A 68747-nucleotide genomic window follows, 5' to 3' on the forward strand; every position below is an offset into this window, starting at 1 on the left:
TGTGGTTTCCTTGATAGGGCATCTGCTAAGAAGTCTCCCCCCCCCCCCGGGAGATACTTAAGGGTAAAGTCAAACCATTTGAAATATTGAGCCCACCTGACTTGTTTTGGGGAGAGTTTCCTTGGGGTTTTTAGAGCTTCCAAATTTTTGTGATCAGTCCAGACTTCAAAAGGGATCGTACTTCCCTCTAAGAATGGTACATGTTTTGTATGCTTATTGTGTGAAGTTCCTATAATCTACGCATAATCTCATAGAGCCATCTTTTTTTTCTCTGAAAAGTACTGGGGCTGCGATTTTTGGGTGTGCTGGTTCAATGAACTCTCTTTTCAGGTTTTTGTCAAGCTCTTAATTCTGTCAGTTCTCTAAGAGGACATGCAATATATCCCAAAGAAAGCTTTGCCCCTGGCAGGATTTCGATTGTGCAGTCAGTAGCATGGGTGGATGGGTGGGAGTTTGTCAGAAGCCTTTTCCCTGAAAACCTCAGCTAGGTCTCTGTATTCCTTTGGTATATCCCCATTTGGCATTCCCCAACCGGGCATCGCTGCTTCGCGGTCAAGCCTCTGCTTCCGGTCTCCCTTTTTGTCGACAGCAAAAGTAACTGAAATCTGTTTTTATTCTTCTAGGAGGGGTTGGATACTAATTTTCTTCAAAAGAATGCAAATGAATGAATTTTTGCTAATGTAATTTAATTAAGGAATTTGCATTGAGCCATTGAATCATTGCTCATGTGAAAGGTTACCCCCTGGTGTCTGAGAAGGGTACTGAGATAAAGGTCTTTTGTACTTTAGTTCCAGGTTCCATATTAGATACAAAGCTTATTGCCGTTGTCGTCTATAAAGCATCTTTTTTTGAATCCTTTCCATGTTTCTATCTCCTGGAAAAGTCTGTCTCCTGGGCATAAGGTGGGCACCATCTGTCGGTGTCCATGGATGGTGTAGTTCGCCTGCAGCCTGGCACCTTTCACTGCACACTGAATGAAGTTGTTCTTCATCAGTTCCAGCTCATAGGAGTCTGGGAGAATCTTCATATAGTCCCCAATGAAACTAATACCGTATCCTTTGCTGTTATAGCCCCGGGTGTGAGCTCCTACCCAGTGCCAACCCCGGCCTTGGTAGAGGTAGCCATCATTGCCAAAAACAAAGCTGTGCACAAACAGAAGAAAAGTATCAAGAAAAGCAATGTAAACAGCTTGTGGAATTTTTCCAATTTCATAAAAAGAAATGCACTTTAAAAACACTTCTAGGAAAAATAAAAACCATGTAAAAATGTACAGCTTTGCTGAACGAGTAGAAAGATACTTTCAAAACCAAATGGATGTGGAAGTGAATATTATTTAAATAAGCCTTCCTAGAAATAAACAGTAATCTATATGATTTATACTAGCTGGATAACCGTGCTTCGCTACGAAACTATGTGACAGGGCTTGATAAATTGACACTTAAAGATTGAAAATTAATGAGTAGTTATGATTGGCCTCTCCTCTCCTCTCCTCTCCCCTTCTCTCTTTCAGGCTTGCCCCACAGAAGCTTCCTCTATCCTATCCCCTTCTCTCCCTCAGCCTTGCCCCACAAAAGCCTCCCATCCTATCCCCTTCTCTCCCTCAGCCTTGCCCCACAGAAGCCTCCCCATCCTATCCCCTGGTTGCTGCTGTGAAAGTAAAACTGAAACTCCTCTCCTCTATTTGTGTTTTGCATTTGGAACAGATTTCTTTTGAGGTATGCTGGGGGAGTAGAACTCCTTAGCATCAGAGGGCTGTTAATAATAATATAGAAAATACTAATGCTCTGATGATCATTTTGAAATATCCTTTCTTAGTGAGCACCTAGAAGTTAAGAGGAACATACGTGGCAAATTTCAAGTTTGTAGGCTTGCAGTTCTGGAGATTTTGTGATTAAGGCTTGAGTGGTATATGTATAGGATTGCTGCTTCAAACCAAACATTGATAGAGGAATGCAAGACAACATGCAGATGGATGATCTATGCTCATCTTTGATCTATTAAAGTTGTTCAAATGTAGAGCTTCCCAATGTAATTTGAACAGGGAAGAATTTTTTCCCTGGATTAATTGGAATTTTGCTCTTCACATTTTTACCCTACTGTAAATGCAGTAAGCAATTTTTAATAGTCTAAATATAAAATACATTTTACAATATGATTTGATAAAATGCTATTAAAATGTCCAGCTAGTTTGTTTATTGGAAATGCATATTGCATAAAGACACTCCTACCTGTAGCCAATATCATCCCAATCACGGTAATCTTGGTGGAATCGCTGCATACTTCGCATGTCAGCTGCACATGAGGAGAAGTTTCGGCATGGCTTAGAAGGGGTGCTGGTGTGGTGGATGTAGACAAAGCCCAAGGGTAGCTTAAGTTGAGTGGGGGTTCCTTTATAAGGACGAGCCCCCCATATGCACCGTGGGATTATGGCAGGACATTCTGTAGGAGAGTGGGGAGAAAAACATCAGAGCTGAAGGGCAAAAGAAGAAACATAGCAGCATACCAGAGAGCAGCTTTAGTGCCAGGATACCGCTGATAATGCAGTGCCTACTATCAAATCACCCAGTATTTGATAGCAAAGTGGTAGCAAGAATCCAGAGATGAGCAAGAAATTATAAATATTTATAAAATCAAATATGACAGACAGTATAGAGAGGAAGGCTTCCAACTACTATATGTGTAACAGTGTGAGAAGTTGTCCTTCCCAAATCATATTGAACCATAGACAGTACTTTTTCTCCCAGTACATAGTCAAACTATGGATATTGTTATCCCAACACCTGGCTTCTAAACTTGACAGCTTAAAGTGAAACCTGACAAATCCAGGGAAGTGAAGGTGACAGTGGCACCTGTTCCTTATAACTAAACAGTATACACAATATCAGGAGCAGGGGTAAAATGTACTTACTTTTCCTACCGGCTCGCTGATGTGCGTGTGCCATCATCTGCACATGCACAGATGATAAAAATGGACATGACAATGTTCCGGTTTGGGGGGCAGAGCCGCCCATCACCGGCGCTACCAGCTCTAAGAACCACCCGCTGCCAGCACTACTGGCTTCCGCGAGCCAGATAGAGCCAGCAGCATTTCACCCCTGATCAGGAGTAATGTGTTTCTCAATGCCATAAATGTGCATAGTAGGAGACATGCTTGCTCTCATGTCCTGCTTGAGAGTTCCCATTGGCATTCTACTTGCAATAGAATTAAGACATTCTTGAGCATCTTCTGTCAGTTAGCCAACGTCAACCTCCCCCCACTTGCCCCAAGTGAGTGTATAACCCTCAGTGAGACACAATATGCTAGACTGAGTTACTGTGTCAGGGAATAAATAGTAGGGCAGCAAAATATTGTGATGGGCCTAGAAAGAATATTGTGGCAGGTGGTGGCTGAAGGCCAGTATCTTTTCATTAGCTCCACAATGTCTGCATGGATGGTTCAAGAGCCTGAGAAGGGGTTTCATTTAACTAACAGTATCTGTTGACATTGCAGGAACTGTTCTTCACATGGCATGAGATGTTTGCTTAGAATGGACTGTAAGAAGAGGAGAGTATGTAAGTGTTGCAAAAAAATAAAATAAATGACCTCACTTGAACTAATTACCAGCAATGCAGTATCTCAAACATCAGCAATAAGTGAAATAATCCTATCAGGATGTCTATTTTTCTAACAAGTGACATACCTACATACATCGTCATGAACTCATCAACAGCTTGTTTTGCCAGAAATGTCAGTTCCTTGTCTGTGATTCCTTCAAAGAGGGAGCTGGTTTCATTCATCTTCCAGAGAAAGCGCAGAGCATTTTCTACCTGCTCCTGTAGCTTTTCTTTACTCAGCAGTGCTGCAAAAATTTTTCTGCGGAAGTTGCTCCGCATCTTTTCTTCCCCATCCAAGCCCTTAGAGCCATAATAGTCATTCAGCAGAACACTGATATTGGATGGTGGATCAACCTTCTCTATCAAGTAAGTGCCCAAAATAAAGCCATCCATTGCACCATTGATAACAGCATCAGGCATATATGAGGGAGGACCCATTAAGATAAAAGTACAGGGTTCAGAAATACTATCCCAACAGCCATTTGGTCCCAGGGCTACCTGGCTCTTCTTAGAGTAAAACAAGAGAAAAGTCATTCCAAGGTCTGCTGAAATTGTGCTGGTGAGGGGATCCAAAGAAAGCCATGATTCTTCTCCAGAACTGTTTGGAGGACCAGTGATCAAAGGTTTCTCAGGCAGAGTCAGCTCATTTTTCATTTTCAATCCAGCTGCTATTCCAGCAAGTAAAGGACTAATTGAAACTGTGGTTCCATCAGGAGTTAAGACTACCCCATGTTCCACTTGGGAGCCATCAAGCGTATGATTCACTAGATTTTTTAAGAATATTCTCTTTGCCTTACTCAGGTAAGGAAAGTCCAAGGTCCTGGAAGTCATTGGACCAAGAACAAACTGGCAAATTTTTCTATTACAAAACTCCAATTCCTGGTACAGCTCTGCCATAATTAGGTCTGGGGTTTCTTTCAAGTGGAATTCCACATCATTCAGAATTTCAATCACAGTGTCCATATGAAGTATCAAGTTACCTGAAAACAGTAGGATCACAGTTAGAGTAGCAAGCAGTGAGTGAGAAGGGGCAACTAAAGCATATGGGTTATGCACTCTTGGATAGAACATTCTGAATGAAATTGTACTTGCACAAATAGCTGGAATATCTGGCCAATAACACAGAGAGAAGCAAATTTTGAAATGGACCCAGGTGTTTTGTAATGACAAAATGAAGCTAAGGCTGATGATATGGTGGACTGTGGAATAGAAAGAAGTGAATTGTTCTCTTATGAAACAGCCATTTGTGTCTGCATGTGGATTACAACTAGAGGATTTCCTGACAAATTATTTCTCTAAAAGACAAAAATTAATGTCCAGGCAGCAACCAACTTTAATTTCCATCCCATCATACACTTTCATAAAATAAGAGAACATATTCTTGATAATGAACATTTCTGCCATTAACATTTCTCCACGCAGACTGGAATTTCTTTGTTGTACATTTTTTTGGTTAAATTTAACCAATAAATTGAACTTCACCTACTAAAACCCAAACATGTTAAATACACAAGAAACCCTAACCAAGGTTTTTTTTTGTGTGAAAGAAAATGTTTTTTTTAAAAAAAGAGTAGCGCATATTCTCAAATGACAAAATGATATTTTTACCCTAAACCTGCTTACATATTGGATGACTATTGCCAAATTATGCCACATTACTTTGCACAAAACCTCTGTGGTTCAACTGGTATTAAAGGGAAAAGAGAAAATCTCATTGAACTGAGCAGAATTTACTCTATATGCCTAATTATATCAGACAATGAATTATGCTTTTGGGGGTTCAATTATGGGTAAGACTTATTTGAACCATCAAATACTACAGTCATAGGAAATACAGTACATCTTAATTTTTTTAAAAGCAGTGTATTTCTGGATACTGATTGTGCTTTCAAAATATGCTTTAACCAGTAATATGATGTAAGTCTGTAGGAGTTAAGAAGTACAAGTCTATCATCCAAGGTTTATCTGCCTTACTGGTGAAAACTTACTGGATGACTTTGGGCCAGTCATATCCAACCTACCTTACAGGATTGTTGATACGAGCAATAAAATGAAAGGAGACACCTCCTCCCTCCATGTAAGACCTGTTTTGAACTCCTAGACAAAAGGTATATATAAAACGAATGGTAACAACACAGCCAGCCATATTTTAGCCTAGGATGTTCTGCAAATCCAGTCTGTGCAGTTTAGTTTATGATTGTCTTATGCAAACTCATCTAATGTATTACCTCAGTAAGCTATACAATAGTTCCTTTTTCCATGTAATAATGCTATCAGGATTGTTATTTCATTCAGCCACCTCAAATTAAATCAGTGGAAAGGGAGGAGCTGATTGCAAAACAGTAAATTTCCCAAATCACCCCTGTTCCATTGCACTTGCTCTTTGTCAGCATGCCCTACACTTCAGCATTAAGATAAGGCATGGATGGGATAGAAAGACTGACCTGAATCCAGAAGGCAAGGGGCAGCCTAGGCCATGCTTTCCCAACCCAGTGTTCTATCTGATTACAAACGTCTCTTCTCTAGCTAGCATATTGTTTTTTTAAGATATAAGATTCAGCATATCTTGCGGGGAAAAGCTGATCAATGGAAGAGCAGTGGGACCTTTCCAGGGTGAATTGCCGGGGTGACGGTTGATACCCCTAGACTTATTGTCATGGGGGATTTCAACCTACCATCCGCAGGTGAGGTGTCAGAGGTGGCTCGGGAGTTCATGGCTTCCATGGCGGCCATGGACCTGACCCAGTTAGTTCAAGGCCCCACTCACATGGGGGACACACTTCGTCTCTGGTCAGTGGTTGAATGATCTTGGTAGAGGGGACCTAGACATTAAACCCTTGTCATGGACAGATCATTCGCTCCTTCACTTGGACTTTCCAGCCGCTTCCCCCCGCTGCAGGGAGACGGAACCGACCAGATGGTTCTGTCCCAGGTGCTTGATGGACCCCAAAAGGTTCCTGATGGAGCTTGGGCTGTTTCCTGAGACCCTGGCACATGACTCGATCGAAGACTTGGTGGCTACCTGGGAGAGTGCGGCTGCAGGAGCTTTGGACCGCGTCGTGCCTTTGCGACCTCTGACCCAATGCCGATCTCAATTGGCTCCTTGGTTCTCCGAGGAGCTGAGAGAGATGAAGCATTGGAAAAGACACCTAGAGAGCATCTGGAGGACTAGTCAATCCGATTCTGACCAGACACTTATATCAAGGTCTTATATCAAGACCTACCTAGTGGCGATAAAAGCGGCAAAATCTAACCATTTTTCTGCTCTTATCGCATCTGCAGAGAACCGCCCAGCCGCTCTGTTTAGGGTGACCCACTCCCTTCTTCGGGAGGTGAGTGCGGGAAGATCCCTTGCAGGGTCGAGCTGAGGATTTTGTGCAATCCCTGCATGATAAAGTTGCTCGGATTCGGGAAGGCTTAGACTCTGACTGGATGAGTCCAGGGGAGGAGACGAGGGTAGGTCTTGAGAATATTATCTGGGAGGAGTTTGATCCTGTGGCTCCCGAGGATGTGGACAGGGTTCTGGGTAAGATTAGTGCCGCCACATGTTTATTGGACCTGTGTCCCTCCTGGTTGGTACTGGCCTCCTGGGTGGTTACACGAGGCTGGCTCCAGGGGATTATAAGTGCTTCTTTGAGTGAGGGTGCCTTTCCCGCTGCCTTGAAAGAGGCGGTGGTGAGGCCCCTCCTCAAGAAGCCTTCCCTAGACCCGGCTGAATTAGCTAACTACCATCCGGTCTCCAACCTTCGTTTTGTGGTGAAGGTTGTTGAGAGTGTGGTGGCACGACAGCTTCCCTGGCACCTGGATGAAGCTATCTATCTGGACCTGTACCAGTCGGGCTTCAGGCAGGGGTACAGCACAGAAACGGCATTGGTCGCATTGGTGGATGATCTCTGGAGGGCTCGGGACAGGGGTTGCTCCTCTGTCCTGGTCCTATTAGATCTCTCAGTGGCTTTTGATACCATCGACCATGGTATCATGCTGCAGCGGTTGAGGGGGTTAGGAAAAGGGGGCACCGTCCTGCGGTGGTTCTCCTCCTTCCTCTCTGACCGTTCGCAGTTTGTGTTGGCAGGGGGGCAGAGGTCGACCTCGAGGCGCCTTGCATGGAGAGTGCCGCAAGGGTCGGTTCTCTCGCCCCTTCTGTTCAACAATTATGTGAAGCCGCTGGGTGAGATCATCCATGGTTTTGGGGTAAGAGTCCATCAGTACGCTGATGACACTCAGCTGTACATCTCCACCCCAGACCACCCCAACGATGCCCTTGATGTGATTTCTCACTGCCTGGAAGCCGTGTGGGTCTGGATGGGGAGAAATAGGCTCAGACTCAACCCTTCCAAGACCGAGTGGCTGTGGCTTCCGGCGTCCCGATATAGTCAGCTGGTGCCATGGCTGACTATTGGGGCTGAATCTTTGCCCCCCACAGAGAGGGCTCACAATCTGGGTGTCCTCCTGGATGCACGGCTGTCTTTAGAAGAGCATATGATGGCCGTAGCCAGGGGGGCTTTTTATCAGGTTTGCCTGATTTGCCATTTCCAGCCCTTTCTGGACCAGGACGCCTTGCGCATGGTCACTCACACCCTTGTCACCTCCTGGCTGGACTACTGTAATGCTCTCTACATGGGGCTTCCCTTGAAGAGCACTCGGAGGCTCCAACTGGTCCAGAATGCGGCCGAGTGGGTGGTTATGGGCACAACCTGTTGTGCCCATGTGACACCCCTTCTGCGCGAGCTGCACTGGTTCCCAGTGGTCTTTCGGGTGCGATTCAAGGTGCTGGTTACCACCTTTAAAGCGCTCCATGGCATAGGACCCGGGTACCTTCGAGACCGACTGCTGCCACCAATAGCCTCCCATCGGCCAGTCCGCTCCCACAGAGAGGGTCTCCTCAAGGTGCCATCGGCCAAGTTATGTCGGCTGGCGACACCCAGGGGGAGGGCCTTCTCTGTGGGAGCCCCTGCCCTGTGGAATGAACTGCCCCCGGAAATGCGTAAGATCTCCGACCTCTGTGTATTTCGCTGTGCTCTCAAGACCCTGCTGTTCCGCCAGGCCGGGCTATCAATGTAATGGTTTTAAATTAGGTGTTTTAAATTTTGGGGGTTTTAAATTTGAGCCGAAACTATTTAATAATTTTAATTATTTTTAATTGATGTCTGTCTTTGTGCGTTTAATAGGCTGTGCACTGCCTTGAGTCTTCGGGAGAGGGTATAGAAGGTATAGAAATAAAATTATTATTATTATTATTATTATTATTATTATTATTATTATTATTATTATTATTATTATTATTTAGTGAGATTCACAGCCTTTGAGGCTGGTTAATAGCTCAGCAGCTCGAGTCCTAACCAAGGACCTAGGAACTGTTAAGGTATCGTCGGAGGATGTAAGCTGTTACGAGTAAGGTGGTTTTTTGTAGAGTCAAAATGTTCAAGTCCGGCAAATTTAGAATTTCTAAATAGCGGGGTAGCCCTTTGGGTATTGCTCCAAGGGCTCCAATTACAATCGGGATAACACACGATTTCTTTTTCCACAGTCGCTCAACTTCAATTTGCAAGTCCCGGTACTTTGTGATTTTTTCTTGCTGCTTATCTTCAATCCGTGCATCACCAGGTATTGCAATGTCAATGAACCATACTTTTTTCTTTTCAACTATTGTTATGTCAGGTATGTTGTGGACCAAGTGCCTGTCAGTCTGAATCCTAAAGTCCCACAAGATCTTGAGTTTCTCATTCTCTAAAACTTTCTCAACCTGATGTTCCCAGTGGTTTTTGCTGTACTCAAATCCAAACTTCTGGCACAATTTCCAGTGAATTATTATTAGTATTAGTATTAGTATTAGTATTAGTATTAGTATTAGTATTAGTATTAGTATTATTAATCAGACCATTGCCTCAAATGCTGCAGTCAAAATACTGTAGTATAACAGATAGAAAAATGATAAAGAAGAAAATGATACATTTTCATTTTCCTAATATGCATGTGGAACCATGGTTGGACTCATTTGCAGTCCCACCACCACTATCCCTAGCGCTTCTGTCCTTCTCCAGTCGTTTATTTATTTATTTTGTTTTTTATTACATTTATTTGCCACCCATCTCATCAGAGATGATTCTGGACAGCTTACAAACATTAAAACTAATAGTACACATTAAAATAATAAAAGAATAACATAATACTGTTAAAAAACAGGGAGGAGGGGGACACAAAGCACACAGGGAGAGGTGGAGTCTTTCCTAATCCAATCCAGAAGGGTTCCCCGGTTGGGGCTTCAGGCTAAATGGCAGAGCCAGGTTTTCAAGCCCTTACAGAACTTGCTTTTTACCCAAGCAGTTTGGTGAAAATACTGTATTATTAGATTAGGTTGCCTGCAAGAGAAAGTGATCTGCTAACTCAAATGTTACCTGCATGGGCTGTGCTGAGACAAAATTCCATCATTGGCACAAGTCCCAGCCATATCAGGAACATCCTGTTGGTGGTGTGAAGGATAACTTACGAAAATGCACCTGCAAGGCAAGGAAAAGGAAAATGAGGAAGGAAAAATAAATAAAAGGTAGTGGGTTGGGCCACACAAATAGCTCAAAGTCCAATCAGGAAGGCAGCCTGATCATTGGACTCTGTCCCACATTATTCTGGGAATCTGCTAAGAAAGCTGGTAGGCCGGGAATGTCCATTTCTTTGCTGGGACGGAAACTCCTGAGACTTTGTGAAATGGTGGTTTTCCCATTCAGAGTTTCTGCAGTCTGCCGAGTCTCTCTGGTTGAGTCAGGCTGCATTTTGGAAACAGGGAAACCAGCTCCTCCCTCCCCTGTTATGACAGGGGCACAACTTGTGCTGCTGCAATATAAACACAGACATCCAAGCAACTTCTTGAGTGCACATATGCATGCCCAGGGAGTTCATTCTTTGCTAAACTTTAATGCTGTCTACTAAACAATTTGCTCCTCTATTCAGATCTGTACTGAATGCAGCCTTGCTTCTCAAATTAAAGTGCCAGCTGGGACCAAAGGTGTCAGTTATCAGTTTAAACTAGTATAGCAGCTGTGTCCTTTCCTTTAAAATGTTGATTTTTCTTATATACACTTTGATTTTCAGATTAGTTTCCTGTAATACTTGGGTACAGGATTGTCGTTAATGAATTCCTTGTAGCTACAGATGGCCTACATCCACCTATTTTTGTGGTCAATTTTTCTCCAGTTATGGAACAACCCACCCCTTGCACTTTTTGATCCATATTGTCCCTTGAGATTATCAAAGGATTTATTGGGTGAATTTAATTTTGTTTTTGTTTTCTTTCAAGAATCAGAGGAACTATAATACAACATCACTGACATGTACTGCATTGGCCAAATGTGGACTAGATGAGCTTCAGAAATATCCCCATCTTTTTGTTAGAAATAGATGCTAACTGAAGCAACTACCCCTCCCCCATCCTTAGGTGTTAAACGCATGCACAAGATGGCAGCGCTAGCTGAGATCGCGGCGTGAGGATGGGCACTGACCTACCTTTTGGGACCCTCTGAGGGTCGCCCTGAAGACCTGGCGACCCGGGTCCAGTTGGGGGAACTTCCTCCCATTCCGGGGATGGCTTTCTGCTCCCTCTTGAACATCGTGGTGGGAGCAGAGAGCACAGTGTCGGCGAGGCTCGGAAGCCTCGGAACAGCTGAGAGGCGGCGGGGCGGCGTTTTTCCCCCCCAGCTGGAGCTCGCCGGGAGTGGGAGCGGTGGCGGTGGCATTGCGCTGGGGGCGCCTACCACATGGACATTGCCCCAGGCTCTGGCTTTGTTGAGGTGCTGTCAGGGCTGTTGGGGCTGCCAGTTCCCTGGAAAAATCTCAGGGACGCTGCCGGGATTTCAGTATGGCAGTGGGGGATGGCGACGAGGGCAGCAACCGCGAAGACTTCCGGCTGGCTCTTGGTGGGGAGAGAAGCGCCCTATGGCCTTGATGAGGGGCGCTAATGTGGCCGAGGACCATCTTTTCGAGCCAGGATAGACGAGGACTGGGTGTGTTATTGAGGGGGGGTCTCCGCTGGGGTGTTTTAGAGTGCCCTCGGGGACTGGGGGGGTTAAAGTGTAATCCCCCCCTCTTTCCATCTCTCCCCCCTTGGAACACGTCCTTCTCGGACTTGCGCCCTCTTTTGGCTTCTTTTGGCTTCACCTCGCTGACATAAATAGCTCGCTTATTCCATCTGAGCCCTTCCCCTACTTGTGTGGAGGACTAATATCATCTGAGCAGGAGCTGGTATATGACTCCATCCCACCAGCTGAGAGGATCAGCCAAGAGCCTAACCACTGTGAGAGGGTGACTTGGGCTCTGAGCCGCATGGGCTGAGCTGGGATGGCATTAGCTATTTTGCACTTTGCACTTTGTACCTGCTGGCAGGGGAATGACCATCGGACAAACCGCCGTGAGAGGGCAGATTGGGGATTTATATCCTGGGTGCTGCACTGTCTCTGTTGTACCATCATTCGGCACCTGCACTTTACACTTTGCTGGCAGCGGGACGGATCATCGAATCCGCCGTGAGAGGGCGGATTTTGGACCTATATTATGGGTGCCAAGTGCGCAAGTTGAACCATTACTTCCATCTCACCAGTAAAGGGGGCAGACCATCGAGCCAAGCCGCTGTGAGAGGGCGGTATGACTTATCCCTCCTCCCCCCTTGGACTGTGTCGACCTGGAGATGGACTTGGCCTCTGTTGTGAGAGAACAGTGGACTGGGTCTTGAATCCTTTTGTGGCTCCTGTCTTTTTATGTTCTCCCTTGGACTTTTCTATATGGACCCTTTAGGGGACGGTCACCCCATCCCTGCAGCAAGATGTACGCAGCAGCGGAGCTTCTTGGTCTGCGAGATTCCCCCCTCTCACAGGCTTGGCCCTCCACATTATCGTGGGCCTACCTCGATGACGGATTTTGGAATCCCGAGAGGTGGCATGCCGCAAAGAGGGGGCTGAGGGGTTTTTTAAAATTGTCTTTGTGTAAATTTTTAAGGGGTTTGGGGAGGGGGGTGGGGAGGGAGGCCAGTCCGGCTGTTAATTGGTGCCATAGGGGGTATGGACTCTGGGGGAAAGGGGACTGTTAGAATGACCTCTACTGAGGGCTTCTCCATCAATACGCTGAGTGGGAGGGGCAGGTATGGCGGGAGCAGGGGGCCATATCGTGTGGTGGGGGCATGCGCTCGCTATCTCCGAGCGATTGCGTGCCCTGGTCCCCTTAGCTCTTCCCGTTCCTCAGGCTGCTTAGAGTCTCAGGGCCCGAGTCTCCGGCTGATGTTGTGTAATGCCAGGTCCGTAGTAAATAAAGCCCCCCTCATTTGTGATCTTATTCAGGAGGGGGGAGCGGACCTGGCAGGTATTACGGAGACCTGGTTGGGCCATGAGGGGGGGGTTCCCCTCTTGGAGATGTGCCCATCAGGCTTCCGTGCATTTCATCAGCCGAGAGCTCAGGGCAGGGGCTGGGGGGTGTCGGTCATTATAAGAGAGGGTCTTGATCCGAGGGATACCACTGTGCCTCAGATAGCTGGATGTGAGTCCCTTTTCGTGAAGTGGGGTCGAGGGGTGCAGATGGGTCTGTTGATCACATACCTGGCTCCCTGCCACGTGGCGACGACCCTGCCCGAACTCCTCAATGTTATAGCTGAGGTGGCGGCTGATACCCCCAGACTTGTGGTCATGGGGGATTTCAACTTGCCATCCATTGGTGAAACTTCTGAGGTAGCTCGGGAGTTCATGGCTTCCATGACGGCCATGGACCTGACCCAAGTAATTCACGGCCCTACTCACATGGGGGGACACACTCTGGACTTAGTTTTTGTCTCTGGTCAGTGGTTGAGTGGCCTTGATATAGGGGATATAGATACTGAACCCTTGTCATGGTCTGACCACTCGCTCCTTCGACTTGACTTTCTGACCGCCGCACCCCGTCGCAGGGAGGCGGAGCCGACCAGGTGGTTCCGCCCCAGGCGCCTGATGGATCCTGATAGATTCCAGATGGAGCTTGGGCCATTTCCTGAAACTCTAGCTCACGACTTGGCTGATGACCTGGTGGCCGCCTGGGATAGTGCGGCTGCCGGGGCTTTGGACTGGGTCGTGCCTTTGCGGCCTCTGACCCAGCACCGAACTCACTTAGCTCCTTGGTTCTCCGAGGAGCTGAGAGAGATGAAGCGCCAGAAAAGACGCCTAGAGAGCGGTTGGAGGGCCAGCCGTTCCGAATCCGACTTGACACTGGTAAGGTCTCATATTAAGACCTATCTAGTGGCGATAAAAGTGGCGAAATCTAGCTATTTTGCCGCTCTTATCGCGACATCAGATAACTGCCCAGCCGCCCTGTTCAGGGTGACCCGCTCCCTTCTCCATCTGGGAGCGCGGGAGGACCCCTTGCAGGGCCGAGCTGAGGATTTTGTACAGTATCTGGATGATAAAATAACTCAGATTCGGGAAGACTTGGCTGCTGACTGGGTTAGTTCAGACGAGATGACTGAGGCAGGCCTTGAGAATGTTATCTGGGAGGAGTTCGATCCTGTGGCTCCCGAGGACGTGGACAGGATCTTGGGACAGCTGAATGCCACCACATGTTTATTGGACCCGTGTCCCTCCTGGTTGGTGCTGGCTTCCCGGGAGGTTACACGAGGCTGGCTCCAGGGAATTATCAACGCTTCTTTGAGTGAGGGTGTCCTGCCGGCCGCCTTGAAAGAGGCGGTGGTGAGGCCTCTCCTCAAGAAGCCATCCCTGGATCCGGCTGTTTTGGCTAACTATCGTCCAGTCTCCAACCTTCGCTTTATTGCAAAGGTTGTTGAGAGTGTGGTGGCGCGACAGCTTCCACAGTACCTGGATGAAGCTGTCTATTTGGATCCGCTCCAGTCCGGCTTCAGACCTGGGTACAGCACGGAAACGGCATTGGTCGCGTTGGTGGATGATCTCTGGAGGGCTCGGGATAGGGGTTATTCCTCTATCCTGGTCCTGTTAGACCTCTCAGCGGCTTTTGATACCATCGACCATGGTATCATGTTGCGCCGGCTGGAGGGATTGGGAGTGGGGGGCACCGTTTTGAGGTGGTTCTCCTCCTATCTCTCCGACCGGTTGCAATCCATGTTGACAGGGGGGCAGCGGTCGACCCCGAGGCGCCTTGTTTGTGGGGTGCCACAAGGGTCGGTCCTCTCGCCCCTTCTGTTCAACATTTATGTGAAGCCGCTGGGTGAGATCATCCGTGGTTTTGGGGTGGAGTTCCATCAGTACGCTGATGATACTCAGCTGTACATCTCCACCCCAGACCATCCCAACGATGCCTTGGAAGTGATGTTCCAGTGCCTGGAGGCCGTGAGGGTCTGGATGGGGAGAAACAGGCTTCGACTCAACCCTTCCAAGACCGAGTGGCTGTGGCTGCTGGCATCCCAGTATAGCCAGCTGACGCCATCGCTGGTTATTGGGGGCGAATCATTGGCCCCCACGGAAAGGGCCTGCAACTTGGGCATCCTCCTGGACGCACGGCTGTCTTTAGAAGGGCATATGACGGCCGTGGCCAGGGGGGCTTTTTATCAGGTTTGCCTGATACGCCAGTTGTGCCCCTTTCTGGATCGGGACTCCCTACGCACAGTCACTCAAGCACTCGTCACCTCTCGTCTGGACTATTGTAACGCTCTCTACATGGGGCTCCCCTTGGGGTATACCTGGAGGCTCCAACTGGTGCAGAATGTGGCCGCGCGGGGGATTATGGGAGCGACTGGGCGCTCCCATGTGACTCCTCTCTTGCGCGAGCTGCATTGGCTTCCGGTGGACTTCCGGGTGCGCTTCAAGGTGTTGGTGATCACCTTTAAAGCGCTCCATAGCTTAGGGCCAGGGTACTTACGGGACCGCCTTCTGCCACCAATAGCCTCCCACCGACCAGTTCGCTCCCACAGAGAGGGCCTCCTCAGGGTGCCGTCGGCTAGACAATGCCGGCTGGCGACCCCCAGGAGGAGAGCCTTCTCTGTGGTGGCACCTACCCTTTGGAACAATCTACCCCCAGAGATACGAGTGATCTCCGACCTCCGGACTTTTCGTCGGGCCCTAAAAACTCATCTCTTTCAGTTAGCCGGTCTCTCTTGATTTTATGATTGGTTTTAAATTTTGATATGGATTTTAAATTGATAAATTTTAAACTATGGGCCAAATTTAATTATTTTAAATCTATTTTTAATCGTACTTTATGTATAAATGTTTTTATTTTGGCTGTTCACCACCCTGAGTCCGAAAGGAGAAGGGCGGTATAGAAATTCGAATAATAAAATAAATAAATAAATAAAACAGAATAACAGAGTTTGAAGGGACTTCAAGCCCAGAGATCTTCTAGTCCAGTGATGGTTAACCTTTTTGGTGCTGAGTGCCCAAAGTGCATCCGTGCGCCAGTGGTGGGTTGATCTCGGTTCTATCTGGTTCTATAGGGAGGCTCTGCCCACCCGCCACAACGTCATCATGGGTGATCTGCGCATGTGCAGAAGCTTCTGCGCATGTGTAGAAATGCAAGCGAAACGAGCGTGCATGTGTGCTCCTGCTGTGAACCAGTAGTAAAGGTAAGTGGAACCCACCCCTGGTGCGCGTGTGCCCAAACCCCCAAAATGTAATGTGAGCGCCCCCGCACATGCACCCGTGTTCATGCGCACACGTCCCCTGCGCATGCGCCCCATCCCCCTGTGCTCTGTTTTGGCTTCCATGTTGGTGCAGGAGGCTTTCCAGGCCCAAAATGGGGCACAGGGGGGCCTCCCATGCCTCCCCCACGCCCCCTCATGCTCCATTTTAGGTTCCAGGTTGGTGCGGGCAGCAGAAATGGAGTAGAAAGGTAGGGCGCGCTGGGGAGAACCTGTGGAGATCAGGGAAGCCCCCCCCCACACGCATTCATGGCAGAGACCCGAGGACCAGCTGGCTGGTGGGAAGTGTGCACACATGCGCGGTGAAGCTGGGCTGGAGTGATGGCTGGCGTGCTCGCAGAGAGGGTTCTGCGTGCCACCTGTGGCACGCATGCCATATGTTTACCATCATGGTTCTAGCCTAACCCCCTGTCAGGCAGGAGACCCTATACCAGTGTTGGTGAGCCTTTTCAGCACCAAGTTCCAAAATGGGACTGCATGTGTGTGCGTGCATGCCGCAAACTGGAAGAGCAGCCGCCCAGTGCACATGTGTACACACACATGCACACCTGAAGACTAGCTGGCCAGTGCATATGCGCTCCCTGGAAACCGGAAGATCATCTTCCCAGTGCGTGCATGCACACCAGGCAGCTGCTCTTCCGGTTTCCGGTGTTCCCCCATGCACAAAGACCAGCTGGCCAGAGCACATGTGCACACTGGAAACCAGAAGAGCAGCCAGCCGGTGGGTATGCACGCACCAGAAAGATGATCTTCTGGTTTTTGGTGCACGCATGCACTAGCCAACTGGTCTTCCAGTTTCTGGCACAGATGCAAGCACAAAGACCAGCTGGCTAGTGCATGTGCACGCACCGTAAAATGGAAGATCCTGTTCCTGGCACGCACATTCGCACCAGGCGGCTGCTCTTCTTGTTTACAGTGCTCACACACAAGTGAAGACCAGCTGGCCGGCACGCCGGAACCTGGAAAAGCAACGGGCCCGGAGAGATGGCTCTGTGTGCCACTTCCAGCATGCATGCCATATGTTCGCCATCATGGCCCTATACCTGTGATGGCGAACCTTTGGCATGTGTGCCACAGGTGGCACGCAGAGCCATTTCTGCGGGCACGCGAGCTGTCATCCTAGGTCAGCTCCACCGTGCATGCGTGCGTGCCTCCTGCCAGCCAGCTGATTTTCGGGTCTCTGCCACACATGGGGGAGATGCGCGCGCATGGCCATTCCGCCCCACTGCTCCCAGGAGTCTCCATGCAGCCGTTTTGGATGCCAGGTAAGTACAGGGCTCGCTCGGAGGCTGTGGGACGGCGAAAAACGGGTCTACTAGAAGTCTGTAAACAGGCCATTTCCGGCCTCCGGAGGGCCTCCAGAGGACTGGGAGAGGCCTTTTTCACCCTCCTGGAGACTCCAGTAATGTAATGAAGCGGGCTCTGATAGATGACCACTGGATAACTTTCTATTCACTCTATTCTAAAAAGCAATGCATCCGGTTGGAAAAAGTACAAACTCAGCCAAAATCCTTTTGGTTCCTCTAGGAGGCCTCTAAGTTGTCAGAAGAAAGGAACATTCTAATGATATACAGCTTAAAGGTTGGTTAGGTCAAGGGGATCCACATGAGTTAAAAGTTGTCCATCGTCAAAAGATGATTTGAATCTATGCTTCAGTAATCTACAAAAAGAATTATAACTGTTTGCAAAGAAACTTTGTAATTAGGAAATGTCAATTAAAAATGATAAATGTATATGACCATATGAATTGCTGAGTTAACAGAATCCTTTGTCTAGAAGGGTATAAAACCATTGTACCTAATTTCTGTCTTTGTTCAACGCTTCATGTACAGAGCCTTGAACCTATTGCGCAATATATAAAATCTGTCTCTGATTAATCTAAAAGTTGTGTTTGTCTTATTAAATCCACAACACCAGGAAAGCCTCCAGAGCCTGGGGAGGGTGAAAAACGGGCCTACTGGAAATCCAGAAATGGGCCGTTTCTGGCCTCCGGAGGCTTTAGGGAGCCCTGCTAGGCCCAAAAACAGGGCGTGGGGAGGTAGGGGAGTGTGTGCAGGAGGTAGGGGAGTGCAGGGAGGTTGCACGCATCTGCACAGGGGGGTGGGGCAACACGGAGGAGTTGCACACGCATGCACGGGGGGCAGGACGTTTGTGGGGGGCATTGCATTATGGGTGTGGGCACACACGTGCGTGCTATCACGCATGCACGTGCGCTTTTGGCACCCGAGGAAAAAAAGGTTAGCCATCACTGTCCTATACTATTCCAGACTAGTAGATGTCCAATCTCTTCTTAAAAACCTCCATTCATGGAGCATCCACAACTTCTGAAGGCAAGCTGTTCCACTGATTGCTCTCACTGATTGGAAATTTCTCCTTAGTTCTAGATTGGATCTCTCCTTGATTAGTTACCATCCGTAACTTATTTTTTGTCCTGCCCTCAGCTACTTTGGAGAATAGGTCCATACCTTCTTCTCTTTGACGCCTTCTCATATTCTAAAACTGATATCATATCATCCCTAATCTTAGACACACCCAATTCCTGTAACTGTTTATCATATGTTTTAACCACCAGTCCACTAATCATCTTTATTGCTCTTCTCTGCACTCTAGAGTCTTAACATCTTTTTTTGTATCATGGTGGTCAAAACTGGATGCAGTATTCCAAATGTGGTTTTACCACATTTGTTGCACCACTAGCAACACCTAGTGTTCTTATTCATTCTGATGTAAAAGAATTAGATTTTCCTGGGGCCCTCCACAATTTCAAGGTGCTCCCGAATGCTTTCCCCTGTGTCAAAGCAGAATCATGGAAGGAGATGGATTCTTTCTTCCCTTCCTCCTGAAGGACTTAAAGAAATTCAAGAAATGACCAGAACAGATATCCCTAAATAGGACTGTTACCATGTCACTGAGTAAAGTGAAGTAGGACTGTTGTAGTGTCAACTGATTAAAGTGAAATGTAAATAGCTTTCTACTTTCTAAACTTTAAGATAATAGAATAGAACATTCTGTAATAATGGAGGGTCATTTTGTTGATTGCACCCTGATTGCTGGGCTTCACACAAGTAAATCATACTAGGTTTTCTGAATATTAAATAGAACTCATAAAGCTCTTTGATTGAATTGGGCAACCAAATGATTACTGTGAAGTGCAAATGAGTTTTGTGTGGCAACTTCTTGCTTTTTGTTTGCAAAAGTTCACATAGGCTAAAACTCAGTGCCTGTAATAAGAATTTTATGACTCAAATACAGTCATATTTAATCATATAACAATAAATACCTGGAACTGATATTAGTTATATATGACAAGTCTAATTGATTGCAATGGACTTATTCTATACTGAGACTGAATCCATGCAAATATAATTCAAATTATTTTGAAACTGATAGTGTAATATATCCAGAAAGCAATTCTTTTGCCCATGTTGACCAATGAATGATAAAGCACCAAAGTCTAGTTTTAAGGTGAATCCACCTAGTCTTTTAATTCCAATGGGCAGGTGCAATTCATATCTGGAACTAGTAGACTGGTAGACTGCACTTCCCTACTTCCATTTTAATGCCAAACAGTACTTGCTCATTAAATTTACACTATATCCAGTTTTTCTTTATACCTGAATGTCTCCTAGCAAAATAAATGAAGCATAATTAACTAAAATTACCATAACATATAGTTATATATAGAGAGAGCCATGGTGACACAGTGGTTAGAATGCAGTACTGCAAGCTACTCCTGCTGACTGCCAGCAGTTTGAATCTCACTGGCTCTGCTGACTCTGTAAACTGCTTAGAGAGGGCTGTAAAGCACCTCAAAGTGCTATTGCTATATATGTCTGTCCAAATGACCCTTGGAAAAATGGAGCTATCATTGGCAATAACAATTAAGCAAGCAGCTATGTACAACATCTGTGCTTCAACAGCAGAATATTTGTTATTAGGAACAGCCAATCAGAGCTCTGAGTTACTTCTCTGTAACTCAGAAGTATCTAACTTCCTAGTGCTGGGAATTCAGGGACCTATAATATGATCCAATAAGATATTCCAAGATAAGGGAATGCTAGTCTACAGAGTAAATCCCACAAGTGATTTAAAAAAGTTCTATTTCCAGATCACAAATTTCTGAGTAGCGGAACTAGCAGTATCTGACACAATGCTCTCCACTTTTTTCCTGTTCATTTCTAAGGAGGTTTTAAGAAGAGACAGGACAATCATTTGTCTGAAATGGTATAGGGTCCCTTGCTTGAGGAGGGGGTTGGACTAGAACAGCGATGGCTAACCTTTTTTCCATTGCATGCCAGGAACAGAGGGAGGGGCACACACATGTCCCCACACCCATAATTCTATGCGCCCTGCCCCCATGCATGCCCGCACGCCCCCCCCGCTCCCCCTGCTCCTGGCATGTGATGGCACTGTAGGCCCGTTTTCTGCTCTCCCCAGCCTCCAGAGCCTTTCTAGGAGTCTGGGGAGGGCAAAAATGTCATGCGCGCTGGAGCTGAGCTCTCGTGCCCACCGATATGACTATGCGTGCCACAGATTCACCATCACGGGACTAGAAGATCTCCAAGGTCCCTTCCAACTCTGTCACTCTGTATTTTGTAATTCTGTTCCTAAAGATGGGGTTTGATTAAGGTGACCAGACGTCCCGCTTTTGGCGGGACAGTCCCGATTTTTAGCAATTTGTCCCACGTCCCGCGGCGTTTTAAAAAAGTCCTGATTTTTCATTCTGCCTCCTGAGTCCCAGCTGCCTCCTGAGTCCCAGCTGATGGCTAGAGGAAAAAAAACTGTTTAAACTCTTGCCGCGGGGCTTCAAAGGGCCGACCTACAGCTGATCAGTGTTAAAAGAAAACAAATGAGTAGACCCATGCCTGCAAAAATAGAAAAAACAGCCCCTTACAGCTTCCGCATAGGTTAATTGGCTGCAAAGAGTTCCCGGAGCAGATTTTTTTCCCCCTAGCTATGCTGAAAAAGCGAAAGTGAAAGTAAAGCTGCAATGTGACAAAATGAGGCAGAGAGAGATTTCTTTTTCTTTTTCCTCACCAAAAAAGGTAGGTGCAAAACTGCAAACAATGGGAAATTTAGGGCAAAAGAGGAGAGTTCAAGATTTTAAAACACAAAAGAAAAAAAGCTCTATTTAACTAGGAAATTGTAATAATTGAGATACTATTAATAATTGTATATTGTGTTGAAAGTAGAAATGGTTAAATTGTGGTTGGAGGAATATATGGGGGAAATTATTTGGTTTATTATTATTGGTAAGTATAATTAATTGATTTGTAAGAAATTGGATTGCATGGAAATAATTGGAATATTCATGTTCATATTGATTAATGTACAAAAAAGATAGTTATATAACTAATTGATTTATATTAAAATGTTGAATTTGTATTAAACAACTGTATTACATAATTACATAATTAACCAATGTGAGGATGGATATAAAAATAGATGACAATGGGAAGGGGTATAAAATAGAATAGAAGGGAAAAATTGAATTTGATTAAGATTAGAGAAGAGAATGAAGGGTAATATTGTTTTTTTAAAAAAAATAGATGAGGAATAAATATGGCAAAAAGGAAATATAGAAATTGTAAATTTAATTGAAATGACTAAACACTGTTTAAATTTGTGAACCAGCCAAATATTCTGTTCAAAGGAAATACATTGTATGTTTGTATGTGTGTTTCTAATTATTGCTATTTATTCATATTTGTTCTCTTTTATTCTTTAAAGTTTAACAATTCATTCTTTATCTTAATATCTTTATATTTGTTTGGGGTTGGCTTTCTTCCCTTTCATCTTTTTTATTGTACAGCAATCTTTCTCCTCAAACCTACCACCTCTCTTTTCTTTCCTTCTTACTTTCTCTTCCCCCCACCCTCTTCTTCTCCTCCCTATTTCCTCTTCCTTTCTCCTTCTCCTCTTCTCTTCCTCCCTCTCTTACCGTCACTCCTACTCTAATTTCCCTTCCCTTCCTTCATCCCTCTCTATTACTGTATCCTTTTATGCATATGGACTACTCAGAGGGCTGAAAAAGTTATTTTTAACTGGTCCTCACACTTTTGACCAGTCCTCGAACTTACGACTGTCCTCACATTTTACATTTTTGCCCTATCTTGTCATCATGGTGAAGAGAAGCAGTTGTGAAATGAGTGACATGGTTGTTAAGAATGCTGCCCGGGCATAAATGTGAGGATAGTCATAAGTGTGAGGACCAATCAAAAGTGCGAGGACCTGTCAGAAATGACTTTTTTCAGCCCTCTGGGTAGTCCTTTTGTGCATATGGACTACTCAGAGGGCTGAAAAAGTTATTTTTGACTGGTCCTCGCACTTTTGACCAGTCCTCAAACTTACGACTGTCCTCACATTTTACATTTTTTGCCCTATCTTATCACCATGGTGAAGAGAAGCAGTTGTGAAATGAGTGACATGGTTAAGAATGCTGCACAGGCATAAATGTGAGGATGGTCATAAGTGTGAGGACCAGTCAAAAGTGCGAGGACCTGGGGACTTCCTGCCTGGCTCCGCAGCTTTGAAGACGCTCTTTTTTGAGCGCCCGTTCTCTGGTTCCGTAAAAGCCCCAGAACAGCCGAAAAACTGCTGTCTGGAGGCTTGGAACCCTCTCCCCGGGCAAAGGGGAGAGAAAAGAGTCGACAGGCGGGGGTAGAGCCCCCCCAAGTGCGCTAGGAGAAATCCTGGGGCGCAAAGGGTGTGGGCTCCCTATTGAAGCCTGTCAAGCCACTCCGGACCAGAAACGACTCCGCTGAAGCGGAGCTAGAAGCTGCGACCAGAATCTGCAGAAAATCAACAGGGGGGATTTTTAACATCTTTACTTCAATCGCAGATGGAGCAAATCAGGAGAAAACAAAAGGAAATTTGCAAGTAACACTTTAACTCCGCTTTAATATGCAGAAAATGGCGCCTGAGGGCGGGAGGAAGAAACTACCAGGGGAAGTGCTCGTTAAAGCTTGTTAACACTTTACAGCTACTGGATTACGCCCTAAGAGAAAGAGAAAGTTTTAAATGGAAGCGGCCAGGAAAAGAATTTGGTATCGAGGAAAAGAATTTGGTTCTGATTTTAACTAAAACCTGGTCTTTATACTGTGTGGAAAAAAGTTGAATTGTTGTCCTGATAGCTGGATAAATACAAAGTAGCTGAAATATGGCTGACAACGGGGCTGGTGAATCAGCAAATTCCCAAGCTGTGACTGTCCAGGCTTTTCAAGAACTTTTAGACTTTTTTACCTCAGCCCTGCTGAATACAATCGAAAGGGCTTTTTCAAAAAATAGCTTGGGAAATTATAAGCAGGAAATTATTCAGAAGAATTTGCTTTTGGAAGATCAGGAAATGGACAGGATTAAGAGATTGGCTGGTGCAGCTGAAACAAAGGTTTTGGTGGACGTTTCCATTCCAATGATAGAAAAGCAACAAATGGTTTCTTTATTGCAAGCTGACAATCTTTATGGCAACAAATTTTAGCTATATGGACAAAGAAATGGATTGAATGATTATACAAACCAGAAGAGACGAGATGAGGTTAGAAAATCTGACTTCAAGAAGAGAGCGAGTATTTCAGAAACATCAACCTCAAATCACTATTTTAAAAGTTTCCAAAATAAAACTGGGGGGATTGTTGAAAGAATTTATAAAAAAAAGGCTTGGAAAAAATACAAAAAGAAGTGAAGAACAGAAGATTAAGAAAGATATTCTCCTGTGGACTTTGAAATTGGCAATGGGCAAATATGTGTTTTAATGGTATTAAAAGATTTTTAAAATGTTTAACATAAGGTTATATTATTCTACAAGATATATGAGATAAATTGTATAAGCTTTTAGGATGTCTAACCCTTTGAAGCGAAGAGGATTAATGTTAAACTCAGAATTTTATTGTAAACTGATAATTAGTTTTGGATAGTTAAGGGTTGTTCTTTTAAAAAGTTAGAGGTATTAAGACAGTTAACTGAAAAATTGAAAGATACCTTCCTATAGATTCTGAAATTTATATTTGGTAAATAAGTGTTTTAAAGGTATTAAGAGATTTTTAAAATGCTTAACATTAGACTATATTATTTTAAAAGATATATGAGATAAAATGTGCAAGATTTTAAGATGAAATTTTTTTTTCTGGTATAGAAATGGAATTTATTCATGATTTTTATTGTTTGTAAGACTGCTAAAGTATCGGATTATGCATTAAGAAAAAGGTTTTTTTTCTTTTTTTTTCTATATAAGTAGGAAGAATGAATTTAATTTAATTGGTATTGAGAATTTATAAAAGGGAGGTTGTTGAATTGGAGCAAAGGGAGTTAAAGAACATGTGGGAGCTTTGAACTTTACAATTTGTTAGTTTATTTTAGCATATGTTTGTTAGATGCTATACCCTGTTTTTGCTTTGGGAAGTCAGGGGTGGGGTGGGGAGGGGAGGGGGGATAAGGGAGGGTGGGAAGTGATGAATAGAGAAATGTTTTAGCATAAGAAAGTGTATTCTAGGATATAGGAGTTGCTCAGATACTAAAGGAGGAAAATATTTCACAGCAAAGAAGTTAGAAAGGAGAGAGGAGGAGGGGGTAGGAAGAGGAGAGGGAGGGAGAGGAATGGAAGAAAGGAGAGGAGGAAGGGAAGGGAAGGGGACAGGAGTAGGAGTGAAGGCAAGAAGGGGGAAAAGAAGAGAGAAGTGGGGGAAAGGGAAAGGAAGTAGGATGAGGTGGGAGAAGAGGTAGGAGGGAAGAGGAGGGAGGGACGGGAAAGAAAGGAGGAGGAGAAGAAGGTTTGTTGTGGAATGAGGGAAGAAGGAGAAGAGCAACTCCGAATATAATTAAAATGTTTTATTTTAATGCTTTCTTTAAGGGAAACATATATATGGAGGATTTCTTATGTATAAGAAAATGTATAATTTATGTGGGGAAGGGGAAGGGTGGGGGGGAGAAAATTGTATTTCTTATAAAACTTTTTAATAATAATAAAAAAAGTGCGAGGACCTGTCAGAAATGACTTTTTTCAGCCCTCTGAGTAGTCCCTATACACATAGCCATGGCCACCCGGTCACATGACCAGCTAGCCACGCCCACCAGTCACATGACCTCCAAGCCACGCCCACAAAATAAGCCACGCCCACAATGGTGTCCTTCTTTACCAATGTTAAAATCTGGTCACCTTAGGTTTGATGCAATCAATACCAAAGGTATTGTTTAATATACACATGTCCAAAACGTGGCCAGAGGCTGCATGTGTCCCCACAAGGTTGTCAACTTTTAACATTATTATGTGCATTTACAGATAATTCTTGACTTATGACCACAATTGAGACTAAAGCAATACAGTTGTTAAGTGAGTTTTGCCCCATTTTATGATCTATCTTTCCACATTTGTTAAGTGAATCACTGCAGCTATTAAATTAGTAACACTGTTTTTAAGTGAATCTGGCTTCCCCATTTACTTTCCTTGTCAGAAGGTTACAAAAGTGATTACATGACCTCAGGACACTGTAATCATCATAAATATGAGCCAGTTGCCAAGCGTCTGAATTTTGATCATGTGATCATGTAGTGATCAACTGCAACAGTTGTAAGTGTGAAAAATGGTCATGGGTTGCTTTTTTCAGTGCTACTGTAATTTTGAATGGTCACTTAATGAATGTTTGTAATTGAGGACTACCTGTGCATATTTTAATTATATTATACATTTAATGTATAGCTCAAGACAATTCACCCAATGCAGACAAGACAAGCCAAAAATTTTAATGCATAAATACCAAATAGATTAGAAATTAGTTTGAAGATTTTTTTTTGTCTAAATGTCCATCCCAATTTTAGATTTTCCATTTTATTTTAAACATTCAATCCTATTTTTTGCAACATCTGGAAACAGTTCTGGGGAAATTGAAAGCTTGCAAATCCTTTGGGGACAGTGTGGTTGACTGAGGTCACCCAGAGATTGGGACACAAATAAAGTATCATTTATACAGAGAGGACACCTACCCACAAACTCTTTTCCATCAAAGCCTTACCCAGGAGAGATGTGAAGCAGTGACTGCTTTAAAAAGGCTTCCATGAGCTAAGCCACTAAAGAAAATGCAAGCTGATACACAATTTAACCCAGATGAAAACACATTTTGTAAAAATTTGTCTGACTTATTCTTAGATGGCAGAGGAGTTGCATGCCTCCTAAAAATTCGAGAAATTTTTTTTATTCTTTCCAGTCCTATGAAATGTTAGCAAAACATAGATAAAAGAACTCAGAACTCCATTTATTTGTCCAACTGGCCTGCAGCAAGTAACTCCACGAAAACCGGGAAAAGGAGACTAAATTTGTTGGGAGGGGGAGGAAGTTGGCAGAAAAAAACTGTGTTTGCTGTAGAGAAACAAATCCAGAAAAAAAAATCCTTCAATACATCTCTATGGGACAGGCCGCTCAGCAGCTGCTTGCAATATTACTGTCTCTTCCATTCTAACCCCCCTCTTCCTTCCCAGTCATGTGACCCAGAGCAAAGTTTTTATTTAGGGGTCAGAAAGAGTTCCAGGAACTACATGCTTTCCCTGCCTTGTTGGTACAGCTTCATTACTAGAGGAAGGAATGATCTCGCAGGCTCAGAAAGCCCTGTATCGCCTTAGTCCATATGTCTGCATAACACAGATAGTCCTTGACTTATGACTGATTCCTTAGTGACCCTTCAAAATTCTGACCAACCTGAGAAAGGGACTTATGATCCAGACCAAGAGTTCTGACCATCACCCTCCCTCAGCAGTCATGTGACCACGCTTTGGACAGCCACATTTATGACTGTTTGCCTTCAAGTGACCTCAAGGTCACTTGACTGGATTTTACAAGTTTTGTCAAAAATCAGCAGTTATTTCTAGTTTTCAGCAAAACTGCATCCATAAGAAAACCATTGGTTTGCTTAATGACCATTGGGTTTGTTTTACAAACTACATTTGCCTAACGACTGCCCTAAAACCATCATAAAATTGGGTCAATCACATGACCAACCCATTTTACTACCATTATGATTTGAGACTATAATAGGCAGGTTTCATTATGGTTGTAACTCAAGGATTACCTGTAAGCAACAGAGAAAAGCTGCATAAGATATCATTATGTTACATCCTGCATTGGATATCAAGTAGTGTTCCCACAGTCTCAGTTAAATGTGGCAAAGATATAGAATCAGAAACACAAAGATTAGAAATTCTTTGGGACTGTAATGAAAGACTTAGATTGAGAACAGCAATCTGGTGGTTAGCGCTCTTTCTGGATGCCCACCCCAGATGTTCCTATAGAAAAATGAGCACTCACCTTCCTTCTGAAAGCAGCGGATTCACTGGTGTTTGCTTGGGCTTCCACAGATCTTATATAATCCCCTGAATTACACAAGCAACTTCCCCCTTTTCAGTACAGATGCTGTACCTGTTGTTTCTGCACTCTCGCCAGGCTGGTTGGCTCAGTATCAATCAACAGGAGCCGCCCAGAGGAACTCAGCCCTGCTCTCTGACTTGGTTGACCTTTGAAGGGAGATTCCTTGAGTGCTCAACACAGGGATCTGGCACAGTTCTGCTAGGAGTCACAATGAGGGCACCAGGAACAGCTATGCAGGAACTTGCTGGCCCATCTGGAATTGAGATGGGTGTGTCAGGCCTATAGAGTGCAGTGGAGGCTTGGTTTGCTAGACTCCCCCAAAGCCACATTTGAAATCAGAATAGAGAAGGGTTCTTTTTGATGCTGTGTTTGATGCTAAAAAGTACCCCATCCACTCCAATATTTTAATGCAGGTCAAGACATTACCTGCCTTCCTTCTTCACTAGCTCATAAATATTTCTGTGTTTTGTGAGGAACATCTTTCTTTTTCTCCTGATTCCTTGTTCCTGAAACCCAACTAAGTCACAAACTTTATTTTCAATGTTGGTTAAAGGCAGTAGGAATTTCCCCAGCATAAAGCAAGGTTTTACTAACAGATGGTCCAGTGACTGTTAATTTAAGGAAGTTAAACATTATCTGGACCATGGATGCCTTTGCTGGACAACTGAACTTTTAAAAGTACAATTCCAGCTGTAGCATCTCCCCACCTGGCCTCCAAAATCTCCAATTCTTATGCAGAAGGGTTTCCCCCCCCATCCCTACATCAGTCTTCCAGTGTAAATAGAGCAGCAAAATCAAGTGGCAGTGATGACAATTGATAGGTGGGTGGAGACTGTCAGAAGTGGAGTTAAAGAGTCTTTGGAAATGAATTAAATGGAAGGAATTGATGTGAGGGACTTTCAGCCTTTGCTAAATTAAGTTTATTAAAGATTAATTATCTGTTCTGCACTAAGGCTTGAGAAGAACTGCTGTTTGCCAAATGAAAATTAGATTACAAGGTTCATTTTAGGCTCCTAGAGACAGAATCTGGGTGTAGGACTTTCAGCTTCCTTGTCAATTTTAGCAGGGCACAGCTAACCAAAAAGGTTCCTTCAGAAGCAAACAACTGGTTGAAGGCCCTGAGTATAGGACCTTTGCAATCATAATCAAGGACCATGCTGCTGATGCTGCTGCTGATGGTGGTGGTGGTGGTGGTAGTGGTGGTGGTGATACTCTGAGTTCCAGGAAACTAATGACATCCCCAGAAGAAGCACTTCTTCTCCCCCATCTCTTTCCTGAGTAAAGGATCAGCACCACTCCTTTCCTGCTTACTATCTGAACTGATATATAATATGCCCACATACAGTATAGTAATTTAAAACTAGTATATATGTTCTAATGGCAATTTTGCACATGTAAGTACACTTACTGACTGAAACCACAAACTGATAATTATATTTAAATCAGTACTCACAGACTCAATAAGGACAAACATAACATGTATTCAATATTATTTGAATATCAGGTATTAATATCTGCCATGAAATAGGGAAAAGTGGAAACCAGAGATTTTAAAGTACACTAATCAAGTGAAAACAAAGGTTACTCTCCAAATCTACTAGATATAACTTTCTCAGTTATTTTTTGAAATAATTTTGAATAAGAGCTATACTGGCGCAGTGGTTAGAATCAGTGGTGAAATCCAAATCTTTTTACTACCAGTTCTGTGGGCGTGGCTTGGTGGGCGTGGTATGGCTTGGTGGGCGTGGCTTGGTGGGCGTGACAGGGGAAGGATACTGCAAAATCCTCATTCCCACCCCACTTTTGGGGGAAGGATATTGCAAAATCTCCATTCCCACCCTGCCAGCCAGAGGTGGTATTTGCCAGTTCTCCGAACTACTCAAAATTTCTGCTACTGGTTCTCCAGAACTTGTCAGAACCTGCTAGATTTCACCCCTGGTTAGAATGCAGTTTTGTAGGCTACCTTACTGCTCACTCCGGGAGTTAAATTCTGAGTTGCTCAAGGTTGACTCAGCTTTCCATCCTTCCGGGGTCAGTAAAATGAGGACCCAAATTGTTGGGGGCAATATACTGACACTATAAACTGATTAGAGAGGGCTGTAAAGCACTGTGAAGCACTATATAAGTCTATTTGCTATTATTGTATGTATTGCAGGGGTGAAATCCAGCAGGTTCTGACAGGTTCTGGAAAACCGGTAGCGGAAATTTTGAGTAGTTTGGGGAACCGGCAAATATGACCTCTGGCTGGCCCCAGAGTGGGGAGGGAATGGAGATTTTGCAGTATCCTTCCCCTGCCATGCCCACCAAGCCATGCCCACCAAGCCACACCATGCCCACCAAGCCACACCCACAGAACTGGTGGTAAAAAAATTTGGATTTCACCACTGATGTTTTTATTTATTGAACAACAACTTATATTTGAGAGACATGGCACCTATAGACTCCTCTATCCCCTTCCAACAGAGTCAAAATCTGCCCTTTGCAGCTTTTGACCCCTCCCCTGCTGACAACTAGGATTCCATGCAGTTTTCTGGCCAATATTAGGAAGGAATATTGCCACCACTACCTCCTGGTATGATCTTTCAGCTTCTCCACTGAGCCCATCACCCAAGAATTCCCTAGTGTCTCCAGTCCCAATATGATTTTACCTGATGCTGCATAGTTTGCAAACCCAGACAAATGCTGCCATCTGCTGCCTCAATACATAAATAACAACATAGGAGAACAGAAAAGTGCATGATACTCTGTTTCTACTGGCATTTAAACAAGAACCATAGAATTAGAGGCTAGAAGAAACCTCAGAGATCTTCCATCTAGTGCAATCCCCTGTCCAAGACAGGAATCCTTATATTAAGGCATAATCAGATCTTGTCAATAGTAATGTCACCCGTTGTTTCTGTGATTTTATATTTATTTCATTCCCAATCAATGAATGAGACCAGCTTGCATTTTCCATAGCTCTACTGGTATAAAATAGTATTTTCTCTTTTATTTTGATATTGTCCCAAGGTCTATAAAATCTGTTACCCCACTATTTGACTTGGGAAAAAAGCATTTGTGTGGGAGGGTAATGTTGTATTTTTGTACAAAATTTGTTATATCTGTCACTCTTCTTCTTTTTTGCTGTCCTTTCAAAAAATTATACCCTTTTCATGTTTAACAACTGCAATGTTCCTTGAATTGGAAGAAAAATGATTGCAAAACCACCACATGGTGAGAGAGAGGTGGGGAGGGAGGGACTCTCGCTTGGATGGGAGGTTGGACTAGATGACCTACAAGGTCTTTTCCTATTTAATCTGTTACTGCTCATTTAGATAAAGTTTCACGGTTCCGAGATGGAGACATTGCAACTAGGTCTCTGCGCACTGTTTTGGAGTTGCCAGAAGCAAGGAGGGTGAAGAGGGTTGCATGGGGTGCACTGCTGGGTGTCGGGTGCTGGGTGTTGTGACGGACTTGCAGAGGGGCCCTGGAAGAGCGAAGCAGCAGCGGCCGGAAAGTCTAGTTTGATAGAAAAGGTACCCTGTGTCCAAGACCTCATGGGTGAGGAGTCAACTCAGGACGTACAAGCAGAAAGACTGATCAACAGGTTCCATATGGAAAATCCCCTTAAGGCCAGGGAGGGAAACCTCGGGAACCAGGCCTGACCGCATATACACTAATCTGTTTTTGGTTGCTCCGTTCTCTCATGCAGGGATGCCCACATTACACTGACTCCAGATATTGTCAGACACACAAAATTTGATTTGGGTTTGCCAACATAAGTTGGGACATAATATGACCACAACATCTTATGATGACAATTCCCATTGTGAGTCATTAAGCAATTACCCACCTCAATTCTGGGCTTGGTCCCTTCCATCCCTGAACCTCAGTGACACACTCCAACCCACTCCAACTGCCTATTTATCCATCTATGTCTTTTGGATGCCCTGCAACCTGCCTTGTGGGGTGGCAAGCAGCCCCAGAATCTGAGGCTGCTAGCTACACCTGGGGATGATGCAGTCGTCCCAACCAAACCTGAACTCTGAGACCCCTGCTGCCCTGTGCTCCACTGCTCCAGTTCACCTTCACCATTTTCTTGCTCTTGCTGCTAATAAGGCATGTTTGGCTGGGCTAAGCTAGGCTAGGCAGGGCCTTGGCTGTGGGGTGGGGGTGGGGTAGGATAGGGTGGGAATTTGAAAGAGTCCCTGAGTGGCAACACACCAAAATGCCTCTTGGCACACATTGCCCAGGAACTGCTTTTGGCTTTCCCCCCCTCCAAATACTTTATTCTCCTCTGGCTAGGCATGCCTTGATCAGCATTCGGAGGAAGGAAACAGCAAAGATGACTTGAGGCAGTGGAGCTCATGGCAAAAGGGGTCTCAAAGTGCAGGGTGGCAAGGGCAACTGTGGCTGGGACTGGGCTGAACTAGTGTGGCTTCCCAGAGCATGGCAAGCCAATCCACAGCTACACAGTTCTGTGGCTGCTTGCTGCCCCACAAGGTAGGATGCAGGCAGTGGTGGGTTCCAAATTTTTTTACTACTGGTTCTGTGGGTGTGGCTTGTTTGGTGGGCGTGGCTTGGTGGCCACGTGACTGTGTGGTGTGGCTTGGTGGTCATGTGACTGGGTGGGTGTAGCTGGGTGATCATGTGACTTGGTGGGCGTGGCCAACTTGACGTCACTCATGTCAAAGATTATGGTTAGCGTGCCTGGCCTCTCCTTACCTCAAAGGCCTCAACGAGATACAATTTCCCTGTCTATTTATTTACTACTACTGAACATCCAAAATATACTATTTAATCCTATGTACATATGTCATGATAAATGCCTAACTATTACTTCTCCCTGACCACCCGGTCCTTCAAGGGTTAACTAACCACATATCCCATAATCCCTGTAACCACTCCTTACCTCTTGACCCCTCCTCCTGGGTACAAAAGGGCCAACCACATGTTCCACTGTTGATTCCAGATGTATACCTGAAAGAGAAAGGTACAAGGTCAGTGACCTCCAGTACCAACAGACCAACAATAAAACTACTGAAAAGAATTGGGCTATGTCTTTGAGTTATTGGGCTAGATCCAGTTTCTAACAACATATGCCATATGTGTACATACATATTACATAGTATAGAGTGTGTATAGGCACACAAAAATATACATTATTTACTATATATACTGTATGTGTATGTGCACACATCTCTTCTAAAACTATACACATTCAATCTCACTTATTACATTTGGAAAAACACACCCAGAGTCCACTTTCTGCCACACATTTAATTATAACTTCTGTACATTTAGAACATTATACACGCCTTCAGATTTACTTCCCTAGCCTGCACATGACTGTTAGAGCCAGGAGAGATCATGGATTGAGTAAAATGTGGTGAAACTCACTTAACAACGCTCTTGCTTAGCAACCAAAATTTTGGACTCAATTCTGGTCATAAGTCAAGGACTATCTCTGCCTTCCTCTGCATGGCAGCCTTCTCCTAGTAAACTCCTTCTCCTTTCTGGCAATTTTCCTCTGTTAGAGGCACCAAAATAATCCAGGCGATGTAAGGTTTCCTGCTGGAGCAGGAAGTTGGACTAGATAGCCTCTAAGATCCCTTCCAGCCCTAGATTGCTGTCCTGTTTCAAAGCGTCTTCTGAAGCCACATCTAGTGCCAGGGTTTATTTATTTATTTATTTATTGGTTCGATTTATATGCCGCCCTTTTCCGGAGACTCAGGGCAGTTTACAATGCGTTAAGCAATAGCCTTCATAGTTTTGTAAATACCTGCTTAGTAGGGCTTTCGCCCCCACCCCCCAAGCGGGGTTCTTTTTTATACAAAGTCAGCTTATTGCTCCCACAAACCGGGTCCTCATTTTACCTACCTCGAAAGGATGGAAGGCTGAGTCAACCTTGAGCCTGGTGAGATTTGAACTTGCAGTAATTGGAGGCAGCTGCACTACCAAGGCTCAGGGTTTGTGGTCCTTCCTTCCCCTTCTTTCTTTCTTTCTTTCTTTCTTTCTTTCTTTCTTTCTTACTTACTTCCTTCCTTCTTTCCTTTCTCTTTCTCCCTTCCTTCCTCTTCCTTCTTTCTTTCTCTCTTTCTTGTCTCTCCCTTCCTCTTTCTTTTTTCTTTCTTTCTTTTTCTTTGTCTCTTTTTCTTTCTTTCTTTCTTTCTTTTTTTGCCCTCTCCCTTCCTTTCCTTCTTTCTCTCCTTCTCTTTCTTTCTTTTTCTCTTTCTTTCTTGTCTCTCCCTTCCTTCCTTCCTTCCTTCCTTTCTCTTTCTTTCTTTTTTTCTTTGTCTCTTTGCCTTCATTCATTCTTCCTCTCTCCCTTCCTCTTTCCTTCTTTCTCTTTCTTTCTTTGTCGCTTTCTTTTTCTTTCTTGTCTCTCCCTTCCTCTTACTTTTTTTTCTCTTTCTCTCATTTTCTTTTTTTTTCTCTTTCTCTCATTTTCTTTGTGTTTTTTTCCTGTCTCTTTCTTTCTCTCTCTCCCTCTCTCCTTCAAAGTCTAGGAAAACAAGACTGGGAGGACCAAGAGAAAGCACGTGGCGATGGTGGCGGCAGCAACAGCAGCAGCCAGCAGCACCCAAAACAGGAGCTTCAGGCTGTGGCAGGTGGGGGTGGGGGCTGAAACGGGAGCTTCAAGCGGCAGCAGCGGGGCATCCCGGACCACCCAGGAAGTTTCCCTGCATGGCTTTTGCCACGGCAGGCATCGGCGGTGGCTGTGGGGCATCCCAGAACGCCCGGGAAGTTTTCCTGTGTTGCTTTTCCTGCGGCAGGCAGCGGCGGGCCGTCCGGGAACGTCCAGGAAGTTTTCCTGTGCTGCTTTTGCCACAGCAGGCAGCGGCAGTGGTGGCAGCGGGGCATCCCAGAACGCCCGGGAAGTTTTCCTGCGTGGCTTTTCCAGTGTCTGCCTCCCTTCACATGCGCTGCACATGTGTAGCAGCACTGGGAAATCTGCTTGCTCTCCTGCAAAACTCACACTGTCGCCACCCCTTTCAGCCCCAGCGCAACAGCTCCATCTCCGAAGGGCCACCCACCTACCTACTGCCTAGGCTGGGCCAGGCCGGGCTGAAAGCAGCACGTCTCCCATCACGGGCTGCATGTGTGACCCGACCTCGGAAGGCAAAGGCGTGGGAAGGCCACTTGGAAGGCAGGCAAGCATGCCAGGCCACAGGGAAGGGAGGGGAGCTGCCCTGACATACTTGCCTGCCTTCCATGTGCCCTTCCCCGCAGTCCAGTGGCCAGGCCCACTTGCCTGCCTTCCTCCCCCACCACCGCTTCTTTGTTCGGCTGCTTACCTTCCGCTGCGCCTGGCCCGGAGTTGGGAAGGCAAGCTAATCGGAGTTTTCGGTGGCCCCCAGCCAGCCGCCGCTGCTGGAAAGTGGCTGGGAAAGAAGCCTCTGAAAAGGCTTCTTTGCCAGCCTCTTTCTCTGAAGGCAAGCTGCTGCCATCGCCACCATGTTCTTCACATATGCACACATCCCATTTGACTTGCAAGGCAATGGGATGCGCATGAGTGAAGAACATGGCGGCAGCGAACATGGCAGCCGGGGTGAGGAAGTGGTGACCAGGCGACCGGTTTGGGGGCGTGGCCAGCCAGCCATTGCTACCGGTTCTCCAAGCAACTAAAAAATTTTACTACCGGTTCTCCTAAACTGGTGCAAACCGGTAGCAACCCACTACTGGATGCAGGGTTGCCAAAAAGCAGAGATGGGGGTGAGATAGGTGTGTGTATGTGGGGGAGTGATTTTGCAATGATAAGTGCAGACTGGCTGCCAAACATCTGAATTTTGATCATGTGACAGTACTGCAAAGGCCATAACTTCAATCATGGGTTATGTCCAAGTTTTTTTCAGCACCATCATAACTTTGAACAGTTGCTGAAGGAATGGTGGTAAGTCAAAGACTACCTTTAATTGCACAACCATGGTAGGGTCTGCATCCCTCCTTTCTGAAGTGTTTCTACCTTGATGTCTCCCCTGATGCTTCTTTATTTCACATTATTTTAACTTCACATGTACCAAAATGGGTTCTGGGAAAATGGGATCTGGGAAGAGAGTAGGAAAACCAGCCCAGAGGATCCCTGGCTAAAACCTGAAATCAAGCCTACTTTATTCCTGGTCCAGTGACCCAACTGGAAATTTCCTGACTGACATCAAAGCCAAAACTGATTCAGTTTATTTATAATTACTGGCACACTTACAAATCAGGTTAATCACGTTTGATAATGAGGCAGAATAGGCACAACAGCAGAGACAGAATAGGGATTAGCAAGGGGACAATAATGTCCGTGGCCCATTGTTTGAGGCTGATTCAATGTTGAGTGGGAGTATTTTAATTCAGCAAGGTTATATGAATCATCTCTCCAAGATTTCAGGAAAAGTCTTTTTTCCAAGGTTCCAAAAGTTGTTCAGAGATCTGTTCTGCCACTGAATGTGTGGATATATTTACATTACAGTTATTCATTAATCTTCCTTTGAGATTTCTGCAGACTGCTTCCTTCTCATGTTTACTCATGAGACTGCCTTTGAGATTCACCTTTAATCATATTGGTATAAAGTACAGTAATGTTTTTCCTCTTATTTCAACATAGGATACTCTACTTTGAGTTGGGGGACAGTCCAGCTTTTTCAAACTTGGCTCCACTCCCCCACCCCACCCACTTATCTGCCAGTCTCTTAGTTGGCTCAGAAAGTTGTTATGGTATTTGGGAAGTGGCTTATTCCAGGGGTGAAATGCTCCCGGTTCGGACTGGATCGCCCGATCCGGTAACGATGGCGGCGGGTGGTTCGGAGAACCAGTAGCAAAAATCCCTGCCCCCTCCCACCATGCCCAGCTGAGCCGCACGATCATCATGGCTGTGGCTCCCAGCATCCCGATATAGTCAGTTGATTCCATCACTGACTATTGGGGGCGAGTCTTTGGCCCCCACAGAAAGGGCTCGTAATCTGGGAGTCCTCCTGGATATGCAGTTGTCCTTGGAGGAACATCTGACGGCTGTAACCAGGGGGACCTTTTATCAGGTTCACCTGATTCGCCAGTTGCGGCCCTTTCTTGATCGGGATTCCCTGTGCACAGTCACTCACGCCCTCATCACTTCTCGCCTTGACTACTGCAACGCTCTCTACATGGGGCTCCCCTTGAAGGGCACCCGGAGGCTCCAGCTGGTCCAGAACGCAGCAGCGCGGGTAGTGACGGGAGCAGCATGGCGCTCCCATGTAACACCGCTCCTGTGCGAGCTGCACTGGCTCCCGGTGGTCTTCCGGGTGCGCTTCAAGGTGTTGGTTATCACCTTTAAAGCGCTCCATGGCATAGGGCCTAGCTATCTTCGAGACCGCTTGCTGCTATCGACAACCTCCCATCGACCCGTGCGCTCCCAAATCCAAACAATGTAGGCTGGTGACCCTCAGGGGGAGAGCCTTCTCTGTGGGGGCACCTACCCTCTGGAATCAGTTGCCCCCAGAGATAAGGAGAATCCAAGACCTCAGTGCCTTCCGCCGTGCCCTTAAAACCCACTTTTTCCAGCAAGTCGGGCTGGCTTAAGAAGAAATTTTAAAAATTTTTAAATGTTTTAATTGGTGTGTGATTTTTAAATTTTTGGGCCAAATTTATATATATTTTAATTGTTCTTAATATTTGTAGTTCATGTTCTTAATTCTGGCTGTGCACCGCCCTGAGTCCTTAGGGAGAAGGGCGGTATATAAATTGGAAAATAAATAAATAAATAAATAAATAAATAAATAAATAAATAAATCAAAGCATTTTTTCTACAACCTCTTCCGATGAAAAAATGCTTTTAAAAGTAAAAAAAAAAAGCCTCTGATGATTCCGCTGCTCAACTGGGATCATCAGAGGCTTTTCAAAGCATTTTTTTCTGCAACCTCTTGGCGGAAGAGGTGGTTAAAAAAATGCTTTGAAAAGTCTCTGGCAACTCCCAGCTGAGTTGCCTGATCAGCAGAGAAGTATTTTTTAAAATGCCTCTCTGACGATCCCAGCTGAGTTCCTGATCGGCAGAGAAGCTTTTCAAAGCATTAGAAAAAATGCTTTGAAAAGTCTCTGGCAACTCCCAGCTGAGTTGCCTGATCAGCAGAGAAGTATTTTTTAAAATGCCTCTCTGACGATCCCAGCTGAGTTGCCTGATCAGCAGAGAAGTATTTTTTAAAATGCCTCTCTGACGATCCCAGTTGAGTTCCTGATCGGCAGAGAAGCTTTTCAAAGCATTAGAAAAAATGAAAAAATGAAAAGTTAAAAAAAAAAAAAGTTGGCCACGCCCACCCAGTCACATTACTCCCCCCCAACCAAGCCACGCCCACAGAACCGGTAATAACAGATTTTACATTTTACCCCTGGCTTATTCCCATACTAATCAGCTATTGTTTGGGCTCCTTTTGAAGAAAGTGTAATGCTGTTCCAGAAGAAACATGGGGTTAAGCACTATTCATCTTCTTCTGAACATATGTTTAATGTTTGGATGACTTTTATGTAGAATGATCTTGTAAAAAGCACTAGTGTAAAATCAGGGGTGTTGTAAGGAATGATTCATATGTCAAAATTCATCATTTCCACCACCTCTAACTAAATGAATAAATTCCATTTCTATACCCTCGAACATCATTCTTTTTGAACATTACTCCCTAGTGAAATTCTGAGTTTAACATTAATCCTCTTTTCTTCAAAAAGAAGAAAAAAGAAAAGAAAAATTTTCCATCTTAAAATCTTACACATTTTATCTCATATATCTTTTAAAATAATATAGTCTTATGTTAAACATTTTAAAAATCTCTTAATACCTTTGAAATACTTATTTACCAAATATAAATTTCAAAATCTACAGGAGGATGTCTTTCAAATTTTCAATTAACCGTCTTAATACCTCTAACTTTTTAGAGAGCAGCCCTTTACTATCCAAAACTAATTATCATTTTGCAATAAAATTCTGAATTTAACATTAGTCCTCTTCGCTTCAAAGGGTTAGGCATCTTAAAAGCTTATACAATTTATCTCATATATCTTTTAAAATAATATAACCTTATGTTACACATTTTAAAAATCTCTTAATATCATTAAAACACATGTTTGCCCGATGCCAATTTCAAAATCCACAGAAAGATATCTTTCTTAATCTTCTGTTCTTCTCTTCTTTCTATATTTTTTCCAATCCTTTTTTTTTTAATAAATTCTTTCAACAGTCCCCCCAATTTTATTTTTGAAACTTTTAAAATGGTGATTTGAGGTTGATGTTTCTGAAATACTCGCTCTCTTCTTGAGGTCGCGTTTTCTAACTTGAAATCCCCATTTCGTCTCTTCTTGCTTGTATAATCATTCAGTTCATTTCTTTGTCCATATAGCCAAAATTTGTTGCCATAAAGATTGTCAGCTTGCAATAAAGAAACTATTTGTTGCTTTTCTGTCATTTGAATGGAAACGCCCACCAAAACCTTTATTTCAACTCTGCCAGCCTGTCTCTTAATCCTGTCCATCTCTTGATCTTCCGAAAACAAATTCCTCTGAATAATTTCCTGCTGTCCCTCTAACAACTGCTTATATTTTCCCAAGCTGTTTTTTTAAAAAAGCCCTTTCAATTGTATCCAACAGGGCAGAAGTAAAAGAGTCTAGAAGTTCTTGAAAAGCCTGGACAGTCACGGCTTGGGAATTTGCTGATTCACCAGCCCTGTTGTCAGCCATATTTCAGCCACTTTGTATTTATTTATTTATTTATTTATTTATTTATTTATTTATTTATTTTTCATATTTGTATACCGCCCTACTCCCGAAGGACTCAGGGTGGTGAACAGCCATAATAAATACAAATACATATAGAAGTTAAAAACTATTAAGAAACAGATTAAGTAATTTAGGCTTAAAGATTAAAAACATCCAAATTTATCTAAAGAGGTTTAAAACCCAAATTAAAAGCCAGTTTACAAGCCAATTAAAAAGGGAGAGTTAGGCCAGACCAGCTTGTTGGAATAGAAATGTTTTCAGGGCACGGCGGAATATGCGTAAGTCTTGGATGTTTCGTAACTCCGGGGGAAGCCCGTTACAGATGGTAGGTGCCCCCACAGAAAAGGCTCTCCCCCTGGGGGCCGTCAGTCGACATTGTTTGGCCGACGGCACCCTGAGGAGTCCCTCTCTATGGGAGCGAACTGGTCGGTGAGAGGCTATTGGTGGCAGGAGGCGGTCTCGTAAGTACCCTGGTCCTGAGCCATGGAGCGCTCTAAAGATAGTAACCAAAACCTTGAAGCGCACCCGGAAGACCACTGGGAGCCAGTGCAGCTCGCGCAGGAGGGGGGTTACATGAGAGCGCCACATTGCTCCCATTACCACCCGCGCGGCCGCATTCTGGACCAGTTGGAGCCTTTGGGTGCTTCTCAAGGGGAGCCCCATGTAGAGAGCATTACAATAATCCAGGCGTGAGGTGACAAGGGCGTGAGTGACCGTGCGTAACGAGTCCCGATCCAGAAAGGGATGCAACTGGCGAATCAGGTGAACCTGATAAAAAGTCCTCCTGGCTACGGCCGTCATATGCTCTTCAAAAGACAGCCGTGAGTCCAGGAGGATGCCCAAGTTGCGAACCCCATCTGTGGGGGCCAACGACTCGCCCCCAATAGTCAGAGATGGCGCCAACTGACTATATCGGGACAACGGAAACCACAGCCACTCGGTCTTGGATGGGTGGAGTCTGTGTTTGTTCCTCCCCATCCAGATCCGTACGGCCTCCAGGCACCGGGACATCACCTCGAGGGCATCATTGGGGTGGTCTGAGATGGAGATGTACAGCTGGGTGTCATCAGCGTACTGATGGTACTTCACCCCAAAACCACGGATGATCTCACCCAGCGGCTTCACATAAATGTTGAATAGAAGGGGCGAGAGGACCGATCCTTGTGGCACCCCACATATAAGGGGCCTCGGGGTCGACCTCTGTCCCCCTGTCAACACAGACTGCGACCGGTCAGAGAGAAAGGAGGAGAACCACTGTAGAACAGTGCCCCCCACCCCGAACCCTTCCAACCGGTGCAGCATGATATCATGATCGATGGTATTAAAAGCCGCTGAGAGGTCTAGTAGGACCAGGATAGAGGAGCAACCCCTGTCCCGAGCCCTCCAGAGATCATCAACCAATGCGACCAATGCTGTCTCTGTGCTGTACCCGGGCCTGAATCCCGACTGGAATGGATCTAGATAATTCGATTCATCCAGGTACTGAGGCAGTTGTCGTGCAACCACACTCTCAACAACCTTTGCAACAAAGTGAAGGTTGGAGACAGGACGATAATTTGCTAATACAGCTGGATCCAGGGAGGGCTTCTTGAGGAGGGGCCTCACCACCGCCTCTTTCAAGATGGTGGGAAAGACACCCTCACTCAAAATTCATCCAGCTATCAGGACAACAATTCAACTCTTTTCCACACAGTATAAAAACCAGATTTTAGTTAAAGTCAGTACCAAATTCTTTTCCTCAATACCAAATTCTTTCCCTGGCTGCTTCCACTTTAAAACTTTCTCTTAGGGTGTAATCCAGTAGCTGTATCACTGTTGCAAATGTTAACAAGCTTTAACAAGCACTTTCCCTGGTAGTTTCCTCCTCCCGCCCTCAGGCGCCATTTTCTGCATTTTAAAACGGAGTTAAAGTGTTACTTGCAAGTTTTCCTTTTTGTTTTCTCCTGATTTGCTCTGTCTGCGATCAAAGTAAAGATGTTAAAAGTCCCCCCGTTGATTTTCAGCAGATTTTGGTCGCAGCTTCTAGCTCCGCTTTGGCGGAGTCCCTGGTCCGGAGCAGCTTGACAGGGTTCAATAGGGAGCCCACACCCTTTGCGCCCCAGGATTTCTCCTAGCACACTTGGGGGGCTCTACCTCCGCCTGTCGACTCTTCTCTCTCCCCTTTGCCCGGGGAGAGGGTTCCAAGCCTCCAGACAGCTGTTTTTCGGCTGTTCTGGGGCTTTTATGGAACCGGGGAACGGGCGCTCGTAAAAGAGCATCTTCAAAGCTTGTGGAGCCAAGCGGAAGTCCCTAGTAGGGTGTTTCTGACTGCAAAGCCAATCCCATATTCCCTAGACTCGTTTGATGGTTTTCCCTGCCAGAAGAACGAGAAGTTTCTCTCCTTAACAGATCCTGAGTCTAACAGTCTTGTCTCTTGAAGGGCAATGATGTCCATCTGCAGTCTGCTTAACTCCATGTCAATGGCAGCTGTCTTACGTATGTCATCTATCTCTTGTAAATTGTCAGAAAGGCTGGGGGTCATTGTCCGAACATTCCAGGTGCCCAACTTTAGGGCTAAAGTTTTCTTCTGTTTGTTGCATGGTGCAAAGTTATCGATCCGCTTATCGGCTTTGACCCTAAACCCTACGCACCCTGTGAGGTTAACAGATGGTGGCGAAAATGGCCAACGCCTGCTGGAGTTTTGCTGCTAGTATGGTTTTTGTACTAGCAATACACACTTTAAAACAAAGCCTCAACACAGAGTCTCTTGGAGACATCCAAGATCAAAGCATTGGCACCAGCTCAACTTGATTCTTACCAGGCATTCCAACCTCCCCAATATTACAATCACATGCAGCTATCAGGGTGCTGATTGCGATACAGACCACTCCTTGGTGTGCAGTAGAATAAAACTGCAAACAAAGAGATTGCATCACTTGAAGAAGGAAGGAAGACCACGAATTGACATCAACAAGACTCGCAATCAGGGCAAAGTGGAGGAATTTGCACAAGCACTCAAGGAAACTCTCTCAGGCCCGGCTGAAGTAAATGGAGTAAATGATGGGAATGTTTCAAGAATGCTGTTTTAATACCACTTTGTCGGTATTTGGTAAGGTGATCAGAAAGACAGTAGATTGGTTTAAAGCCGATTCAGAAGAGTTGGCGCCAGCCATCGAGGAAAAAAGGAGAGCTCTAATTGTATATAAAGCCTGTTCCAGTGAGTGCAACCTACAGGTTCTGCAAGCTGCTCATAGCAAAGTCCAACAGACCATCAGGAGATGTGCTAATGATTATTGGCTGCAGCTTTGCTCTCGGATCCAGATAGCAGCTGACATAGGCAACATCAAGGGAATGTATGATGGCATCAGGCAGGCCTTAGGTCCAACACAGAAGAAATCTGCCCCTCTGAAATCTGCTACAGGTGAGGTTATCCAGGACCGAGCACAACAGATGGCATGCTGGGTGCAGCCCTACTCTGAGTTATATTCCAGAGAAAATGTGGTTAACTGAAGAAGCATTAAATAACATTGAGTGCCTGCCTGCCTTGGAGGAGCTTGACAGTGAATCAACTTTAGAAGAACTAAACGGGCTCAGGCTCAACCCATCCAAGACTGAGTGGCTGTGGTTTCCGACGTCCCGATATAGTCAGCTGGCGCCATCGCTGGCTATCAGGGGCGAATCATTGGCCCCCACGGAAAGGGCTCGTAACTTGGGCGTCCTCCTGGATTCACGGCTGTCTTTAGAAGAGCACTTGATGGCCGTGACCGGGAGGATTTTTCATCAGGTTCGCCTGATTCGCCAGTTGCGTCCCTTTCTAGATCGGGACTCGCTACGCACAGTTACTCATGCCCTCGTCACCTCTCGTCTGGACTATTGTAACACTCTCTACATGGGGCTCCCCTTGAGGTGCACTCGGAGGCTCCAACTGGCGCAGAGTGCAGCCGCGCGGGTGGTTATGGGAGCGGCGTGGAGCTCCCATGTAACACCTCTCCTGCGCGAGCTGCACTGGTTCCCGGTGGTCGTCCGGGTGCGCTTCAAGGTTCTGGTTACCACCTTTAAAGCGCTCCATGGCTTAGGACCTGGTTATTTACGGGACCGCCTACTACCATCAATAGCCTCCCACCGACCAGTACGCTCCCACAGAGAGGGGCTCCTCCAGGTGCTGTCGGCCAAACAATGTCGGCTGTTGGCCCCTAGGGGGAGAGCCTTCTCTGTGGGGGCACCGACGATCTGGAACGAGCTCCCCCCAGAGATACGGAGGATCCTGGATCTGCGCACCTTCCGCCGCGAGCTGAAGACTCTTTTATTTCATCAAGCTGGCCTCACCTAAATCTTCTCCCTTTAAGTGCAAATTTTAAATTTTAATGTGTTTTAAAATATGGGTATTTTAAATTATGGGTATTAATTCAGCCAAATTTATTTAATTCATTTTATTCGATTTTAAATTTTTATATGTATGTGTTTTATTTCGTGGCTGTTCACCGCCCTGAGTCCTTCGGGAGTAGGGCGGTATAGAAATTCAATAAAATAAATAAATAAAATAAATAAATGCGGCCCTGGACTCCCTTGTCTCTGGCAAGGCACCCGGAAAAGATAACGTTCCTGCCGAAGTTCTGAAGTGCTGCAAAGAGAACACCTCCACTGAACTGCATGAAATCTTCTGTCTTTGTTGGAGGGAAGCTGGAGAACCACAGGACATGAAGGATGCAAATATCGTCACACTGTACAAGAACAAAGGTGACAGGGGTGACTGTAACAACTACCATGGCATCTCTCTTCTTAGTGTTGTAGGGAAGCTACTTTCCCGTGTCATACTGAAGAGGCTCCAGGTGCTTGCAGAGAGAATCTATCCAGAATCATATTGTGGATTTTGAGGCAACAGGTCCACTAATGACATGGTATTTTCCCTTAGACAGTTGCAGGAGAAATGCAGGGAACAAAGACAGCCACTTTTTGTAGCCTTCATAGATCTTACAAAGGCTTTTGACTTGGTTAGCCTTTATAAAATTCTCCCCAACAATGGATGTCCACCTCAGCTCCTCAACATCATCAGGTCCTTTCATGAGGAAATGAAGGGCTCTGTAGTTTTTGATGGCTTAACATCAGATTCCTTTGATATTCAAAGTGGAGTGAAGCAGGGCTGTGTCCTCGCGCCAACTTTATTCAGGATCTTTTTTGCTGTCATGCTGAAACATGCTATTAGAACTGCAACAGAGGGTATTTACTTCTGGACCAGATCAGACGGAAAACTCTTTAATCTCTCTAGATTGAGAGCAAAGTCTAAAGTCCATCTGAAATGCTTACAAGATTTCCTCTTCACTGACGATGCTGCTGTAACTGCACACTCTGCTGAAGACCTTCAACAACTTATGGACAGTTTTAGCAAGGCCTGCCAAGACTTTGGACTAACAATCAGCCTGAAAAAAACACAAGTCCTGGGTCAGGACGTGGATTCACCTCCCTGTATTACAATCTCTGCACAAGAACTGGAGGTCATCCATGATTTTGTGTACCTCGGCTCAACTATCTCTGACACTCTCTCTTTAGATACTGAGCTGAATAAACGTATTGGTAAAGTGGCCACCACATTTTCCAGACTTACAAAGAGAGTATGGCTTAATAAGAAGCTGACGGAACATACAAAGATCCAGGTCTATAGAGCCTGCGTCCTGAGCACACTTTTGTACTGCAGTGAGTCTTGGGCCCTCTATGCACGGCAGGAGAGAAAGTTGAACACCTTTCATATGCACTGTCTCTGACGAATTCTTGGCATCACCTGGCAGGACAAAGTTCCAAATAGCGCAGTCTTGGAATGTGCTGGAATTTCTAGCATGTATACACTATTGAAACAGTGATGTCTATGCTGGCTTGGACATGTCATGAGAATGGCTGATGGTCGGATTCAGAAAGATCTCCTGTATGGAGAATTAGTGCAGGGAAAGCACCTCAGAGGGAGACCACAACTGCAATATAAGGATATCTGCAAGAGGGACCTAAAGGCCCTGGGAATGGACATTAACAATTGGGAAACCTTGACTTCCGATTGTTCAGCTTGGAGGCTAAAGATGCAGCATGGCCTTCTCCAATTCGAAGAGACACTTGTTCGGCAGGCTGAGGCAAAGAGGCAGTCCCAGAACCAGCAAAATCTGGGGGCTGGGCAGGGGACAGAATGTATCTGCCCTCAGTGTGGAAGGGATTGCCACTCTCAAATTGGCCTTTTTAGTCACACTAGATGCTGTTTTAGGATCTTTTTCCAGAGCATAATACCATAGTCTTTTGAGACTGAAGGATGCCAATGATGAGGTGGATGCCTCCTGTCAGATGATGAGATTTGACAGCGGGGAGAAAAAAACCTGGTGAATCCATTAAGTTTTCCTTTCTTGTATGGCATAAATTAGGTCAGCAAAAGAGGCCAACATCATGCCAGTGGGGCAACCGTTTTTACACTAGAGTCATTTTTTGTGTTCTCAAGGGCTAGTTCTCAAGAGGATAGTTGTTCTGGTACCATCTAGCCATAACACAGCAGGAGTTTATTACTTTAATAAATGTATATGTCCACCATCTCATACATATATTTTTGGCAAAGATCTGTAAAATCTCTTTATCTCAGAAATGGCCACCAACATGTTAATAAAACTAAAACACACAGTATTAATGCCTCCTCCTTCATTTTCTGGCATTATATCTCCATGACAATTAGTGGGAATAGTTGGAGACATGGTAGCAGGAGAGGTCCACCCCACAAGGGAGAAGGAGTAGGTGATTTGGGAGAAGAAGTCATTCCTCTGGAAGCAACTGGTTCTGCAGTATATTCACCAACTGACTTTCTATTCTCGTTTTATCTATATGCTAAATAAAATCTAAAACCTCTCTCTTTCTTAAAGATGGAATCCAAAAAATACATGCAAGATTCATTGTTTGTCTCTTTTTATGAGTTGTCTGGGGAACTGGGTATATTATTACAAATAGCTGAAAATTTCAATTTATATTTAATTTACTGCCAAGAATTTTACAAAACCAATCATTCCACTTCTTCACTGCCAGGTTAACAAATTAATATTGAATAATTTGGAGCCAGTCATTTTCTCTCACCATTCAACCTATCTCACAGAATTTTTATTGTGGAAAAAAAATTAGAGGGAATGTTTTTTTATATTGCTTTGAGCACAACAATCAGTTTTAAAGTGAAAAAAAATATTTTTTTATTGTTTCTCTTACTTTTGTTTTAATTAGTCTCTCTTACTTTTCAGAGCTACTTTTGCCATGAATGTTAAGATAGTTTAATGATTTTAATCCTCACTTGGTAAATAGAAGGTTGCTACTTTGAAATCAGACATGTTTTTAATTATTATTTTTCAAAGTTCCCATTGTATACATTGTTGGGGGGGGGGGTTATTGCCTCTGTGAAGTAGTTGGGATTAGCCGGTAACAAACTGAAATACACTAACAGGACCATTCAAGGAAGTGCAACGGAAGTGGAACAGAGAAATTGTGTCCAGAGGACACTTTGCTTATTGAGTGGGGGGTTAATGTTTTCTGTTTCAAACCTGTACAATTGATTTCCAATTGATTTCTGTTATGGTGATGGGGCAACTGGGCAGTAAAGATAAGCTTTATATATAAAGTTGTTTCTTTAAATTATCTGTGTTTATTATCTAGTTCTCTAGTAGTAAAGTTTAATAGCAAACTACTACAGCAGAATTAAACAGATTTAAAAGTCAGGAAATGTCAGCCAGTAACATTACTCAAATTCCATTAAACTCCAAGAGCAGCATTTTAAATAATCTATACAATCTATAACAAGCACTTGTAGGATCAGCAATCGTAGCACTTACTGCCCCTGTGCTTTTCTTATCTTTTTATTAGCAGAAAAGTAAGGGCATTTTCTTTTGTTTCACTGTCCTCGCTGTTATCTCCTCCTGTTTAGGAGAGGAAAGCCTGGCAGTGCCATGAATGAGACTCCTTACACAGTGGCAGTGGTATGGGATGCTGGAACATCAGAAACATTCTTAATAAAAACACGTTTACCATTTTGAGATAAAAGTCTGAAAGCCAAGGGAAATTATGCAAGTGAGCGTCTCATGTTATTTCTTTCATTAGTTCTTAAGAATGATGCCCATAGAGGGCATGTTGGCAAAGTGTCTTAAACAGTGATCCCTACAAATGTGTGACCTGCACGGGAGAAGAGCAGAATCAGCCAATCAAGATGTCAGTCAGAAGCTGGAGAGAAATAAGGGGACAAGATAAAAAAAATGTTAGAAAATGGAAGTTGGAAAGGGAGAGATAGAGGCTCTGGATAGAACAAGTCAGACAAGTTGTGCTGGTAGAATAGACTCCAATTAGATGTAGAACACAGAGAGCTATGATACAAGCACATTGCACAGCAGCTCCTAGTGAAAGATTCAAGGCTGCTTATCTCAGAGTTAGAGAGGACAAAGACTTCTATCAAATTTTGAAAAAAACCTGAATCAACAAACAAATTTTCTTTCAGTATCATATTTACCATAGATAAAGATGGAAGATGTACCTCCTTAACGACAGGGTGAAAGTCAAGCTGGTGTTTCCTCCAGAAACTGTGCAGTTAAAGTCTATTAGTTTCAGGGTTTCATACTCCTTTGTCCACCAGGGGTAGTGTACATATGAAGCAGTACAGGAGAGATCTGGAACTGAAAGCCTGACTGAAAAAAATACCTGGAACCAGATTTTTTTTTTTTTAAATTTGATTTATATGCCGCCCTTCTCTGAAGACTCAGGGCGGCTTACAATGTGCTCAGCAATAGCCTTCATCCTTTTGTATATTTATACAAAGTCAGCTTATTGCCCCCACAACTGGGTCCTCAATTTACCTACCTTAGAAAGGATGGAAGGCTGAGTCAACCTTGAGCCTTGGCGAGATTCGAACCCTGCAGTAATTGCAGGCAGCTGGTCTTAATAACCAGCTTAATAACAGGATGCCTTAAACCCCTGTACTACCAAGGCTCTAGATTCAAGCAAAACAGTGTTTACAGCATTTGATATGAGCTATTCAGAAACAGTACTGTTTTGGGAGCAAGTGAACAAGGAGAGATACTTGTGGAAGCTGAGAAAGGCCCTTAAATTCAGAGGTGGGCAGCTGCCAGTTTGCACCAGTTCAGGCAAACCGGTAGTTAAGATTCTTCGCAGATCAGTGAACCAGCAAATCCCACCACTGGCTGGCCCCGCCCCCGGTTATTTTTTGGCCTGTTTTCTGGGTCATTTTCCGGGCCGTTTTGGGATGTTTTGGGGCCAAAAACTGCTTGAAAAATGGCCTGAAAACAGCTCGAAAAGCAGCCTGAAAATGGCCTGAAAAATGGCCCAGAAAACAGCCCCCAAAAATGCCCAAAAAACAGGCCAAAAATGGGCGAGGTGGGGCCAACCAGTAGTGGGATTAGCCCCAACCAGCTGAATCCTACCTCTGCCTTTGAGGTTAGTGGCCAGGAGGTGGGGCTGGGTGTGATGAGTGACATCACCCACCCAGTCACATGACCAACCGCCATGCCTACCCAGTCAGAGAACCGATTGTTAAGTTATTCAAGTCCCACCACTGCTTAAATTGCATATGAAAATGACTTGGAATTTGTCAGGTGCAAGCAACCAGAACACCTCCAAGAATCAGACCAAGAAGTTGATTCACCAGTACACAAAAGTCTCGCCAGATTGTCTGCCTTCTCTTGGGAAACGTGTGATATACAGTAATCTATAGTGTTTGATCTTATACACTTCTCCCCCCCCCCAATCCCCGTGGAGTCCAAGGCAGAATATCTCTTAAATCTTAAGCGCGCGGAACCACTGCAAACCGGTAGTAAAGGTAAGTAGAACCCACTCCTGCTTACTAGTATACATGATGCTCATCCCAGTCGCATCTTGGATGAATAGGCAGGGCTCACTTAGCAAAGAGGAATGAATCTCTTGGTCAAATTGCTAATCCAGATTAAGGATTGAAAGAGTGGGCCTTTGCTGCTTTGGCTGGCTACTCATGATCATGACATTTGGGACTGATCTGGCATGACATATCTGGGATTTTTTTTTAAGCAGAAGAGAGATCCCTGGAAGATATGGGTTTGTAAGTCTCACATGAAGCACAGATATAGACAACTGACACTTCATCAGCCCTTGAGGCCAACCTGAGTAGTTCAGGTGAAGAAGGTAAAGTTAAACATACTAAGCCTTGTCCAGGAAAGAGAAAGGAGGAATTGCCAGCTGAAGGTGAATGTCAGAAAGCTCTGAGTGTCTTTCCCAGGAACTGGGTAGGCATATTCCTAGTATCTTCACTAAATATTACCATCAGATGGGAGCTAGGAAGTATGCCTTTTCTTCTTTTCCTTGCCCAATTCAGTTCTCAGCTATTGTTTCTCAAGACCCCAGCTCCATTTCAGGTGAACATGTATAAATTTTGTTTAAACTTTGAATCTAAACAATTTGAATTACTCTGGTGTTTTCGTTTTTTAGCGGAAACATTGAGGCATTTTTCATGTTTTCAGTTCTACGACTCTCTTCCTGGCCTGGTAGGGAGGCAGAAAGTGCAAGGAGTGAGTACCCATTAGATCACCTCAGACTCTCCAGATTCGATGAGGTAAATCCAGTGAAATGTTGCAGCCCTTTAAGGAGAGATTTCCAGCTGTTTGTATAAGGAAGAGTGTTAGAGTAATTCCTGGGAGCCAACAAATAATTAATGTCTGTAATAACCTCAATTACCAAATACTTTGGTGATGCAATATTACAAAATATTAGAATACAATATATTCTATTCTAAGTATATTCAATACATCAGAATGATTTTTCCCATTTTCCAACATTGTACCATCACCAAAAGTTTAAAATTATGCTATATGTATATTATTTTGATTGTGAGATTGAAATTGAAATAACTAATAAATGGAAAAAAAAGAAAGAAAGGGCATTATAAATACTGTAAACATTTTTCAAAGAGTTAAGTAGAGAACTTTATTTCAAAATATTGAATTATAATTTCTCTTTTATGATGCTTTATTCTACAGTAGTCTATAGACAGAATACTACTGATAGGTAGTGTGATGACCCGGGGCATGGCACAAAAGCAACACAGCCAGAGAACAGGTCTAAATCCCCTTTATTGCTCCAACTTTGCCCCCAAATGTCCCCATGTTTATTACAAGTCCTGGAGCAAAGTGCTCACACACACCTTCAACAGCCTCTCACTGTGAGTAGTCCAGTAAGCAAGGTTTGCAAAGCAGTAACCAGAGCCAGAAGTTCATCGAAGCAGGCAAACCAGGCAAGCCCCACAAGACAGAGCACAGTAATCTCCAGACATCGGCAAGTGCACACGAGGCTCCACAGATTCAATGCTTGTTCCTGACAAAAGCCCCTCCCACTGGCATCTCCTTACATCTCATCCCCAGGTGTGCCTTGTGAAGGGGTGGGTGGGGCCTCCTCCCTCATAGCCGGCTCAGTCTGCGTTGTTCTCGCATTTTCTATTCTCTTTGTGCGCTGGGATCAGGAGGGGGTGGTCCTTGCTCATTGCCTGAGCTCTGTCTCTCATGTTCAGTTTGCCCCTGTTCCTCCCTTTCTACAAGATGTTCTAATCTTGAAATGTCTTGGCCTGATTGGCTCCACCCTTCCCTGGTTTCCTCCAAAGCCAACAGAGCCACCCCCTTGATCTCTGTTGGCTCCTGTTCCAGCTCATCTTCCCCCGCAGATTCAGGCTCCGACGGGGGCATGACAGGTAGAAACTTGATTGAACCATATAACATCATCTAGATTTCTACATTCCAGTTTATAATTGTATGGAACAATTTATAATCTAATCACATTTGATTAATATCTGAGTAATGCAGGCTAGGTCAATACAACTGATTGGTATATGCAAATAATCCAGGATTCTTATCTGCAGGCCTCATAAAGACATTCTAAAGTTGGAAACAGAAGCATATAATGAAGAGTTCTCAGTAAAACCACCTTATTGTGTATTCCATTATTCAGAAACCCATAAGTAGGATGCTAGAATAACAAAAACTACCTTTCTTTTAAGATTGATTTCTGTTCTTAATGATAAATCAGCCAATCAATAAATCTTCAATAAAATATGTTGAGTAGCTACCAATAGCCTTAGCGGTCATAATAAACAAACTACTGTCATTAACCTGGCAGAGAAAAAACCTGCTCAAAACTTGCACTGTAATTTTATATTTTCTTAACCTTCTGTTATGTCCTTATAAGGACATCCGCCCAGATTGGCTGCAGCAATCGGGCGGGAGATTTGAATCCCTGTCAAGGGGCGGTGCGTCTGCCGGGAGCGAATATAAGGAGAGCTCCGGCAGCGCGCCAGCAGTCTTCTTTTACTTGATACATTGTAAATAAAGCTGTTACATGTATCGAGCTGGTCACGTCTTCTGTTCCTGCGCCTGATCTAACACTGGCGACGAAGGACTAGAGAAGAGAACCTGAGAAAGACTCAAGGCACGATCGCCCACCGAGCTGAAGTTACTACACCACAGCGACTTCCAGAATGGCTACCCCGCAAGCCCCGATGACCGCGCTGAACCCGTTCGACCCATCCCGGGAGAAGTGGAGGTCATACATGGTCCGATTCCGGCAATTCCTGCGAGGTAATGGCTACCAGAACCTCGACAATGAGAGGAAAAGAGCCCTCTTCCTGGCTCATTGCGGATCGGACGTCCTGGAGATGGCGAGTGACCTCGTGGCGCCCAGGGACATTGAAGAAATGTCCTGGAACGACCTGCAGGAAGTCCTACAGGAGCACTACGCACCTACAGGCACCCCCATCGCAAACAGGTTCACCTTCCAGCAAAGGAACCAGAGGGAAGGTGAATCCATCAAAGAATTCGTGGCAGCGCTTCGCCAAATCGCTGCCAACTGTGAATTTGATAACGTAGACAACGCTATCCGAGACCGCGTTGTGTTTGGGATGCGAGATGTGGGTCTGCAGAAAAAGTTCCTCAGCCGAAAGAGGATCCCGCTCAAGGACGTCCTCGATGAAGCAACAGCGGCTGAAACATCCGAGAAGGCAGCCGCCGCAATGGTGAAAGCCAGAGGGATCCATAAGATCCACAAGTCGGGCCTGACCTCATCAGACGAGGCAACCATGCAATCCGAGTCTGATGAGGAAATGGCCGTCCACAAGGTTTCCCGCCCCCCCAGGCGGGAAAACCCACAGCATGGCGACCGGGGAGAATGATGCGGCAGCTGCAGAGGCGACCACCCCAGGGCAACCTGCAGATGGAGGGACGCGACCTGCCATCGATGCCTGAAGAGGGGGCACATCGCCGAGGCCTGCAGAGCAACAGATCCAGCCCCGGAACCGCCCAGACCTCGTTTCCGCGAAAATCGCAAGGACAACCAGAGGACATCCAAACGGTCCTCGAACCAGTCCCGGCGCGGGGAGGAGGAATATCCCCGCAACAGAACGGTGCACCAGACCACCATCGCTCACACAAGCGACGAGGGAACCACCAAGTTCCACGTGACGCTGCTGGCAGAGGGGTCACCGTGCAAGATGGAGGTAGACTCCGGATCCGCCTACTCCATCATGGACTGGCAGCACCTACAGCAGCTGAAGCCCTCATACAAAAAGACCCAGCTGAAAACCCCGAAGGCAAGGCTTGTGGACTTCAATGGAAACCCCGTCGAAATCCTGGGCAGAGCCACCATCCACGTGAAGTACAACGACTTCAACGGAAAGCTGCCCATCACCATCGTGGAGCACAGCCGACCGAACCTGTTAGGTGTGGAGTGGTTTAAGCCGCTAGGACTTTCAATTCAGGGTATCCACGAGATCCACAGGGACGAACTCGACACCATCATCGAAGAGTTCAAGGAAGTCTTCGATGGTAAACTGGGGAAATTTGTGGGGAGGCCAATTTCTTTTAATCTGGACAAGGGAATCACCCCAATTAGGCTTAAGCCCCGCCGAGTTCCGTTTGCCCTGCGGCCTAAAGTAGATGAACAGCTGGATAAGCTGATCGCCCAGGGCGTCTTGGAACCGATCGATCATGCTTCATGGGAAACTCCCATTGTGACCCCACTGAAGCATGATGGGTCTGTGCGCATCTGCGCTGACTACCGTTGTACCATCAACAAGGCGTTGGCACAGAGCGCATACCCAGTCCCAGTGGTGCAACACCTGCTGCATTCCCTGGGATCTGGATCAATTTTCGCGAAACTGGACCTGGCCCAGGCTTACCAGCAACTGCCAGTGGATGAAAAAACGGCAGAGGCCCAAACAATTGTCACGCACAGGGGGGCATTCAAATGTAACCGCCTCCAATTTGGAGTCAGCGCTGCCCCCGGCATCTTCCAATCTATGATGGAACGCCTTCTCCAAGGCGTTCCAGGGGTGGTGCCTTACTTCGACGATGTGCTCATCTCCGGTGACTCAAGAGCTCAACTCCTTGAAAGGCTCAGGCTTGTCCTGCAGCGGTTCAAGGCCAAGGGCTTGAGGGTCAGGCGTGATAAGTGCATCATAGGAGTACAGGAAGTCGAGTTCCTGGGCTACCTCATTGATAGCACAGGCATCCACTCCACCAAATCAAAAGTGGAAGCAATCCATGAAGCTCCAAGCCCAAAAAACAAAACGGAGCTTCAGGCTTTCCTTGGGTTGCTCAACTTCTATGCCATTTTCTTAAAGCAGAAAGCCACAGTTGCTGAGCCGCTCCACCGCCTGCTGGGGAAATCGGCGTCCTGGAAGTGGGGCCAGGAAGAGGAAGCAGCGTTCCGAGCCATCAAGGGACTATTGACGTCCAAAAGCGTCCTCATCCAATACAGTGAGACGCTGCCCATCAAGCTGACCTGTGATGCGTCGCCATATGGGGTGGGGGCAGTCCTCAGCCACGAACTGCCCAACGGCACGGAAGCCCCCATCGCCTACTTCTCAAAGACCATGTCCGGCGCAGAACGGAACTACAGTCAGCTGGACAAAGAAGCCCTGGCCATCGTGGCTGGAGTGAAGCGCTTCCACGAATACCTCTACGGAAGACGCTTCACCATAGTCACCGACCACAAGCCACTCCTGGGATTCCTCGCAGGCGACCAACCCACCCCGACCTTCATGTCTCCACGGATGACGAGATGGGCCATCTTCCTAGCCGGCTACTCCTACCGGCTTGTGCACCAGCCAGGCACAGCCATAGGAAACGCCGACGCGCTCAGCAGATGCCCGTCGAAAAATCCAGTCGAAGACCCAGCCCCCACGCTCCACCTATTCCATATTGATGACGACGCCAGCTGTCCGGTGTCATCCGCAGATGTGGCCGTTCACACCCAAAAGGACCCCACACTCCGCCAAGTGAAGTCCTGGATCCTCAGAGGGTGGCCATCGGAGAAGACGGAGGAGAGGTTCAGCCCGTTCGCCAGGAAGCAGAAGGAGCTGTCCACCATAAAGGGCTGTCTGCTATGGGGAGACAGGGTGCTGATTCCAAGCACTCTGCAACGGCGAACACTAGAGACCCTGCACAAAGGGCATCCGGGCATCGTCCGCATGAAGGCCCTGGCACGGAGTTACGTCTGGTGGCCCGCCATGGACAGAGACATTGAGCAATGGGTCTCCAGATGTGACCCGTGCCAAGAAGTTCGCCCAGCGCCGCCGCAATCCGAAGTCGCAAAGTGGGAGACCCCCAGCAACCCCTGGTCGAGGATCCACATCGACTTCGCGGGTCCGATGCAGGGGCGACACCACCTCATCGTGGTAGATGCCTTCTCCAAGTGGCTAGAGGTGATATCCATGGCATCTACCACAACAGAAGCGACGATCCGAGCCCTGCGCCGTCTGTTTGCCACACATGGACTTCCGGATGTGCTAGTTTCGGACAACGGCCCCCAACTCACATCCCTGGCCATGGAGTCCTTCCTGGCAGGACTGGGCATCCGCCACGCCCTATCCGCCCCCTACAGGCCGGCCGGAAACGGACAAGCGGAACGCATGGTCAGACTGACCAAAGAAGCCCTCACCAAGATGGGCCCGGGGGACTGGCAAGAACGCATCGATAATTTCCTCCTCACCCAGCACATCACGCCACATGCCACCACCCACAAGAGTCCGGCCGAACTGCCAATGGGCAGAAGGTTGAGGTCACCCTTGGACCGGCTGCACCCCCAATACAGCCCGGAAGTGACCGCAACCGCCAGCCGCCCGCTTCGCGCCTTCAGCAAGGGAGATTCAGTTTTCGCGCTGAATTTCAACGGCTCTCCTAAGTGGCTGAAGGGGAAGATTGCCAGCACAACCGGCCCCAAATCCTACACCGTCGAGTTGGAAGATGGACAGGTCTGTAGACGTCACATCGACCAACTCCGGAAAAGGTGGGGGGGAATCACACGAAAACCAGCCTGACGAGGGAGGCCTACAACACCCAGACGAGGTAGGCCTCCAACACCCCGGCGGGGTAGACCTACCATACCCAGACGAGGTAGGCCTACGACACCCCGGCGAGGTAGGCCTACAACACCCCGACGAGGTAGGCCTACAACACCCCGACGAGGTAGGCCTACCCCACCCCTGCGAGGCAGAGCAACGCCATCCCGACGAGGTCGGCCCAGCACACTACCAGGTACTGTCACGTCGGCAGTCCAGCGAGGTAGACCGGGGCCAACCGCACGGGGGATGGCAACACCAACCCAGCCAGGTGGGCACCGGGCACAACGGGGCCAGGGACCGCCAACCCAGCCCGCAAGTAGACCGGTACCTGCCCAGAGGAGGAGCGGCGCACCCCACCAGTGACGGCAGCCTACGCCAGCCCAGCCAAGGGGACTGCAGTTCCAGGTGAGTAGACCGGGACCCATCCAAGACGGGCACCCCCCGACCCATGGGCAAGGGTGGCACACGACTCCCCGGCGAGAGGGACCCCCGCCCATCACAAGAGGCAGCCAGAAAACAACAACCCAACCCAGATGGCCCCAGGCACCACCCGACGGTAGACCAGGGACTAGGGGGAAGGGAAAGCCGACAACAACCCGGCCAGGGAGACCTGCACCACCCCGGCAGGGGAGACCTCCGCCGCCCCACAGAGGTAGTGCCGCAACAACAGCCCGGCCAGGTCGACCACCACCAACCAGACGGAGTAGACCAACGCCAGCCCGACCTAGCAGACCAACACCACCCCTGCGAGGTCGGACAACACAACACAAGCCAGCACCAACCGCAGCCGGCGGGCCGGTCCAGAGGGCACCGAACAGAACCACCACCCACCCGGCACCAGGCCGAGCCGCAACCGAACCGCAGCGCCCGGGAGACCAGGGAGGAGCAAACGATGGACTTACCGAGACTCAGACGCTCTTCCCGGGTCGGAACCGAGCCACCGAGACGAGGCGAAAGATCCACAGGCCAGGAGGAAGACTATCAGAACCAGCCATCCAAGGTCTGCGGCCCGGCCGGAGGCGCTGGGGGTGACCCCGCTCACGCGACAGCCGAACCGAGCCCGGTTCTGGAGAGGGAACCAGGAGACGAAGGAGCCCCGTCCATCCAGGCCGGAGACGGAGAAGGAATGAGACTGCGCAGGTCAGCTAGGGTGCCGAAGCGTCCTACGTACCTGCGTGATTACGTGACTTGGGTGAATGAGATTGACAGCTCGGACTAAGGGGGGAGGAGTGTTATGTCCTTATAAGGACATCCGCCCGGATTGGCTGCAGCAATCGGGCGGGAGATTTGAATCCCTGTCAAGGGGCGGTGCGTCTGCCGGGAGCGAATATAAGGAGAGCTCCGGCAGCGCGCCAGCAGTCTTCTTTTACTTGATACATTGTAAATAAAGCTGTTACATGTATCGAGCTGGTCACGTCTTCTGTTCCTGCGCCTGATCTAACACCTTCTCTAGGAACTTTTTAACTTTAATTTTTTAAAAAAAAATTAGTGCCGATGTACCCTTGAATCAGAGAACTCGTCATGGTATGTTTTTGTTTTTCTGCAGCTGCCAAAAAAGCCAATGCAATCCTAAAATGCATCAACAGAGGAATAGTATCAAGGTCATGTGAAGTATTTTATTTGCCTTGGTAAGATCACACTTGGAATACTGCATCACTGCATACTGCAGTTTTGGTCACTATGATACAAAAAGGATATTGAGACTCTAGAAACAGTGCAGAGGGGAGCGATACAGATGATTACAGGTTTGGAAGCTAAAACATATGAATAGTTGCAGAAACTGGGAGTTTCTAGTCTAACCAAGAGAAGGATTGGAGTGACATGATAGCAGTCTTCCAATATCTGAGGGGCTGTCACAGAGAAGAGGGGTCAACTTATTCTCCAAACCACGTGAGGGATGGACAAGAAGTAATGAATGGAAATGTTATGTATTGAATGTATATAGTTGTGTTAAGCCCTGCTAAAGTGAAACTAACCTTTAGATGACTCTCACTGTTAGTTCCAACTGTTTTGGAGGGAAACTTTGTACATTCATATTTGGACGGGCTTTTTCAGGGATTATGATTGGTTAAGGCCCTGTGGGCCTAGAGTATAAATTACAAGCATTTGCCTGCTGTTCCTCAGTTCCAGTTTTGAGTCAATAAATGGTGTTGTAGCTATACTGGTCTGGTTTTTGCCTACTGAAGCCCACCACACAATAGGAAACTTATCAAGGGGAGATCCAATCTACAACTAAGGAAAATTTCCTGACATTGAGAACAATAAACAAGTGGAATGGATTGCCTTCAGAAGTTGTTCCATCATTGGAAGAGATTGTACAGCTATTTGTCTTGAATGGGTCCTAGCTGATAACTTTGTTATCCAAGAGGTAGAGGAGGGAACTAGAGGGACAGCTATATTGGACCTAATTCTTACTAACAGAGAAGAAATGATAGAGGGGGTTAAAGTTGCAGAAACCTTGGGGGAGAATGACCAAGTCATATTAGAATTCAATATAACGCAGACACAAGCAATAGAACATAATAAAAGTAGAATCCTAGACTTTAAAACAGCTGATTACAACAAACCAAGAGAATGAGGTTGGGAAAGACACCATGGATGAAAATCTTAAAGGGGAAAATAACCCAAGAAGCTTGGGAAACTCTAAAGCAGCAATCCTCACAACTTTCCTGCTTGGCAGCCTGGGGGGGGGAAGCATGTGAGTGGCAGGCACACCTGCAAGTGCACAGCTCCATTTGTGCAAGTGGCATACGCACACTCTCCGCTCACACAAATGAATATATATAGCCCAAATCTGCAATGATGAAGTCAGGAAAGTTAAGGCTCAGAATTAAGTAAGATTTGCAACAAATATCAAAAACAAAAAAAAAGTTTCTTTCAACATACATAAAAAAAGATAAAATTCAAGGAAACAATTGGTTCACCAATGGAAGATGATGACAAAGAAGTAACAGTACCAATACCTGGGAAGACACTGGAAAAAATAATCAAGCAACTGATTTGCAAACACCTAGAAACAAAATTATAACCAAAAGCCAACATGGATTTATAAAAAACAGTTCATGCCAAACAAATCTTATTTCATTCTTTGTCAAATTTGTCAGGTTCTTTGTGAACCTGTGAAATTCTGTGGACTAAATCTAGGTACACCTAGTTTTCAGTAAGACATTCGACAAAGTAGACCACAATCCACTTCTTAAGTTAGAAAAATGTGAGATAGACAGCAGCACCACCAGATGGATTCATAACTGTTGATAAATCACACTCGAGGTGTAGTCCTTAATGGAACCACATCTTCAAGGAAGGAAGGAAGGAAGGAAGGAAGGAAGGAAGGAAGGAAGGAAGGAAGGAAGGAAGGAAGAAGGAAGCAAGCAAGCAAGCAAGCAAGCAAGCAAGCAAGCAAGCAAGCAGTGGGGTGCCCCAAGGTTCTGTTTTAGGCTCAGTACTCTTTAATATCTTAATAAATGATTTTGATGAGGGAACAGAAGGAAATCTCTGAGCTTCCGGGGTGACATCACGGTGGTGCGGCACAGAGGAACTGCGCTTGTTCATCTTTGTCAGATTTTTCACATTTAGAAGTTTCTGAAAAAGGCAATGATGGACCCTGGAGGGGTCTGCTTGAGATAAGGAATACTCTGGAGGTGATGGGGAGAGGAGTAATCCCCCGCCACAGCAGGAGATAACCCTTTAAAACTATCATGAAAGACACTGACCATCATGGTTGGGTCCGGAGGCGTGATGGCCTGATTGAATTAAAGTGGAAGCGAAGACAGAGAAACAGTGAAAAGTGTCAGTGGATTTTTAATGGAGCTGAATGGGACAGCGGTTGCTTCTCTGAATTGGAGAATCCTATAAAGAAGCTGATAAGTGAGTCTCCAAAACGAAAGAAGCGGCGCCTTAGCAGTGGGAGCGAGAGGAGTACAAAAAGATGGAACTAATGGTGGCGGCAAAGGGTAAGAAGATTGATGATCTGAGCTGGTTGCAGAGTAGCAGCGAAAGACACTGAATCCAAGGTGAAAGACTTAGACTGTGGTGAACTGAGAGGAAAAGAACTTTAAAAATAAAAGATCCCGGTCAAAGAAAGAAGGAAGCATTAAGATCTGGACAGTGGATGGTGACTAAGCATTAAAAGGAAGAGCAGACATCTTGGACTTGGAAAACGGAAACTGGGAAATTAAGAAATAAGGATTACTTGAGAGGTTCGGAAAAGACTGTGATTTGAAAATTATTGGACTATATTTATACCCACTTCTACAATTAATTTATAATTTAATTAGATACAAAATTATAAGCTTTATATATATATATATATATATATATATATATATATATATATATATATGTAAATATCAGTTAGTAATTAAAAATCAATTTAAATACTTTCATGTGAAATTTTATATTTGAACTCTGAAAACTATATTGTGGATACTTGCTTATATCAATCTATATATTTGTAAAGTTTTAAATATACCTAAAAAGTGTGATTTATATCATTTATAGTATTATATATTTTTATTAATATAATTTAAAATTTAGGATAATGTATCTGAATTGATAATTGTTATTTGTAATTTATAGCCATAATAATAGAAAATAATGTATAGAGAATTGTTATTAATTGTTGGGTTATATTAGGTAATTAGAAGATACTATCATTCTTTAAAATACTAAACACATTAAGAAATCCTAGGGAAAAAACCATAGATAAAAGAAAAGAAAATTTCAGTGTAATATTGCCTACTAACAATTATAATAGAGGCATAACAAAGATAGTTGATTAGAGGTAGGCCTGCTAGAGAGGAAGATCTTTAAGAGAATAAGGAATTTAGAGTATTGTGGAATAATTTTTAAAAAAATTTAAAGATGACAAGTATGTCTACAATTACCAAAACTGTAAAGAAAACTACACCAATAATAGCCTGCCCATCAGGGCAAAAAACAATGGTGGATACGTCATGCAGTGAGAAATTAGGATCTACATTAAGTTACAAAGCATGCAGGTGACGCTAAACTTGATACAAGAAGTCATGATGAAGACACAAGAATCAATAATCAACAACCATGAGGAAATGAAAGGAGATTTGGATGAAGTGAAAGGAAATATAAGGAAATTGGATTATGGAATGGAGAAAATCCAGGAAACGATAGCCAAAAATGAACAGAAAATAAAAATGGTAGAAGCAAGAGCAGAACTAAAAAGAAACTGGAAGTGATGGAAAAAAGATTGATAGCAGCAAATAGGGATCTGGAGGAGGCAATAACTCATCTTGAATTAGAAAGATCGGCATTTTCCTTGAGATTTCAAAACATAACAGAGACTAAAGAAGAAGATCTATCTAAACTTATGATAGAATTGTTGGCCGACCCTCTACAGATGGATAAAGGCAAATTGCAGAATATTGATGCAATATATAGAATGCACATGAACCAGGGTGGATTTGATTTAAATCGAGTCGATTTAAATTATGATTTAAATCATGATTTAAATCACTAGTAAAAAGACTTGATTTAAATCAACTTGATTTAAATCATAATTTTTAAAGAGCAACTGTCATCTCTGCTACTCCTTTGACCTGCTGTTGACTCACCGAGAGTCCCAGTGTTGCAGAATATACAGCCTTGTGCTACATAACTAAGCCCCATTTCATGCTGAATAAACTAAATTATTTATGTATCTTAAATAGAAAACTATCTTATGATAGATTTTTACCCCAAAAGTTTTTTATTAAAATAAATTCAATAAAAATAAAAAAAAATCTTCTGACTTCCGGTTGGCTCCGCAGATGTTCGTGGACGGTCTCCATAGACCGCCAGCCTCGCGATCTCGTAAAACCGCCCTGACAGCGCTAAACAGCTGTCCAGCGGTTTGAAAAAACTCTCCTTCGGGAAAAGAAGGAGAGGAGAGCCAGAGGGGGTGGGTAGAGCTCCCCGAAAGCTCCTGGAACAAAGCCAGGGGCTTGGAGGGTGAGAGCTCCCCAGTTTAGCCCTCCCAACACTCCGGATCCGTGGCGACTCTGCCCAGGCAGAGCTAGACATCGCGTCCAATTCTGCCAGCAAAAAGTGAGTTGGATTGATTGTTAAAGAAGCAGACAGAGCGGAAGCAAGAGAGCAAGCATTTAGAAGTAACAAAGCTTAACTCCGTGTATACATTGTTGCAAACGGAACTTTCTTGAGCTGGAGGCTGGAGAAGACGCCTTTGTTATGAGTGGAGTGGAAAGTGAAAGTTAGAGTGAAAGTGCTTGTTTAGAGCTCTCCGCTTAAAGAGAAAATTGCTGGGGACTGAGGATTTATTGGAGAAAGGACTATTTGTTTTGAAAAATTTTAAATTAGACTTTTGAAGATTGTTTACAAGACTTTGTGGCTGTAAAAGGAATAAGACTTTTTAAAATAAAATGGCTGCTAAACAAGTTAAGCCAGCAACTTCTAAAGTGGGAGGAGGCTCTCCTGTAGTGACACAGAAGCAACTTCTGGCTGATACACAGACTCAAGAGGCTTCTTTTAAAGATCTCAAAGAATTCATTACGGGAGCCTTGAATAATCAGACTGTAATGATGGATGGGAAATTAAAGAATTTGCGGAGGAAATAAAGAAAATTAAAGACGTTGTGGAGGAAAAACATGATGAAATAAGAGATGATATTGTCTTTGCAGTTTCAGGATTGGCAAACCACATGCTAAAGATTGAGGAGAGAGTACGGGAAATTGATGAAGCTAACTTGAACCTGGCAACAAAAGTGGGAGAGGTTATGACAAAAACAGAGAAGGTGGATGATGAATTGGTTATGTTACAATACAGATCAATGGAATTTGCCCTGAGATTGAGAGGTTTGAAAGAAAACAGCCATGAAAATCTAAAGGACATTTGTGCTAATGCCATAGCAGAGATACTTAAAGAAAGACCAGAAGATGTGGCATTTCAAATTGACAAAATTTACAGGGTCAATTCCTGGCTGGCAAGACAAAGGCAGTTGCCAAGAGATGTGGTGATTTATTTTATATCTAGGAGAATTAGAAATGATATTTTACAAGCTTCCTACAAGAATAAGATTCAAGTGTCTGGACAAGAGTTGGTGGTTTTGAAAGAGATCCCTCCTAAAATGCTAAGAGGTAGAAAGGACTTTGGCTTTTTGGTGAATGAACTGAGAAACCGGCAGGTGCAGTATAGATGGGATGTTCCATTTGGTTTAATAGTGACTTATGGTGGAGAAAGACATCGTTTAAATACAGTTTGGAAGGCAAAAGATTTTTATGTCAATGTTTTAAAGGCTGGATATCCACCCTCACCGGGGGGGGGACAGAAAGCAAATGGAGATGATACAACAAGAGAAAGTTGGAGGGCAGATACAAACTTATGCAGAAGTTGCAGCTGGAGGAATTAATCTGGAAGATTAATTGCAGAGTGGGGGTCCACCACCAACTCTTGAGCCACCGAAGAAGATAGAGATGCCAAGAGAACAACGACTGACAAGAGCAACTTATAAACAATAACTAATGCAACAATCCCAAGATTTAACTCAAGAAGTCCAAAAAACGGAAGCAGTGGGTGGGGCTAGGCTGAAGAGTAAGATGGAGGAGGAGGTTCAGCTGATGCTTTTAAAGCTTCGAGGGCCTAAAGATGGCAAATAAATTTTTATCTTGGAATGTCAATGGTTTAAATTCTCCACAAAAAAGGAAGAAAGTATTTCACTATTTGAAGCAATTTCAGAATGATGTTATTTGTTTGCAAGAAACGCATATTAAACTTTCAGATCAAAAATATTTGATAAACTCTAGATTAGGTACACATTTTGTGGCATCAGCACCAGAGAAGAAAAATGGTTTAGTCATATATGTTAAAAGAGGACTATCGGCTAACTTAGTTGAGGCAGATGTTCAAGGAAGATATATTGCAATTGAATTAGTAACACAGAGTGGGAAAATGCTTTTAATTGGAATATACGCACCCAATCAACAGCAAGATAAATTTTTTAAATTTCTACACACTAAAATATTACAATGGGATTATAAATCTTTAATATTATTGGGTGATTGGAATGGTGTAATAGACACCCAGAAGGATAAGAAAAGTTTATCTAAGATATCTGCACGTGCTAAATTGCCTAAATCCTTTTTTGACATTTTGGAAGACTTGGAACTGAGAGATATTTGGTGGGAAAGGAATGTACTGGAAAGAGATTTTACTTTTTTTTTCTGACAGACATCAATCCTTTTCTAGGATTGATTTTATATTAATTACAAATGATTTTTTTCTAGGGTGAAGAAGGCGAAGATATGTCCAAGAACTTTAACTGATCATAGTCCGGTTTGGGTGGAATTGGAACAGGAAAGGGGAGAAAGGAGGTCTTGGAGGTTAAATGAAAACTTATTTAGATATGAAGAAAATATGGGACTTCCGGTTTGCTTTTTGTAGCCGCCAGATGGTCCCTCGGGACCGCCAGCCCCATCGCCTGTAAAGAGCCGCCTTTACAACGGAAAGGCGGCTCGAAAAACTCCATTTCCAGGAGGAAATGTGAGAGAGAGCAGGTGAGTGTAGGTAGAGCTCTCCGGGTAGCCCCCAGAGTTTTTTTTTACTCTTGGGAGCAAGCGGATGAGGCTCCCTATATCACTCGCCGTTTGCTCCGGGCGCTGGGAGACCTCTGCAAAATGCAGAGCAAGGCTACGAAAACAAGCTTTTCAAGATAACTAACAGATTAAGCAAAGAGGATGAGATCTGGATCTGGACCTGTGACCCTAAATTGCAAGTATTTATACTTATTTTGCAAAGGATATTGAATAAAGTAAAAAAGGACTTTTAAAATGGCGACTGCCGAAATTTGAGCAGGGAAGCTGAAAAGGGAAAGTCCTTCCGTTTCTTATTAAGCTACAAAGTAGCGGAATAAATGCTTCTGGCTACAATTGAAGAAAAAGCTCCACTTTTGTGTTTTCTCCTTCCTGGAGATTTGATTTGATATTGATCTCGTTTGGAAAGAAGTTCTGCTTTTTTTTTCTTTTCTAAAAAAGTTTGCCAGTGTGGAAATATGGCGTTTAGGCTTACAAAGCCGGACAAACAAGCAGGGGGGGGGATTCCCCCATCCACAAACTATATGAACAAGTTCTTAACTTACAGTCTCAGAAAGCAGATTTTAATATAATTGAATTTTTTCTGGAGGAGATTGTAAGAAGGGATGAGATTATGAATCAGAACTTTGAGAAATTTAAGCAGGAAACTAAAGAATTGGTGCAATTAAAGTTTGATATTTTGCAACAAAAGGATTGGTTTTGCAATATAAAGGATTGGTTAAAACCTAAAGAGCTATACGCAGATGAAGAGGGAAGAACACTGTTAATTAAAATATCACTAAAACAAAAAAGAGTATTATTAGTTGTCATATATGCACCAAACACCAGCCAAAAGAAATATTATAGTAAACTACATAAGCAGATAGTAGAATTAGAACTGGACAATATATGTTTAATTGGGGATTTTAATGCGGTAGTAGATCCAAAAAAAGATTACAAAACAGGAAAAAAAAAAGAAATAATCAGCGGAGAACAGTACCAGACTCATTCTTTGAAATGATTCGAGAATTGACCCTAAGAGAAAAGGAGGCGTGGCCAGCATTGTGGTGACCCAACGTTTTTCTTGGATGCTTCCAAGAAAACGTTGATATCAAAGTCATTTGGAGGGATGGTAAGCAAGAAAGGCATGTACTGGCTAATGAAGGGAAATCGCAATTCCCTGGTTAGTCAGAAGTAGCTTTTCAACCAGACGACCTAGAAAGCAGCCATTGAATGAGCCGCAACAAGGCCGGGGCGGTCACAGCAGGATCGGAGAAGCAGCAGATGTGGATTAATCTGGGTGAGAAGCTGATTTTTCGTTTTGCCTTCTGATTTGAAGTTTCTCTTTAATAAATCCTGGGAAACAACTTGAAAGAAAGTGAAGAGTTCAAAGAGAAGAGGGGAGAGCAGGGCGTGTGTCAGCTCTCTACCTTCAGCTGTTTAGCAGTGAAGAAAGTGGATTTAATTAATTTAATTTAATTTAATTAATTAAATTTATATGCCGCCCCTCTCCAAAGACTCAGGGCGGCTCACAATACATTTTAAAAAATCATTATAAAAAATCATTGAAAAATTAAAAACATTAAAAACTCATTCACACCATTCATGGACGGATCGCACCAGATCACAAGAGCAAGATCAACGGCCCTAGGCCTGCCGGAAAAGCCAGGATTGACCCAAGAAGAAGAAATGAATTGAATGAAGTAACAAAATTACTTTGGAAAACAAGAAAATAAGAACAGGAAACCTGATTGAATATTTGTAAATTCTGAATTTGTGGATTTATGCTAAGTGACTGAGTGGAAATTATTGAAAGAACTAGTTATAAAACTTTTCCTATTCCCCCCCTTTTTTTTTTCTTTACTTCTGAGTGAAAGTGGTTTGCAGCGCCATCTACAGACACAAATAAAAAGACATTGTTTCAATTAAACTAACTGAGAGGACTGGCCTTGAGATTGTGGATTGTAGGCTTGGATTAATAAGAAATAGCTGTGTCTGGCAAGAACTGCATATTGAGATAGATAGCCTTAATAGAAGTTGAAATAGTGTGCCTTTTGAAGCTTTTGAAATAGAAACAAGAACAAGACAAGTGAAGCAATATAAACAGCCTTGTTTGGAAATCTTTTTTTTTCTTCTGACTGTTCTCTTTTGTTTTTCTTTTTTTCTTTTTCTTTTCTTCCTTTTTGGTTTAGGATTTGATTATTTTTAGTGATTCCTTTTCTTTTTTCTTTCTTTTTTCTCCTGAACTATTTCCATTGATTGGATTAGGTTTTGAATTTTTTTTTTTTTACTTTCCTTTTTTTTTTTTGGCTGATTGGTTTTTTGAACTTTGAAGATAAACAAAAAATTGGATTAAGGTTAGAAGAACCTGAAGAATCAGAAGTCTTTGTGGGTTTTTTTCCCTTCTTTTTTTCTTTCTTTTTTTTTATTCCCCTTTGGCCTTCTGCTATGTGTTTTTGGGTGTGATGGAGCTTTTTGACTTCTATTTTTAACCAATCCATCCAACAGAGTGGATTAGATATTTGGATTATAAATTTAAATCTTATTTGGATTATAAATTCAATGGATTATAGTAGACAAGACAGGACAAGATGAAGAAGGCAACAACGCAGTTACCTCCCACAACACCAGCTTCAAGCCCTGCAGTGCAGAGGACACTGGATACCATGGCAATGCAACTGGAACTAAAAAATATGATACAGGTCTTTCATGAAGACTTTAAAGAAAGAATGGAAAAGGTAGAAGGAGAGCTTAAAGAAGTGAAGGCGATGATGGGAAAGAATGAAGAAAGAATACAGAAAGTGGAGGAAAAGGCAGATTCAACAGAAAAAAAAGTGGAGGAAATGGATAACAGACTCACAATGGTTGACAAAAACCAGGAAAAAACAATTATCTCTCTCGAAATGGACAGAGCAGAGTACTACTTAAGATTTCCCAATATAGAAGAAGAGAAGGGAGAGAATTTGGCAGAAGTGGTGGCAGAGATACTGGCGGAAGTGGTGGAGGAAACCAAGGAAAAGATATTAAATGGGATTGATAAAATATACAGAGTGCATACTTGATATGCAATGAGAAATAAATTGCCAAGAGAGGTGCATGTAAGATTTACCAGAAAAGCAATAAAAACGGTAGCAAGAAATACTCCAATAAAATACAAGGACAGAGAGATTGTGGTGTTGAAACAGATACCCAGGAGAGTGAGAGACCTGAGGAGAGAATATCAATTTTTGACAAAACCTTTAATCCAAAAAGGAGTAAATTTCAGATGGTTAATACCAGAAGGAATATTGGTTTACTGGCAAGTGCAAAGACATAGACTGGACTCGATAGAGAAAGTGGAATTATTTTATGACCAATATTTGGGGCCCTAAGAAGAGCAAAGATTGAGAGAGGAAAAAGAAACTAAAGTCCAAGATGAAGCGGTGAAAGAAAAAAAAAGACCAAAAAAGAGAGACGATAAAAGAACAAGAAGAAAAGGCAATAAGAGAGGGGGCAAGATCAAAAGAGCCCAGGGATCAAAGAGAGATAAGAACGACAAGATCAACAAAAACTAGTAACAAGTAAAACATGGAAGAAGAAACCAAAGCAATATCAATAAATATTAATGGTCTGAATTTGGTGATAAAAAGGAAAAGAACTCTTAATAAATTGGGGAAACTAAAAATGGACATTGTATGTCTACAAGAAATTCATATTAGAAAGCAACACAAAAAATTATTGAAGCATTCCATCAGCCGAGGGCCCAGGGGAGGGGGGTGGCGGTTATTATTAACGAAGGTCTGGGTCCGAGGGAGACCACTGTGCCACAGATTGCCGGGTGTGAGTCCCTCTTTGTGAGATGGGGTCATGGGGTTCAGATGGGCTTGCTGCTTACGTACCTGGCTCCCTGCCGCGTGGCAACGGCCCTGCCCGAGCTACTCGACGTGATAGCCACGGTGGCAGTTGATATACCCAGGCTTATGGTCATGGGTGATTTCAATCTGCCGTCCGTTGGTGAAACGTCAGAGATGGCTCGGGAGTTCATGGCTTCCATGACGGCCATGGACCTGACCCAGTTAGTTCATGGCCCCACTCACAGGGGGGGACACACGCTGGACCTGATTTTTGTCTCTGGCCAGTGGTTGAGTGGTCTTATTATAGGGGATATAGACATGAAACCCTTGTCATGGTCAGATCACTCACTCCTTCGTCTGGACCTTCGAACCGCTACACCCCGCCGCAGGGAGGCGGACCCAATTAGATGGATCCGCCCCAGGCGCCTGATGGATCCTGATAGGTTCCAGACGGAGCTTGGGCCAATTCCTGAAGATCTGGCACACGACTCGGCCGAGGACCTGGTAGCTGCCTGGGATCGGGCGGCTGGTGGGGCCTTGGATCGAGTCGTGCCTTTGCGGCCTCTGACCCGGTGTCGATCCCTCGCGGCTCCTTGGTTCACCGAGGAGCTGAGGGAGATGAAACGCCGGAAAAGACGCCTAGAGAGTGGTTGGAGGGCCAGTCTCGCTGAATCTGACCGAACACTGGTAAGGTCGCATATTAAGACCTACCTAGTGGCGATAAAGACGGCAAAGTTTAACTACTTTTCCGCCTCTATTGCGTCATCAGGGAATC

At 44.7% G+C, this 68747-nt stretch overlaps 1 protein-coding gene across 2 annotated transcripts; it reads right to left on the reverse strand.

Annotated features, from left to right (window-relative positions):
- Positions 1–747: 747 nt before the first annotated feature.
- PGLYRP2 (peptidoglycan recognition protein 2) lies at positions 748–32496 on the reverse strand. 2 transcript variants are annotated; one of them, XM_070935279.1, is made up of 5 exons: positions 32449–32496; positions 9990–10091; positions 3681–4574; positions 2229–2439; positions 748–1142 (listed from the first exon to the last, which is right to left on the reverse strand). In XM_070935279.1, the coding sequence occupies exons 2-5, from the start codon at positions 10051–10053 to the stop codon at positions 803–805; spliced, it is 1509 nt and encodes a 502-aa protein (XP_070791380.1). In that variant the 5' UTR covers positions 10054–10091; positions 32449–32496; the 3' UTR covers positions 748–802. The 2 variants fall into 2 exon arrangements, with proteins under 2 accessions (XP_070791380.1, XP_070791381.1); XM_070935280.1 differs by lacking the exon at positions 32449–32496 and adding an exon at positions 27609–27635.
- Between the last annotated feature and the right edge of the window lie 36251 nt (positions 32497–68747).

Source organism: Pituophis catenifer, unplaced genomic scaffold (assembly GCF_029215685.1).
Source record: "Pituophis catenifer annectens isolate HBS135680 unplaced genomic scaffold, rPitCat1.0.hap2 SCAF_2, whole genome shotgun sequence".
NCBI classification, from domain to species: Eukaryota; Metazoa; Chordata; class Lepidosauria; order Squamata; family Colubridae; genus Pituophis; species Pituophis catenifer.

Excerpts from the sequence above, each read along its gene's own strand:
- PGLYRP2 (XM_070935279.1), bottom strand. The coding sequence starts at position 10,053 with ATGTTCCTGATATGGCTGGGACTTGTGCCAATGATGGAATTTTGTCTC. Across the intron at positions 4,575-9,989 it reads TCTCAGCACAGCCCATGCAG|GTAACTTGATACTTCATATG; the intron begins GTAACATTTGAG and ends TACTGTTTTCAG. Across the intron at positions 2,440-3,680 it reads GTTCATGACGATGTATGTAG|AATGTCCTGCCATAATCCCA; the intron begins GTATGTCACTTG and ends ACTCTCCTACAG.